Source organism: Chenopodium quinoa, unplaced genomic scaffold, assembly GCF_001683475.1.
Source record: "Chenopodium quinoa cultivar QQ74 unplaced genomic scaffold, ASM168347v1, whole genome shotgun sequence".
Classification (NCBI taxonomy): domain Eukaryota; kingdom Viridiplantae; phylum Streptophyta; class Magnoliopsida; order Caryophyllales; family Amaranthaceae; genus Chenopodium; species Chenopodium quinoa.
The window spans coordinates 2,669,750-2,741,838 of record NW_018742263.1 but is presented as its reverse complement, the minus strand read 5'-3'; the positions used below and the strand labels follow the sequence as shown (position 1 = coordinate 2,741,838).

General features: G+C 40.1%; 1 protein-coding gene across 1 annotated transcript; it reads left to right on the top strand.

Moving 5' to 3' along the window:
• The first annotated feature begins 35,483 nt into the window (after positions 1-35,483).
• On the top strand, positions 35,484-59,743 carry LOC110683398 (early nodulin-like protein 1). Its single transcript, XM_021859761.1, has 3 exons — positions 35,484-35,558; positions 55,708-55,900; positions 59,391-59,743. The coding sequence occupies exons 1-3, from the start codon at positions 35,484-35,486 to the stop codon at positions 59,741-59,743; spliced, it is 621 nt and encodes a 206-aa protein (XP_021715453.1).
• The last annotated feature ends 12,346 nt before the right edge of the window (positions 59,744-72,089 follow it).

Below are 72,089 nucleotides of genomic sequence, written 5' to 3'. Positions count from 1 at the left end.
TCATAAATCATTAAAATAATCATAATCATAATAAATATCATAATAATCATAATCAAAATAATCATGTTAAAGCATAATATTAATAGAAAGATCGTAGGCATGATACTAAGAAGATTAATAACAAACCGTAGCATGTCACTAAACAATAAAAATCAAAGCTTTAACCCTAACATGATACTAACATGAATATTAGGAAGAACATAGGAAGCATCGCAGGAAACACAATTGTCATATTTGATATTAGAAATTATAGTTGTTACCCTAAACATGATACTAGGAAGATCAAAACTCCATAACATGACACTAGGAATCATAATAATAACCTAAATATGATTTCTATATCATAATAACAATAAATCAATTAAAAGCACTCACTTGGATGCCTCGTACCTCTTTCTAATAACAAAATACACGCGTTAGTAAATTCAAGAAGAATAATAATCAAGACAATTAAATTAAATAATTGAAAGAGAGATTTGGGACCAAACCCTCAGAAATTAAAACCTTTCATGTCTAGGGAGAAGGCAACTTCGAACTTGGCTAGGTGTTTCTTGGTCTTGTGAATGTAGAATTTTGTATGCAAAAGGCTAACAAGAGAGAAGAAATCTTGAAAACTAGAGAGTTGATGAGAATTGATGATATTTTTATGATGAAAAACGGAGATTTTAGGAGGCTATTTATAGATAAAATCAGCCGGACGGAAAGAAAAACTAATCAGAGTTTCGACGAGAAAAAAATATGTTAGCTCCAGACGCTGGACATTAGCGCCAGGCGCTAAGGCTAGCGTAAGGCGCCAAGCATTAGCGCCAGGCACTAATCCCTGTCGTCAGGTGCTAATCATTAATTTCACGCGTTTTCTTAGTTTTGATAAAATTTAGCCGTACAGAAGGGCAAAATTGTATTTTCCTTAAAAACACTCTTTTATTCCGATTAAAACTCCAAAAAGTCAACAGTTGTCAATTTATTAATGCTAATTGAATTAGGAACGAAAAAAACCTTTTAGAAGAATCTAGAAGACTAAAATCGATTCTAATTGCATTAGGAATGATAAATCAAAATTAGGCCCTCCTCTAGATCATTGGGCCGCATATAAAGATCAAACCGGGCCCAGTTTAGTAATATGGCCATAACTTCCTCATTATTCATCGGAATTGGGCTTATATTATATCGTTGGAAAGCTCTTTTCAAGCCCCATCCAACTATATCATTATTGGAACCTTTCCATGGACAAAACAAAACTGGATTGGCTGTTTTCTTAAAATAGGTTTTCAAAAACAGAGAGAAAGAAAAGAATTAAAAACTATCCGCAACACTAGACTTTCCACACTTTCACTTCATTCGATTATGATTCGACGTGAAAGGTACTCATCATCGGGTTTTGTTTTGGGGAGACACAAATGGGTGTCTACACAAACAATCTCAAAATTACATATTTAGAAGTTATTGTGACTTAAAATGACATAAAAGAATCTAATTTCTATGTTTTTGGGTCCAATTCATCAAAACAACATTTTGAGCCAAATTGGCTTCTAACATGCCTCTTTTCTTCAATTCTCAACTTATAAACGTATTATTTCATAAACCATCTCATAATTACATATTTATAAGTGATTGTGACTTGAAAATGCATAAAAGATGCTAAGCTCTAAGTTTTTGGTCCATTTCATCAAAATAAAGCCATTTGGAGCCGAAATGGCTTCTCACATGCCTATTTTCTTCATTTCTCAACTTATGAACTTATTATTTCTCAAACCATCTCATAATTACATATTAATATGTTAATGTGAGTTGAAATGACATAGAATAAGCTAATTTCTATGTTTTTGGCTCCATTTCATCAAAATAATGCCATATTGGGCAAAATGGCTTCTCACTTGCCTATTTTCTTCACATCTACACTTATAAAATTATTCTTTCTCAAAACATCTCAAAATTACATATTTATAAGTGATTGTGACTAGAAATGATATAAAAGAAGCTAAGTTCTAAGTTTTTGGGTCCATTTCATCAAAATAAAGCCATTTTGACCCAAAATGGCTTCTCACTTGCCTATTTTCTTCATTTCTAAACTTATGAACTTATTCTTTCTCAAACCATCTCATAACTACATATTTATAAGTGATTGTGAGTTAAAATTACATAAAAGAAGCTAATTTCTAAGTTTATGGGTCCATTTTATAAAAATAAAACCATTTTAAGCCATAATAACATATAATATGCCTATTTTCTTCATTTCTCAACTTATAAACTTATTCTTTCTCAAACTATATCAGGTTTTGCATGGAAGCAAAAATTCAAAGAGAAAGAGGGTGGAGAAGCCTAAAAGCCTTGATCAACCTAACAAGAAGCTAAGTGAACAACGGTCCAAGAGTTAACAAGCGTTGACGTTGCACTCTTTAAAGGTTCACCCATGCAACCTACTCCACTTGTTGAAGGCATTGTTCTTCAATCGCTCTCTGCTGACATGACCTTTCTTCACAACCGTGCTTGTCATTTGGTCGATCCCATAGAAGTTAAACTTCCTAAGGCAATGTTCCACTATGATGAGGATGATGTTGCATGTATCAGCAAAGAAGATGTGAAGGAATTTCTACGTGGTGCAAAGCTTACCATTTCCCTCATTCAAATATTCATGAGGTATTTCAATGCCCACATAATCTACACTTTTTCAAGTTATTTAAATTTATGGTGATTATCCTACATGTGATTAATTATTCAATGTTCATGCACGCAGAGCACTACAGGAGCACTTAACTGAAACTGATTCTCCTTGTAAAGTTGGGTAGTTATGCCCCGACCATTTATCCACTACTAGAATCATAGGAAACCCCCATGACGTGTTGTACTATGTTAAATAGAGTATCAGGGAATTAGCGCGTGCGGGAGACAAGTTCATATTCGCCCTATGTTATAGAGAGTAAGTCTAACCATGTCAAATTCAATCGATTTGGCCTCATTATATGTTGACTCCTAAACATTAATTTTCTTGTCTATTGTGAACTTATGTAGGGAGCATTGAAGCCTCATAGTTATTTGCAATTCCAATAACACAATTTATCACCTTGATTAAGCTCGATCATGGGAGAAGTGGCTAGTGAAGTCTGTTTTGGGTGTTTTTTCCCTCAGGGAGTTACGTCACAAAGATTGGTCTGGCTGAGCTGTACCTGCACAAACAACGGAGACTCCGGGTAGTGGAGCTCCGCCTCCTGAGATCAAGTTAAAAACTTGAAAGAGAATAAAGAGTACGGAAATTTAGGTGGGGATTTGCTTGGATTCCAAGCTCAGGTGTTTCTCAGATTGAATGTAATAAATGATTGAATATGTCCCCAAAATGGGGAAATATCTCCCTATTTATAGGTTCATTGGTAGGAGTGTCCCTATCTAGGTCACTTAACCTAGATTTTAGTGGGTTGTGCCGAATTACGGTGCTTCTTGGGATTTGGGCCTTTGAAGGCCGCCATTTCATAAGCTTATTTGAAGGGGACACGTGTGAAGAGGCTATTGGGCCATCCTGACCTTGACACGTGGCCTTCTCTCATTGGTCCACATGTGTAAGGTATTTTTACCCTAAACATTTTCCCCTCACAAGGGTCACGTTAATGTAACGTGATTCCTGTGACATGTGTCTACCTATTAAAAGTGAACAATAATAACAGATAGTAAAATTTAAAATTCAAACAGGGATGCCCCCATTTTCACCTTCTATAAATAGAAGTTTATCCCCCCTCTCCTCACTTCATTTTCTTTGACTTTCTAGAGAAAGAAAGAGAGATTTTTAGAGAGAGATTCTCTGCTTCCATCTGCATTAAATATTTCCGGATTTCCGTGTGCTAACCTTGCAACACCCGGTCACCGTTTGTAGTAGTTTTCAAATTTTCCAAAGTTAAACAAAAGGTAACTGCCTGTACAATTTTTAGTTTTTCTTTTCTAACTTGTATACATTCTTTTTTCCATCTGTATACATAGTCTTAGAAATAAAATGAGTTCTCAATCCACACACTCGGCACTGCCTAGGACACTCAGCCGGTCTCCTAGAACGGCTAAGTCTAGAACAGGGGGTGCCTTTTCTGGACTGTCGGAACTGCTGTGCTCATCTCTGAATTCCTCCCTCTCTGTGTCTGTGTAGGACACAATGGCCAAAGTCAAACAGACGCCCAGAAAGTCTAAGAGTCGGCGTACTGTGGAAGTGTCTTCCGACGAAGTTATTCCGGATGGGAAATATGAGGATTTGGAGGGGAGCAGCAATTCTGATGAGGAGGCTCCCTCTTCGTTCGGGAGCTTGAGCGTACGCGAGGTAGACGATGAAGAGGTCGCCTCCTCTAATGGATCCGGGGAAGGATCCGGCGGTGCTGAGGCTGCTGAAAGATCGGGAGCCGAAGCTTCTTGCTCCGATCAAGATAATATCGTGGCTGACAATAAGCAGCCGGCGAAAGATGCTGACAACCTAGACCCTAATAAAATTAGGATGCTTCCGGTGACATAGTCCTGCTGAAGAGTGGCTTCAAGGCTTTTAAGTAAAAGCACCCCTTTGGAAAGGGGTGGGATATTATCGTTCCGCTTGGGGACGCAGTGATGGCCTGGGACGATAAAATAGAGAATGCAGACAACTATTTTGTCTGCTACGAGGCGGTGATAGAAGCCGACCTCCGGTTCCCCCTCCACACTAAGATTAGGAAAATCCTAAAGGGGTATGATCTGGGAGTCTGGCAGCTCACCCCAAACTCGTGGGTGAACATATTAAGTTATATTGCCGCCTGCGAGCTCTAAAATCTTGCTCCCTGCTTCTCTGCCTTCGCTCATATGCATTACTTGAGTAAGGCCCCAGGCGGTCATGGGGCATGGTACACTCTTTCCACCTTGCCCTAGTACTTGATGAGTTTGGACAAGGTGTCTAAGTGGTCCAGGTGGAAGGACAAGTTTTACTCAATCTCCTCACAACCCTGAGACACAACCGGACACTGCGTCGGTACAATCAAGAATCGGTTTTACTAGGGCCCGGGAGCAAATAATGGAGCCGGGTTTCTTTGAAATCACTACTAAGCCCTTGGGGGACGGGACTCACATCATTGTTCCGAAAAACAGGATCCCCACCCAGAATACTTCAAAGATGAATGCTTTCTGTCCGCCTGTGGTTAAGCCCCATGTTTCCCAAGGGTAGATCCACTTGCATCCTGCATTTCTGTAGTTTTTAGTTTGTGCTTCAAACTTTTTGATTTCTTCTAACTTTTATTTTCTCCTTGCAGCTGACGCCTTGAAAATGGTTGACCCAGCCAAAACTCCGGCTAAGTCAGCAGCGCTACTACGCAAGGAAAGCGCGCTCTCAAAGACAGCAGCCGTTGAGGCCAAGAAAGGCGGGGTAAGACCGCCTGACTTTAGTTTTTTCTTTTACATTTCTTGCAAAGGTTTTTTGCCGGCTAGTAACATTTAACTCTGAATTTGCAGGATACTGCTAAACGCATTCCACTCTCCATCTCCAAGCTTTTCAAAAGGCAAGGGGAGGATCTAGAAAAAGACTCCGGCTGCCAAGACCGGTAGGATGAACCCCTCCTGGTCAACCTCTACTGCCAACCCGGATCGTCCCACGAACGGAGGCAAATCTCCTTCTTCCATGAATTTTTTGAGTGAAATCTCAGAACGGTCGTAAACGATTGCGCCGGATGTCTCTACATCATCAAAGGGTGGCCAACCACCTAATGTTGGGGACTTTGTGCCTACAACAAGAATGACTCGTGCCTACAACAAGAAAGTGCACAAGCGTCCTTTGAAAATTGGGGACTTTGTGTTACACAAAATGGAGGTAACCGGTAGGGCGAATGAGCTGGGAAAGCTGACTCCTAATTGGGAAGGCCCCTACCAGATCTATGGAGAAGTAAGAAATGGCACCTACCGCCAAGAGACCCCAGACGGTAGGCGAATACCTAGAACTTAGAATGTAGACAATCTTAAAAAGTACTAGTTCTAAGTGTTGTAATTATTTGTAAATGGAAAGCCTATCAATGAAAAGCTGCTTTTTGTTTCCAAATTATTTTATCTATTCCTATGCGCACATACGACTTATTGTATATGACGCCTGTTTTTATTACAGACGAACCCCTTTATTTATCTAAAAAAAATATTATTTGGAGTTATCAAATGTGAGGCTAATGGCCGGATAATAAGCTAAACGTTTAAAGGTTTAGTGGCTATACAACCGTCTTTTAAAAAATTAGACACGAGGCCAATGGCCGGATGGTTACCTATTTTATAAATTTGCCTGCTCCAATGTGAAATATGGCGTCTGGCGACGCCCCTCCGTGTGTTATCGCCGTAGAGGGAACTCTATCGTTTTCTCTACAGTATACAGGCGACGACAATTGAACGCCCTACTTGGTCAACTCATAGCTACCTGACCATGGCAATCTAAAGAATGAACAAGTATGCGGTGGCCGGATGTTAGATACATCAATCGGTTGCCGATTGAAATTCTAGCTTAGATTACCTCGCAAAATTATACAAGTCCTCCCAGCAGGGACGTGCGGACATCGAGTATAATTAGATTATGGCCACCTACATAGTTGGCTAGTTTGAAAACTAGCCAAGTAGGGTGAAACTCACTCGAGATGGGGTGAGCGCATAAGGCTTATAGAACCGCCTGCTTATATGATAGAAAGTTAGCAGGCGGGCAATCGCAAACTTACTACCTCATGCAACTTACAATATTGGTAGCATGATTACCTATCTGGATCCGTTGAGAATAGGTAAGAAGAAAGGGCCGCCTGGAAAATACGAGACACATGTAAAGAAAGACTCCCAGGCGGACCGCTGCTAACTTAACATTTAAGTTCACTCAACTTGTAATACTTGTTGTATGAACAGCCATTCGACCATGGCAAAAAGGTCTAGTTACCACCTGTAATGAAATCCAGATGCTCGAGTCCACGCTTGGCTTAGGGCAATCACCTTAGTGATTGATTGACTTGAAAATCAGTCATACCCCCATTCGGCAACACACATTTTCAATCCAATCAACTAAACTTATAAACCCAAGCACACAGCCGGCCAGGGGCAAAACCATCCGGTATACCATTCGAATTCAATTCAAATTCACACTTAAAAAATAATAACACAAGTGTTAGAAACCAAACACAAACGTTAAAAACAGACCTATTGGCCGGATGATTCATCATAAAAAGCTGACCCCTTGGCCAGCAAAATTAAAATTTTTTTAATTGTGAACCAGCTATACAGCCGGTGAAAGGAAAGAGAAATTGTTGGTTAACCCGACTCCTCAGTTGGTAAAGAAACAAGAGATACTCGTCACGCAGGCCGGAAATGTATTTGAAATGGCTATCCGGCTGCAGAAACAACACTTAAATTAAATAGCTTCAGGAGAGGACTCGGCTTCATTTTCATCCGCCACTTCTTAATTGGCTGGATGATCTCCATCAACCTCCTTAACCTCGTCCTCATGCTGGCCCCCCTCGCCGCCATCAGCTCCCTAATCCGCCTCAACATCTAGCTCCTCTGTGGCTTGCACATAACGATACTCCCAGATGGAGTAGTCATCTTTGGGAAACAGAGCCTTCCACGCCATCTTCGTTCGAGTGACGCAGTCGGCCTTATTATCCTCAATGAGCTGCCTTTTCTCTTCTTCCACCCTGGCGGGCCATTTGGAGGCGAGCTGCTTTTTCTTGGTTGGCAAGCTTGTTTTGAAGTTTTTCATTCTGGCGTTTGAGACTATATGTCTCTTTGCCAGCATCTTGAAGCTCTTCAACCTTGTCTTTAGCCTCTTTCAGCTCGGCCTTAAGCTCAGTCACCTCCTTCTGAGCCGCATCCAAATCTTTCTTCACTTGCAAATTGGCAGTCGCCTGTGAGTATAGGATATCTTGATTCAACAACTCAGTCTTATTTATATCAAACATGGCTTTGTCCAGATTGGAAGCGACCCTTAAGTTTGTGGCTCTTACCTCTTTCTGCTTGTCGACAAATGTTTTTTTAAGACCATTAACTCGCAGCATGGCCTGGATCCGGCAGAAAGAAAAATGGTTAGCATATTGTCGGCAAAGGCAAGAGTAAGAAATTATTTAAAAACTACCTCTACCAAATTTGCAAGGATAACATCAAAGTTAAGGGAGCCGACTCCTTTAATAGAGTCACGCTATTCAATAGAGGGCGGCGAGCATGTCCTTGGCAATCTGCTGTTGGGGTTTGGTGAGTCCAACTCACCGCGGAAACAAACCCAAAACCAAGACCGCACTCGCAATAAATAAAACCATAAACATAAATAAATTAATCGCAAGATTAAGACAAGATAATTACCTTTGGAGCGTGCTTCACCCAAACGGAAGGGGCTCTTACTTCGAAAGCTAGCCTCGAAAATACGACAGCCTCCAACGAAAGTCCACCCACAACTCGACAACCGAAAACGGTCCAATGCCTTGGAGTTAGCAAGGCCCAAATAAAATCAAGTAATTAGTGAGTTTAAAGGTTTTCACATTCGTGATGCCTTTTTCAACTCTCACTCAAGTGATTTTCCCAATACCCCAAGAATACCCCAACTTGGGTATTTATAGGAAAAATAACAGAGTGAAAAGCTCTCCCATCAATGTGGGAGAATTTGATTTTTCCATTTTATTTTAAAGCTAAAATAAAATTAATAATCAAAATAATAATAAATCAACAAGTGGCAAGCTCATGGGAGAGGTTAGGAGAGGACCATTTGGAGGAGGGGGGACCAAACTTGCTCTTAACTCTCTCCCTCACCTTGCGCCACTTGACAACTCCCACTTGGGCACCAAGGCACCCAAGTGGGCTTCCAATTTTGCCGCTGCTCTTCTCTCGGCCCAGCCATCCCCGCAACACAAATGCGGGCTGCTGCTCGCATTCTCTCAGCCAGCACCCATGCACTTGTGTGTGGGCTGCTGCTGCCGAGAGCTGCTGCTAGCATGTCGCGCACCTAGTGCAGGCTGCTAGCTGTAGCATGCTAGCACGCCACGCACTAGGTGCGGGCTGCTAGCTCAGCTATACCCCCTAGCACTCGGTGTTTCAATGCTAGGGGTATTTTAGTCTTTTTTTATTTATCATTATTTCATGTCTCGTCTTTTACCTTTTTAGACTCGACTTCCGACGTTTGTTTTCGACACTCTAAGCTCGAATTCCCGACGTCTAAATATTAATTACTCGATTGACTTATTAATTAATTCATAATTAATTCGTCGCTTCGGTTAATTAGTTGCTTGGGTGTGACCCAAAGGGTTCAGTCAAGATTAAGTTGTAATATTAATTATGCATTAATATTAATGATCGGAAGCGGCCTCCACGTAGGCATTCCGATCACTTGACCTTACTGAATATATTAGCTTTCTAATAATTCTGAACCCACTAACGGAATAGTACACTTGTTCGAAGGACACCATTCCTTTCAATCTCCCACTTGTCCTTCCGGACAATTGCGCATTTAGTGTAAAGCCTTTTTCCTATGTCGCTTAATGTCTCTCATTAACTATAAGGTAAGATTGTTTTGTCATCCTTATTACGTCCAGAAGTGTTTCTCGATTTCGAGTCCGATTGTCAATAAACAGATGATTTCTAAAATCCATCCGAGCACGGCCATGCATTTTCGCAGTCTCGCTCTACAAAAGGCCTTGTATACAACAAAGACATCTTCCCTATTTAGTAGGGGGACAATTCCAGTCTTTTAATGTAGCTCTTCTTACTGAGAGGACTTAGCCGCCCGAGTGTTGCTGTTATAATCCCCTATTACGGTAGACGTTTGACAACATCAAAGCAGACTAGTACTCAAAAAAGAGAACTCACAATACTCATGGTCGAGGAAATAGGTTCCGATAGCCATAATGAGATACTTAAGACAATTTTTAATCTCTTAAAGTATTCTCATAGGTCGATCTGTTATGGTTCTAAACCAATAACTGTGCAAATGATTTATGAAAATGATGTCCTCGTAGCACAAGAAACGATGCTATAAATCAGACTACACGCTAATCTCAATTGGTTATTAATCGTTCATCGTTTAAATGACCTCGATTAGGGATAATTTTCGATTATAATATTTAACGTTCACTTAATAGGTGTTTCCTTACCAAGACTTGTCTTGATACCCTATTTTGAATATTCCAAGAATTGAATGGACTCATTATTTAATTTTAAACAACAGTTAAATAGCAAACACAGGGATAAAAATTGCATGAAATTTTGAATTACTCAAAAACATGAATGGTTCAGCTTATGATAAATGGTTTTTCAGAATGTTTTAAGGGTATCACTCTTTATAAAACATCTATAGAAATCACACCCATATCTAATATGCTTGATTTCTTTCATGCAATTGTGAATGTTGTCGTTCACTTATTGCATAGGTTTAGTAATAACTACTATGCTAATCTTAGCATCTTCATTACTGATCACTTTCATAATAAGATGATAAAATTTGAGAGTGTCATGGATTATATGTGATTTAGGATTTATTGTCCAAGTGATGGCTCCCACTCATTTTCATGATTGAGACCTTCAACTTGACAACCTACAATCATTAACGTTTAGCAACGAACTTTCCACATAACATCTTTTTTATTATCGCCATTAAGGCAATAACATTCTCAACATATATTTTAGTAGAATTCCTGATGATGCTTTGCTTGGGTTTCATTCCAAACGGCTCGCAATGATTTGGGATACCCTAATCACTTGTGATCATGGAAATTTTCCTTAAATTCCTGCACATTACACATGGATCCACGTCCATGTTGCCATTCTCAAGTGACAAGGGAATAAACGCGTCGTCAATTGTCTATCCCTAGATTAAATACAATTTATACAACCTAAACAAACCTAATACGGGTATAAGGCAAGCATAGGGGTCGAACCACAGAGAACGGTAAACACCACCAAATTTTATCGACAATTAAGCTAGTCCGGAATAGGAGATAAATAAACTAAAGTCTAAAAATGCTAAAACAAGAAATAAAACATTAAGGCACCAAGGAAAATGGGTAGGTGAAGTTGACGCTTGACCATACAATAACAAAGTAGCATATCAATGGTAAACTAAACATGCATGAATACCGAAGTAAAGGGTCCAATCTAGCCGCCTTCCGGGGTCAATTGGCTTCTCCTAACATAGCCTCTATGTTTCCACATTAGAACCATATACTAGGAGGTACTATTAAATAACAATCGATAGTAATGAATCTCAACTAAGTCAACTTCCGTTACTTGTTAGTAAAGACTCATCTTTGATCAATTAACAATGTGCACTTGCAAGAAACACCAAATAATATCAATCATGCAAAGACTTTAATCACCATTAACATAACCCCAACATTAAAAGCATGAACAATTAGCAACTACACCATCCCCACACCCTTGGCTAGATGACTACTCACAAATCATGTTGAAAACAATATCAATCATCAAATCAATAAGCATCAACATGATTAATAAGCAAAGAAGAAAAATAAAAGCAAATAAACAAAATCAAGAACAATGGTAAAGAGAAAGAGTAAGAAATTGCTCATTAATTGAAGATGAAGGTCTACAAAGGATTGAACAAGCTCCTTCTTCAAAATCCAAGTTCATTAATGAAGAAAACCTCACTTTCTCTCTCTACCAATGAAGACTAACCCTAACCTAACCTAAAACTCATTAGAGAGAAGAATAAATGATATTGAATGGTCTTCTAATTACCCAAAAATTAAGTATTTATACTAAGCAAATAAAACTAGGGAAAATAGAAAAATAAAAGAAGGAAATAAAATAAAGAAAGAAAAGGAAATAAAAATAAAATAAAAGAGAAAAGAAAACAAAAGAGAAAATAAATAAGAAATAAGAAAAGGAAAAGGAAAAGAAATAAAAATAAAACCAAAATCCCCCAAAACATCAGCTACCCCGATTCCCCTTTTCTTCCAAATTCATGGCTGCTCTATCATCATCAACCATCAGCAATCAATCATCTTAATCACCACCGCTCATCATCATTGAAAATCGGCATCAAGCAAACACCACCGTTCGATCTTCATTAAAAGCCATGTGCATAGCTCGTGAAGCGGTTTGGTCGAACCATGGGTTGGTGCGGCCGAACTACGGGGTTGGTTCGGTCGAACCATGGGTATGTTCGACCACTCCTCTTCGAATAACAAAACTCCCAAAGTCTCTGACTCGAAGTTCGGCCGAACATCTCAATGGGTTTGCTCGAACTTGATTAATTTTCAATTTGTTCAGATTTTTTTTCTGTAATTGATGCTGGTGGGCGATTTGTTGCTTAATTGGTGGTTGTTTTGTTGTTGTTGTGGCTGGTGGTTTGCGGGGTGAAGTAGGGGATGTTGCGTGGTGATTGCGGTTAATTGCGGGTTGGTGGTGGTTGATTGGTGGCAGCAGGGGAGTTCTGATTGGTGGTGTTGGTGTTGTGAGGGTGAGTGGAATTGATTGTTGATGGTGGTTGTTGTTGCTGATTGGTGGTGGGTACAGAGGTAATTGAGGGAGGCAGCAGCTATGAGGGGTGTTGTGGTGCTTGCGGGGTTGCAGGCTGGTTGTGTGTGGTGTTTGGTTGTGGTCGTGTGAGGTGGTGTATTGGTTGCGGTAGCTGTGAGGGGTGTGGCTGGTCGAGGGAGCTGCTGTGATGTGTGGTGGCGCTGCTGTGGTGTGGTCAGGTTGTGTTGTTGTTGGTGTTGGTTGAGGGAGGCATCAGGGGAAAGGTTGGTGTGGTGGAGGTTAAGATAGAGATGGGGTGAAAAATAGGAGGCAGCATCTAAAGGCAACACAGCACAATTTGCTTGGCTCAAAATTTGTGCCTCGAACCTCGGACTTCGAACTTGATTTGAACATGGAAATCGAGCGTCAACCCGAACACACCTACAACCAAAAAACAAACATGAGGGAGAAATGGGACAAAGAATAAAATAAAATAAAATGAAAATAAACAAAGGACGAAATAAAACAAAACCACGACAAATAAAATAAAATAAATAAAATAGAAATAAATAAAATAAAATAGAAAATAAGAGACATAAAACTAAACTAATAAAAATAAAACAAAAATTATACAAGCAAATAAAGTAAAATAAAATACGAAAATAAACTAAAGCTAATAAAATAAAGAAAATAAACTAAAACGCTCCAAAACTACCAAATAAACAAGAAACTTTATTAAAGAGAAAACAAGAGAAAGAAAGGGAAAATAAGATAAAATAAACACGAAAATGACTCTAAAAATACTCCCTAAGAGTGACATAAATGTCACTCATCATCAAGCCACGACTCATTTTAAGCTCGTGCTTAAAAACGGCTTCCTTGTTAAGTATCTAATCATTTTTAAGGATTGTGCTTGCAACATCAATTCTCAAATTGTATTTGTTTCCACAAGTCAAGAACTCATCCGGTTACTTTGGATGTTCTTGGCCATAATCTAACGATCTATTACATAGATTTAGGTTGATTGGTACTACATACATACTTCACATGCTCTAAGCAAGTAAGTCGTGCAACGATTCATTATCACAACGTACATGATGAATTAAATTGCAGAGTAATTCACAATCTTATTCCATCAGTTTGCCATTTTAGCTCATTCAATTTCACTGAGTCTTTGCTAAATTGTTTGCTATGTGATATGGTTGAAAGTCTCTATTAGATTCTTTCATGTTTGACTTAGTATTTAGCCTAGCTTATACTTAGTTCAAACATTTACTTAGTTTTATACATATGGGTCGAAAGTCTTTCAAAGTCCATCAATTCATGTTGAACATGGTAAACTCCTTTACACGTTCAAACATTTTATCAAGTCTATACAATAGAATTTCATACCTAATACGTACTAAGTATCGTCTTTTGTTTTGTCCATTGTCAAAAATACTTTCAAATCTAAGCATTTAGCATTTGATAGTTATTTCACAACAGAGTTCGTAGACTTCTTATTGGACCTTTATATAATTTACTTTTGCTCCCATTAAACTTCTTATTCAGAAGAATTTCTATGTTTCTCCATGAGTCAATCCTCTTATTAACTTCATGAGAAAACATGTTCCAATTCTTATATACAATGCTTCCTTTAATCCCACGACGGATTCCTTAAGCTTGCTTTTAAATCTAGCATTTATTTAGATTTTCAAAACCCTTGGACTATTTTCATAGTCACTTCAAAAACCCTATTTTAGGAAGGCGGTTTTTGGTATCTATTTTGTCATATTTCATATAAGCAATTTTGCTAAAACAATCACGAAAAGACTTTAGCATTCCGATTGGTGAATAAGTTTTTATTAAAATCAACTCCGTGAATTTAATTGTATCCTTTTCAACCAATCTAGTTATGTATGCATATACATTTCCACATTTGTTAGTTTTCTACTTGAAAACTTATTTGCAATCGATGGGTCTTTCACTCTTTATGCAAATTAATAAAAATTCAAACATGATTTTCAAACATGGAGTCTATCTCAAATTTTTATGGCCTCTAACCATTATTCGGAATTTGGAGTTGTCGTAGCTATCTTACAAGACATTATTCCTTTACTATCTAATAGTAAATAGTATGCTTGTAAGTCTTAGGTTTATTTCTAACTTAATAGAAATTTATAGGATTCAATCCAAGCCTTTGGTGAATTATATACGTATACGAGGCAATTGCATCAACCACTGAGTTTCAAGGCGCGTCCAAAGCCCTTTTATTATGTTGATCTTCCTCTAATATTTCTGATGTTTTGTGAGTAATGAATTCTCTTTTAAGGCACTTGTAAAGTCCTTTTGAGTATTCTTGATCAGATCAAGCATTCTCACGAATTTCTTTTAAGGTCTTATGAGATTCTCAGTTCTTGTTTGTTGCTAAGCTCGATTGTCATCAAGTTCATTTTCCTCCCACTTGTCATTTTGGAAATGTGTTACTTTCCAGAAAGACACCACTAAGAGCAACAAACACTATGTTCTCAATTAGGTTGTGGAGGTAATGCCCGTGGTCTCACTTGATTGCTTACAAAGACATGTATATTTTCTTTGGGTAAAATTTTGTTGTAAGACAAACTGTTAACTCCCACTTGAGCTATCTAGGCCTTTAATGAACCATTAAGCTCCCACTTAACCACCTAGCTCTTGCTAAGCCAGTGAGCTCCCACTAAGTCACTTAGCTCCCACTAAGCCAATGAAGTCCCACTGTGGCTAAGAGTTTTAGACATATACTTGAAACGAAATTTTGAAGTTAATTCTGTCGATAACTAAATATGGCGTCCTTTTTTAGCTTCGACATTTTGTTTAGCGTAACATTAGTCCTTCGTGCAAATCTTAAGAACTTTATAGGAAAGGATGTGATCCATCATTGTATGAGTCATTTTTAAATGGCTTCGAGGTCTCCGTGAAGACACACTATGTTCTTTGTGGAGTTATTTATGAAATTTCAATTTCATAACTTTGTGATGGTCACGCTTGGCTCAAGCAAACATCGCTCGATCTAATCTAGACGTTTTGATATCTTGCCAAGTTGATTATGTACTTCACTGAACACTTGAACTATTCAAGGTCAAGTTTGTTCACATTTGATGAATATAGCCATATTCTTTCAAATTCTTTGTGAAACGTTGAAGTAAATGAATCCTCTTTAGCTTTAGGAGTCAATTGTCTATACCAAGAACAATAGCTCTTTACTTTTTCAGTTTCAACAAGTAAGACTTGCTTGTCAAATTGATTCCGAATTGATCAACTATTAAGAGCCTATATAATAGAGCCTTTAGTATGTTCTTGTCGATGTGACATTGCTAAAGATGTTTGGAACGCAAATCAAGCCCTTGACTTTAACTTAATGAGTTTATCATGTTAGGGAAATGTTTGTTTATAATCAAGCATTCTTGACTCAACTCTTGGATAACCATGCAATTCATATAAATTCGCAACTATTGATTTTTCTTTGAATGTGAGTCTTTCTATGTGTAAATGGATCAATGGCTAATTATGGAACATAATAATAACCATTACGTGTTCCAGCCTTTTGCTTAAAAGGTCTTTAAACAAAGCATACGACCTTACAACTTATGTAGCTCTCCTTGCTTCATTCTAAACTTATAATTCGATAACTTATCTTAACTTCAATATTTTGAGGTCACTTTACTTTAAGAACCATTTCTTTAAGTGCCTTGACTCAAGTAGTATCCAATAATTGTGAAGATAACGAATTGTTAAGTTAACTACAATAACATGAACTCATGGGTTGAAATGGAATCTTATTCCTTTTCTTCGTTCCATGTTTCCTATATTTCTTATTGTACAATATCTCATAACCTTAATTTAATAACCATTTCTTTAAGTGCCTTGACTTTTACACTTTGTTGGGCATAATCACCTAGTGCGTTGTAAAATAAAGTTCCATCTTTTCCTTTAATTCACGCATGAATTACTACATCAATGAGTCCTACTCATCTATGTATTAAGCTGTAGACACCCATTTGTTTCTCCCCAAAACCAAACCTGGTGATGAGTACCTTTCACGTCGAACCATAATCGAATGAAGCGAAAGTGTGGAAAGTCTAGTGTTGCCGAAAGTTTTAATTTCTTTTCTCTTCTCTCTGTTTTTCAAAAACTTATTTTAAGAAAAGAGCCACTCCAGTTTGGTTGGTCCATGATATGGGTCCAATAGTAGTGTAGTTGGATGGGGCTTAATAAGAGCTTTCCAAAGATATATTATAAGCCCAATTCCGAAGAATATTGAGGAAGTTATGGCCAATTTACTAAACTAGGCCCGGTTTGAGCTTTATTTGCGGCCCAATGATCTAGGGGAGGGCCTAATATGATTTATCATTCCTAATGCAATTAGGAATGGTTTTAGTCTTCTAGATTCTTCTAGAAGGTTTTTTTTATTCCTAATTCAATTAGCATTGATAAATTGACTTTTGTTGACTTTTCAGAGTTTTAATTAAAATCAAGGAGCATTTTTTAGGAAAAGATACGATTTTATCCTCCAGTACGGCAAATTTATCTGATTTTCGAAAATGCGTCAAAAATAGGATTGGCGCCTGGAGCCAGGCTTGGCGCCTGGCGCCAGCCATTGGCGCCTGGCGCTAGTGTTGGCGCCTGGCTTTAGTTAGCCAGCGTTGGCGCCAGCTCTGTTTCAGTTGCGCCAAGTATCTGTTCTGTTAATTTATCATTTTGGCTGATTTTCTCTATAAATAACGTATTAAAAACTCCGTTTTCATTCGCTAATTCTCATTAAGATTTCCTTAATCAATTCATCTTTCTTTCTTTCTCTCTTTATCTCTTTTTAAACTTGCTTTCAAATACCAAATTCCGCATTCGCAAGATCTAGAAACACCTAGCCATATTTGAAGTTGCCTTCGCCCTAGACGTGAAAGGTTTAATTTCTTAGGGTTTGGTCCCAAATCTCTCCTTCAATTATTTAATTTAATTGTTTGTTTATTATTTTCCTTGAAGTTACTAACGCGTGTATTTTGTTATTAGAAAGAGGTACGAGGCATCAAAGTAAGTACTTTTAATGGTTTTCATTGATTTATTGATGTAGAAATCATGTTTATATTGTTATTATGATATTCCTAGTATCATGTCTAGGGTAATTTTAATATTAAATATGATTGTTACGATGTCTCCTATGTTCTTCCTAATATTTATGATTGTTAGTATCATATTAGGGCTAAAGATTTGATTTTTATTGCTTAGTGACATGCTAGGGTTTGTTATTAATGTTGTTAGTATCATGCCTAAGATCTTGCTTTTATAATTCTTTAACATGATTTATGATTATTTTTATAATTGTTTTGATTATGATTATAATTTTATTGTCATGATTATTATTATAATTATTATTAATATGATGATTATTTTAATTATAATTTGTTATAATAATTGTTCATTATTATTTATTATGTTCCTTGATATTTATTATTTATTGTTTGATCACACCTTTTTTGCATGTTTAAAGGGAATTTGATACTTGTAATCACGCTTAATAAGATAATTAATAATCTTGTTTACGATTAATGTGATTATGATTTCAAGTGATCGCCAATAATTGTTTTATTTGTGCAATAATATTCAACCAACATAGATTAAAAAGGTTTAGGGTTAATCCTATTTATTGCATGTTAGTAAGAAAGCGCACATGAATACGATCAGAATAAAGTAGTGACCTATTATTAGGGCAGGTTCAATCTCTTTTAGTTTGGATTTGTACCTTCATCCCCGAACCCTTATTTGGTTCTAGACCTTATGGAGTTGATGATCTCTTGGATCGTTAAGGGGTGTAACCTTCACCTTGTGAACGGTTTACAACTTCCTAAAACTTGTTGGCGACTCTTTTGCTCTATCTTCTTCCCTTTAGATGCCACCGTACTTTACTGTATGATCACAGTGGGGTTCAAGCTAGGGGTAATGCTTGAAAATATTCCCTACAATTTTTGGCGACTCCACTGAGGAGGATTTCTATTTTAATTCCTGAATTTGTTTCGGCAATGATTTAGAATGAGTGGATGAGACTTGAAACGTTCTAAGTATTTCATGTGCGCAATTTAGATTAACATTATTGTCATATGCATAAAAAAGATCTCATTGGAAAGACCATATGTAATGAGTTAAAAACATAGGATTATACACGTAAGAAATTTGAGAAATATCTTTCACAACTAGGACCGAAATAATACCGCGCGAAACTGGAAAATTTTATCGAGCACAGACAGCTGCTGAGGCATGTGGGAAGTAGCACCAGAGGCCAGAGCTTGGCGCCAGACTTTTAGCCGTAGCACCAGACGCCAGCATTGGCGCATGGCGCTACAGTTAAAAACTGGCGCCAGTCTCTGTTTGCTGGCGCCAACTTCCCCCAATGCCGAGCCAGAAATATGCGTTCTAATTTTGACCGGTTTTTCGTATTGTTTGCTCGATCCTACTTCCTGATTGAATTTTTTCTCACTTTTCAGAAACCCATATGTGTTCTACATATGGACATAACCCTCTGGGAATTCATGCTCCATCTACCCGATTGAACGCTCTGTGCAACAAAGGGTACATCCGAGAATGTTGAATTCACCAAACCATGGAAGCGAGTTTTTTCTAAAACTCGCGGTGTCCCATTCACGGTTAGGCTTCCGCGCGGTGCATCCGGACAATTAACCATGGACCCTCTATTGACTAAACCATATCCCGAACTTTAGAGAACTAGAGCCATGGTTAGGTTGCGAACTCATTGCATCATATTTTGCCTACTTGACTAATTGTGCATTAATTGTTGTGCATATATTTTATGTTTCTCTTAACCGTTTGTTTACCTTGTGTTGAAATTAAATAAAATAATGACTTAAAGAACTTTGCCTAATTAATTAATTAATTAATTAATTTGAGTCAATAAAGTTTAATATTTTAATCGGAATTGACCTAGTACGACTTTAGGCATACCCAATTGATTAATAACACCGAAAACAGTCCCAGACTGAAGCTCCAATATTGGCGCCAAAGTCTGAGCTGTAGCGCCAAACTGTGGAGTGTGGCGCATGGCGACAGCTCTGTCGTCTGGCGCCAAGCTACACAGTGTGACGCCAGTTCTGTCGTTTGGCCGACAGTTCGGATTATTGGTCGAGTCATCACCTAAAGTCTAATTAACCAGTTTGCTAATTAATTCGGTTAATTTTCGCTAACAATAGCACCTTGTCGAGTCATCAATTGAGTCTAGTCACATAGTCTAGCCACATGGTAATGACACGAGTCTTAACATATCACCTACACTCACTAGTCTTGGCACTCACTTTGAGTATACGTCACTATGACCATGTCTTAGGTTCATGCATGAGTCGGTATTTCCGTCATTTGAGTTAGGGGGTACATTCTATTCATAATTCTTCATATCCCTCCACCTAAATCTTCTTCACATTCTATTCCTTTTTTCTTCACTTCCTCCATCCATTGCATGATGAATAGAGTTTGAGTCAAATAATTAACAACGAATATCCCCAAATTCCTTTTCCATAGCACTTGGTCGAGGAGAGAAGGGCGATTAATCAAGGACAATCTCTTTATTCAAGTTTCACTTTTTGATAAACCAATTCGTCAAAAGAGGAAGGCTAAAAAGATAATGGCAACTCAAGAAGAAGTCAATGAGCTTAGGAACCAACTGGTTACCGTGACTGAGACACTGAGGCTACTCACACTCAAGGTCGATGATCCCGTGAAGCAACAACAAATGAACCTCATGCAAGGAAGTTTAAGCAAACTATCTAGTGACTATAGATTTCAGGGCATGAGTTCACAAGGGGTCTCGCTGGACGAGGAACTTCTTCCACATAATTTCAACGCCACTGACATCCCTAAATTCAAGGCAACAGATAACCCTTACTTCCATCTAAGAGCTTTTGAAACTATAATGAACATTAAGGGTATCGATAAGAAGGTTTTCCCCTCTCTGTTCCCACTATATCTTGAAACCGTTTGCCAACAATGGTTCTTCTCCCTTGACAAGGAGAAAACCTCTACCTGGGAATCGATAGTAAATGCTTTCGTTGATAGGTACAAGTGCAATATTCTAGTTGAAACCGATCATAAACAACTTGAGATTTTAAAACAAAAAGAAAACAAAGGGTTCACGTCTTTCTTCAACAAATGGAGGGAAACTTCCGCTAATATGGTCAAGGCTCCCACTGAAAAAGAATCTGTGAGGATGTTTATCAAGAATCTCCAAGGGAAGTATTCAAGGCACTTAAAGTACCAACACAATTTAAATACATTCAAAGCTCTCTATAATATGGGCATTGAAATTAAAGATGACCTTCTGAAATATAATAGTGCGAGAGGAAAGAAGAACGACCATCCTTCTTCTTCCTCTCCTATTAATGAAGTACATTGCACAAACGCCTCTAAACCACAAATCCAAAGATAAAAAAGAGTGTTCACTCCACTTGGTATGAGTTATGAAACAGCTTTCCAAAAGTTACACCACAAAGGACTAGTCATGCCCACAGGGCCCATCAAAGATCCAGTTCCAGAAGCCAGGCCACCTAAGTGGGACCCTAATAAACACTGCAAATATCACCAAGGAAAGGGTCACGACACTGAGGAGTGTCGGAAACTCAAAGAAGCTATTCAAGATCTGATCGATAACAATGAAACTTCTGAGATTCTAGCCATTGAAGATAACCAAGCATCCTTCAATCCATCACTTCTTATCACACCTGTAGGAGAGCCCATGATCGAGAAAGCTTATATGACCTCTCTCGATGAAGTGGCCATGATTGAGGAGGATGAAAATCTTTTCTTAGATAATACCAAGGAAGATTCGTCAAGTCTAAAAGAGGACGTTCGAAAATTACAAGATGTTATTGCCATGCTCTTGAATGTGGTAAAAGGATTAGCAAATCGGGTAATGGCCATCGAACAAAATTCTCGCCAAGAGTTTAATGAAGAACTCAACCCTCCTAAACCACTAGCAAAACGAACCATTGAAGAATACACACCAATACGAATGACTTACAATGAAGCTTTTGACTGTCTTCACGATCAAGGTCAAGACCCTCCACCTAAAAAACGTTTTCCTAATTGGGACCCAAATTCCTGTTGTCAATACCATAGAGGTCGGGGTAAAACTACTGAAAAGTGCCTCGCCCTCAAGGATCGTGTTCAAGACTTCATTGATTTAAATCTCCTTCATGTTCCTTCGCGCGAAAAGAAGGTCAAGATTAGTAACAATAGTAACAGTGGCTGTAAAGGGAAAAAGAACGACTATCCTTCTTCTTCCGAAAACACCTACTCTAGTAATAGTGTTGGTACTTTCGACCTTAGTGAGATCCTAGCCATGGGTAATCGAAAGCAACCAAAAAGGGAATTTACCCCTATTGGAATTAGCTACGATGATGCTTTTGATCGACTCCATGCCAAGGGAATCATTACTCCCATTGGACCTATTCAAGATCCCCTACTTAAGAAGAGATTGCCTAGTTGGAATCCAAACAAACACTACAAGTACCACCAAGGTAGGGGTCATGCTACTGAGAGCTGTTGGAAGCTAAAGGAGGCTATCCAACATTTGATTGATAATAACAAGCTTCCCATGCCTCCAGTTAACAAGAAGAGCGAGTGATGATAAAGCAAACAACACAAGAGGCGAGCTTCAACGACAAGATTTCGTGACCTCTTTTTTCTATTTCTTTTTTTATTTTTCCTTTCTCCAATAAGTCTAGCATAGACACCTTTTTCTTTTCCCTTAGATGAATTTTGTAGATTTTTTTTCCTTTAATAAAATGAGCATTTATTCTCTTACATATGATCATCACATTCCATTGCATAAAAAAATTAAAAAATAAAATAAATAATAAAATAAAATAAAATAAAAATCCGTGTCAAACTGAGCACAAGGTATACCGATGATTTGAGGCACCCCTTGTAGCCACATCATATCTCCTTTCACCTTTCAAATTTACAATCCTTTCTTCATAAAACACTTTAAGCCTCGTCTAACGATAGACCCCTCATTTTTTCAACCTACATCTACCTAACCTTGGGATGAGATGGTGTATAACTTATGCAATTCTAAAAAGCTTGAGAGATTTCAAAACATCAAAATAAATAGCAAAAAATAAGCAAAAAAATATATAAAGTGTACAAAAGGGCAAGTGTTCCAATGTCTTTGATATGAAAATATCTTCGATAAGAACATGTCTCAGATTGCGTCTCTTATCGAGTGCTCGGTACCGTGCCTGAAAAACATGAATGCCATGTGAGTGATAGAACGCATGATTGGGATTTCCCACACTTGCAAAAATAAAATAATTGCTAAAGAAAAAGAAAGAGCTAAAAAAAGAGTAGAAACTCAAGCATAAAAATACAAAGATTCAAAAGCGAGGATGCACACCTTAGGGGCTTATCGAGGGTCTTGAGCCTTTATCCCCTTCTTCTTCAGCCTTTAGCCTAACCACATTACAACCCTTCAAAACACCTTTTTGAGGTATATACACACTCGTGTGAGGTTCGGCTAGAGCTACATTCAGCCTGATTCCTAACGGATACGTAGACAACCTCACATCGAGGTGCGGCCGTAATAAACATGCATTCATATTCACATTCATACACTTACTCCATGATCATATCAAGGGATCTTCTATGCTCATCCCTTTTCACTTAGAGCTAGACTTGGGGGCTAGATCCCTATATCATTAGCTTACCTAGCCTAAGAGTCACCACCATTTGACTATTTTCAATTTATCTTTCCACACACTTAGCTCTTGTGGCCTAGCTATAGTGTCACTATGACACACCGCACAGATACATGACCAAATATATTTCCCTTAGGAACCCTTTGTCATGAAATCTTAACGCTGAAGCATGATTCGTCAAAATCACTCGTAATTGTCATTGCAACACGAAGTATGAAGTGCTTAGCCATGCCTAAGTTTCCCAAATACTTTCATCATTGAGTCAACAATTGAGATAGCCTAGGAGGACTAATCCTTGTGCCTTGAGATATAGTATCAAATGACATTTGACTAAGCTCGTTCAACATGCATTCGAAAGCTTCTTTCTTTTTCACGTCTTTCTTTTTCGGGAGAAAGTCGGTACCCTCCACAAAAATGACGGAAAATTTTTGCTTTTTGCATTTTCGAGTCGCACGATCACATTACAATGCACACACGAGTCATGTTCACATTGAGTCATGTTGATTCAACACTATGCACACATGTGTCATTACACTTTGAGCGAGTCAACCTCGAATTAGTCAATCATATCGAGTCAAGTTTATACGATACCTTGAGTCGTGTCAAGTCGATGAGTCAAGCAACATTAAACCTTAGGTCAACTCTAAGATAATTTAAAGCCTTAGGTCAACCCTAAGATGATTGAAGAGATTGGAAAAGTTCTATAGTCAAAAATAAATACAGGTGCAGCAGAATAGGGAGGACCCTACTCCAATTCTTGGCACCAGAGATATTTCAGCAGCGACAGAGATCGAAGCCTCTCAGAAAGGTGATTTCGACCTCATACAGCAATTTTGGGTTCCTTGGTACGCCAGTTAGCCCCTATAAGCAATTTGACATGATTAAGTAGTCAGTTTGATTACAATCACAATAAGTGGTCGACCTGATGAAAGATCGTCTCACTTATCTTAAAGCGCCTAAGAATTGGCTCATCACGGAACACCGACATACTGGTTTTAGCGGAAGCAAAGTTCAGGCGAGCTTTAGAGATCGACAAACGTTGGTCTTCGGAAATTTTTCTTCAGAATATTATCGCAACAAACATTCAATCATCGAAGCTCTTTTCTTCAGAGACGCGTGAACATCTCCATCAAAGCACTTTGCTCCAGAGACGAGTGGGCATATTATTCAAAGCTCTTTTGTTCAGAGACACGTGGACATTTCTTTCAAGCTCTTTGCTCCAGAGACGCTTGGGCATATTATTCAAGCTCTTTTGTTCAGTGACGCGTGAACATCTCCATCAAAGCTCTTTGCTCCAGAGACGCGTGGGCATATTATTCAAGCTCTTTTGTTTAGAGACGCGTGAACATTTCCATCAAGCTCTTTTGCTGCAGAGACGCATGGGCATATCATTCAAAAGCTCTTTTGTTCAGAGACGCGTAGACATATCATCAAAGATCTCCTGTTTTCAAGCTCTATCACTTAGAGACGCGTGGGTATCCTATTATCAAGCTCTTCGTTCAGAGACGCGTGGACACATCATTCAGAAGATCATATAAAAAAGAAGATCTTTGTTCAGAGGCCCGTGAACATATCAAAAAAAGAAAAGAAGCTCTTTGTTCAGAGGCGCGTGAACATATCAAAAAGAAGCTCTTTGTTCAGAGACGAGTGAACATCAAAACAGCAAGGTGGCGTTCCCTAGATTGTGGAGAGTTGTCACAAACAACTGAGGATTGTTTCAAGAGAAATAATCTTTGATAGTATTCCCTCGGACGTGGAATATTATCAAAGCGGAGGAGGATCGTTTCAGGCGAAGCAATCTTCTAATTTGGAAGCAGTTACAGGCGTAGCAGTTTTCAAGCGGGATGACATTCTCTAGCTTGCAGGAGGTCATCAAAACAATCGGTTACTTTCAGAGACGTGTGCTCGACGGTGCAAGATATGCGTTTCTTAACTCTTTTATCTGTTTAACTAACACTAGTTTGAAGGTATTGTCATTATGATAGGACCATAAAAGTATATTATTTTTATATATTAAAATCTTGATTTTATATTGGCATTTGATAATTTAAGAGTATAATAAGTAATTTTCTATCCTATACATGAGTTACTACTATTTTATTTATTCGTTTGCAGTAAAGAAAATATCGGCATCAAATTGCATTCTACGCCACTTTGATTAAGAGAAGCAAAATTTACAAGCCAGTTGACTCTCAAATATTTCAAGCCCAATATTGTTTTATTGTGTAGGCTTTTACATTTGGGCCTTGAATGAAAATATCTTCCTACTTAGATGAGTGAAGAAAAGAGGCAGCTCAAGAACATTTCTCCTTACTCTAAAGCATAGAGTTTTTCACCGACTTTCACGGAGAACAAACCGTCAAACAAGATGATAAAGATGAAATTGGATAATTATTGGAGCGAAATACTCGGAGCAACGGAGATGAATCAAAGGCTAGTTCCTTATCTTTCGGTTAGGGAAGTTTTTGAGTGTTATCAGATCCGTAATTTTGGGGAGCAAAATTGAGGGAATATAATCTGAATTTCGGCGGAGAGTTGCGAGATCCAACAGTGAACAGAGGTGGTAGACGAGTGAACAGAGGTGGCTTGGTTCTGTGCATGGTTACTCTGATCATCTACTGGAAGCTTTTGGTATTTTATGTATTTTGTTTACATTCAATTGTCAGCTACTTGTTTTTACTTTGGATTAGCAGTAGAAGTTTTGTTTAGAAAATAGAAATAATAAAGTTAGTGCTTCCTTAATTTGTTCTTGAATGCGTCAGTTACTCCTGGGAATTATACTTTGATTGCTTAATATAATTTCTAGTAGTCTATTTCTATTTTGCCTTGTTAACTAGTTTGACTATGAATTCTATATGTTCTAGTATGATAACCTCAATATTTGTTATGTTAGGCTAATTCTTCTTAGGGTAGGGATATATATTATGCATTGGATTATTTTGTTGTGAGAATAGAGATGTTATAATTCTTGGGTATTATGTTTATTTCTTGATTAGGTTGATAATCTTTTTTATTAGTATGAATTACCAGATTATATTTTAGACCGGCCATCTTTAGTATAATTTGCTAGTTTAAATGCTAGAATATTAATCTATGATACGTAATTGTCCGGTTAGTACTCCTTAGTAGCACTTAGGTGTTTAATAGGTGACTGAAACTTGTCCGATGCCTATGATTATCAGCTCTTTAAGTTGCACGAATCCAAGCTTGTGAGATTTGTGGCTTAAGTTAGCTACTTCCTAGTTATTAATGCTGCTAATTAATCGAGTCTAGAGAGCTTGTTCTAGATTGTTAGTTAGTTAGACAATACTCCAAGAGCATGTTTGGTTTATTTGCAATTAAGGGAAGTGTTGAATGTTTGTTTGTGTTCATCGGCGAACATTGAGATAAGAACATAATTTTTATAATTCGATGATCAACAAATACTCCAATGCTATAATATGTCTCCCGATCCCTATTTTATATTATTGATTTTTATCATATTTCAATTTTAGTAGTCTTTCTTTCGTACTTTATTTGTCCCATAGTTCATAGTAGTTTATTTATTAGATCGTAGTACTATTTCTTCAGAACAGGGGTTTCTAACTTACATAAGTTATAATTTAATAAACCAATTCTCTGTGGGATCGACCCTAGCTTACCCTACTACATTTTAGGAGGTTGGAGTTAGGTTTATTTTTGGTAGACACGCGACAGTCGTATCACATTACAAGAGTGATTTAGGATTGCAGAGCGTTCTGAATCATTCTCCGTCCCTATCGCTACTTTGACTTTTGTTTTCGAAACTTGCGTTTCTCCAAACTCTGTCAAAGTGGGGGCTTCTGTAGACATCCATTTGTGTCTCCCCAAAACCAAACCCGATGATGAGTACCTTTCACGTCGAATCATAATCTAATGAAGCGAAAGTGTGGAATGTCTAGTGTTGCGGAAAGTTTTAATTTCTTTTCTCTTCTCTCTGTTTTTTGAAAAATTATTTTAAGAAAACAGCCAATCCTGTTTGATTGGTCCATGATACGGGTCTAATAGTAGTGTAGTTGGATGGGGCTTGACATGAGCTTTCCAACGATATATTATAAGCCCAATTCCGATGAATATTGAGGAAGTTATGGTCAATTTACTAAACTGGGCCCGATTTGAGCTTTATTTGCGGCCCAATGATCTAGGGGAGGGCCTAATATATTGAGGAATGGTTTTAGTCTTCTAGATTCTTCTAGAAGGTTCTTTTCAATCCTAATTCTAATACCATTGATAAATTGACTTTTGTTGACTTTTCAATGTTTTAATTAAAATCAAAGAGCATTTTTGAGGAAAATATACGATTTTATCCTCCAGTAAGGAAAATTTATCTGATTTTCGAAAATGCGTCAAAAACAGGCTTGGCGCCTATTTAGGGTAAAAATACCCTAGACACGTGGACCAATGAGAGGAAGCCACGTGTCAAGCTCAGGATGGCCCACGTGGCTTAAACATCCTCTTGACACTTGGCGCCCTCAGATACACTTCTGAAATGGCGGCCTTCAAGGGCCCAAATCCTTAGAAGCGTCGTTTTACGGCGCAGTCCACTAAAATTTAGGTCAAGTGACCTAGATAGGGGCACGCTCTCCAAGGACCATATAAATAGGGAGATATTTCCCCATTTCGGGGACAGATTGAATCATTTATTACACCTGCATTCTCTCACATCAGAGAAAGACCTGAGCCTGGAATTCGAGCAGATACCCACCTAAATTTCCGCACCTTTTTTTTCTCTCCCTTCAAGTTTCTAACTTGTGCGTCGGAGGCGGAGCACCACCTAACCGGTGTATCCGTTTGTTTTGCAGTTACAGCTCACACCGGATCAGTCTTCGTGTTGTAACTCTCCCAAGGGACAAAAACACCCAAAACATTTGGCGCCTTCTATGGGGAGAGTATCTCAAAGATGGTTCAAGAGTCTGTACCACCCCCTAACCGTCTGGGTGATGACCCAGAAGTCTTTACAGACCATGAGGATGAAGATCCCCAGGTCAAAACCTTTACAGCAGATGACGACTCTCTCATAATCAAGCGCATCCGGCCCAGAGAGACTCTGGAGCGGGGTGCCTCCTAGGCGGGTGCAAGTCGACCCCCTGGGCAGCTGGAAGGGGAAACCCATACGGCCACAGGATCAACACTTGTCACCCGAGACGAACTCATGAGGTTCTTGACAATTTTCAAGGGTGAAGTTAAAGAGCTGATCACCCAGAGCCGGGCTAGCCTGAGTAGAGGTCAGTCGGCCAAGAAGGTTCCTCTAGACAAGGGGAATTCAGTCAAAGATCGGCAGCCAACTCCTCATCCAAAGGAGAAGGCAGCCACCATTGATTAGTCCAAGATTCTTCTTCCTAAGAGGAATACCAATAACACCCGCCGGACTCAACAACCAGTGGGAAGTAAAAAATCATCTCTTGATGCCCGGGAGATTATCAACCGGAAAAGAAATCAACAGTTGTCTGAATCGGCTTCTACATCGAATTTTCCAGACAGCTTTAACAATACCTCTGCGAGGAATGCACCTTCCTTGCATGAGAGTCAGACAGGCGGTAATACCGTCCACTCTGGCCCTCAAATGATTGGGGCTGCTCCATATGTACCTTCTCATGTATGTGGTCAGTACCCTCCTTACTATATGCAGCCGGCTCTCTTCGGTGGTCAGGAGGCATATCACAATGTCCAGCCACTGGACTGGCAACTTCGTCTACTCCGCCTGGGTGAACAACCTTCCGCATTCACCTGGGAGATAACCGAGGCGGCCCAGCCGGCCAAGGTTAAAAATTTATTGGTTGGTACTTATGATGGTACCACCAATTCGGAAGACCACCTTTTGGCTTACACCAACCTCATGTATCAGCAGGGGTTGGATGATGCCACTTGGTGTCGTTGCTTCCCGGCTACATTAAGGGCATTGCCCAACAATGGTTTGGTAATCTGCCAGCCGGGTGCATCAATAGTTTTAAGAAGCTTGCCTTCCTATTTGCTTCCAACTTCTCAATGAACATCCATGCTAAGAAAACAAGCTTGGACTTGAGCACCATTAAGCAGGGGGAGAGAGAAGGGTTGCGCTTCTATGTCAGGCGGTTCAATCTAATTAGAATTCAGATCCAAGGACTGTCTGATGAGGTAGCTTTTACAGACTTTTTCAAAGGTCTGAGAGACGGGTCGACTTTTAAGTTCGACCTAGTCAGAAAATGGGCTTTCACCTTACAGGCGGCTCTAAGGGAGGCGGAAAGCTACATTCAAGCTACTGACCTCTGCTCGCCTGGTAACCAGTCGGACTCCAAGAAGTCCGCCAAGCAGAAAGACAACCGACCTGCCCAGCCGGCCAAAAAGAAAGAGGAAAGCAAGAAGAGAAAAGAAATCTGGGCGGTTAGTGATTCCGACCAGCCGACCCAAATGAAGAAGAAAGAGTTTAAACCGTACATCCCCAAGTACGAGTTTAACAAGGACATCAATTCCATCCTCATGGAAATTAAGGACCGGCTGTCCCTAGAGAAGCCGAATCCAATAAAAAGTTCCTTTCAATCAAGGAACAAAAATAAATTCTGTCAATACCATGAGGAAGTTGGCCATGACACCAACGACTGCTTCAGCCTTCAACGGGCGTTGGACCGTCTGGCTGACAAGGGAATGCTGAAGTCCTACATTTCTAAGTCCCCAGCCGGGGCAAAGAAGACGAATCAGGGTCAGTCCTCCAAGACTACCCCCCAGCCTACTAGTAGCTCGGATACCGACAAGGAGCCGGTCTACACAATAGCAGGCGGGTTCTCATGTGGTGGCCCTACCATCCGAGGCACCAAGAGCCATCTTCAAAAGATGGACAAAGATGATGGACAAAGATGATGATGGGCAAGCGTCTGCAAGGTCCTCCTTCCCGGATGTTCTGATCACCGAGAAGGATAGGGGCAGTGTTCGCCGCCCACATGATGACCCATTCGTCATTGAATGTAAGGTTGCCAATCAACTGGTTGGACGGATCCTTATTGACACCGGCAGCTCATCAGACACCATCAGTCTCTGGTGCTTGCAGAAGCTGAAATACAATGCCAGCAGCTTGCGTCCGGTTACCCACCCCTTAGTTGGCTTTGGGGTGGAATGGTTTACCCAATCGGAAGGGTTGATTTACCCATCCGGCTGGGTGAGAAAGGAAAAGGGCGACACTTGGTCGTCAAGTTTTTGGTCGTTGAGGAGTTGACCGCCTACAGCATTATCTTGGGCCGGCCAACCCTCAACGAATCCAAGGCTGTAATCATCCTTTCCCTCATGCTCATTAAGTATGACAGGGATGACGGCTCTATTGGTTCCTTGAATGGGGATCAGAAGACGGCCCGGGAGTGTTATCTCTCAGCCGTCAAAGATACCGTGGCCCAAGACGGCCAGGAACCAATAGACCTTGACAATGTCAAGGTTGCTGATCAAGTACCAGCCCCATTAGCAGCCGGGAAGAAAATAAAGGCACCTATGCTGGTGGAGGTGAAGAAAGAGAAAAAATAGCAATCACTGACCGGTGAACGGTCCGATGAGCTCCGTCCCCAACCGGCTGGTGAACATATTGATATACCTCTGGACGACAGTCGTCCAGAGCGTACTGTGAAGGTTGGGATGGTTGCTTTTGCAAAGTTGGGTGCAAACTTGCTCCTTCTGCTGAAAGAATTCAAAGACATTTTTGCCTTTGAAGTGGAGGAGATGCCAAGCGTCAGCCCGGAACTTGTTGTCCACAAACTCGCCGTAGACCCTAAAAAGAATCCCATCCGGCAAAAGAAAAGAAATCACGGCGAGGAGAGAAGTCAGGCGGCTGCTGCTGAAGTTAAAAAGATGTTGGATGCTGGGTTCATTCGTCCATGTAATTTCCCCGACTGGGTGGCGAATGTTGTGCTTGTAAGGAAGCCAAATGGTACCTGGCGTATGTGTGTTGATTACACAGATCTCAACAATGCATGTCCTAAGGACAGTTATCCGCTTCCTAAGATCAATAGCCTGGTCGATTCGACAGCCGGGCATGCCTTGATCAGCTTTATGGATGCATATTCCGGCTTCCATCAGATACCCCAGTGGAAGAAAGATTAAGAAAAGATGGCCTTCATCACTGATCAGGGGCTATTCTGTTACAGTGTCATGCCGTTTGGCTTGAAAAATGCGTCGGCTACGTTCCAACGGATGATTAATACGGTCTTTATTAATCAAATTGGGAGGAATGTAGAGGCGTACATTGATGACATGATAGTCAAATCCAAGCAGCAAGCAGATCACCTTGCTGATCTCCGAGAAACCTTCACCACACTCAGGCGGCATAAGGTTATGTTAAATCCTAAGAAATGCGTCTTTGGTGTTGAGTCTGGGAAGTTTCTCGGATTCCTGATTGATCAAAGGGGGATAGAGGCTAACCCTGAGAAGATACAGGCGGTGATTGACATGAAGTCACCCCGCACTGTCAAGGAAGCACAGAGACTAACCGGTTGCCTGGCCGCCTTGGGGAGATTCCTCAGCCGATCAGGTGACAAATGCCTTTACTTCTTCCAAGCAATTAGGAAGAAGACCAGATTTGAATGGGGGGATGATGCTGAGGCGGCTTTTCAACGGTTGAAAGAACACATGCACTTTTTGCCAAGGCTTGTTAGCCCACTGGCTAGAGAGGTGTTATACATGTACCTAGCCATCTCGGATCATGCCCTTAGCGCCGTTCTCCTTGCTGAGAGAGATGGTGGTCAGCTTCCTGTCTATTTTATTAGCCATGTTCTAAAAAAATGCTGAGCTCAGGTACCCCATGGTAGAAAAATTTGGCCTTGCCCTGTATATGGCTTTCAAGAAATTGAAACCTTATTTTCTGGCTCATACGGTGGTAATCTACACCGACCATCCACTCAAGCGGCCAATGTCTACTTTGGAGTCATCCGGCAGAATGTTGAAATGGGCTATAGAAATGCAAAGTCTTGAAATCACTTTTGAACCTAGAAAGGCAGTGAAAGATCAGGCGTTTGCCGACTTCATTGTTGAAATGACTCGACCGGTGCAACCGGATAATATTGAACAGGTTTGGAAAGTGTATGTAAACGGAAGCTCAACGAAGAACGACTGCGATACAGGAATTATATATGAGTCCCCTGAGGGGGAAAAATTTGAATATGCACTGCGGTTTAAGTTTCAAGCCTTAAACAACGAGGCGGAGTATGAAGCCCCGCTAGCCGGAATTCGCATGGTTAAGGCAGCAGGGGCAACTAAAATTGACGCCTATTCTGACTCTCAATTGGTCGTCAGCCAATATGAGGGAACATATGAGGCAACTCATCCGGCTATGAAAAAATATCTTCAGGTAGTCAAAGAAGAGGCTGGGGCACTTGAAGAATTCCGTCAGAATCAAGTGCCTAGGTCAGATAACAACCAGGCGGATGCGTTGTCCAAATTGGCTTCATCCGCCTGCTGTGATACTCCTCGGTCGGTCTTTTAGAAAGTTCTTGAAAAGAGAAGCATACATGAAGAGCCCATTGGAATCTTAGACAGAAGCTCTACCTGGATAGATGGCATCCAGAAATATTTAGCAGACGGCAAGCTTCCTAATTCACCACAGGAGGCAGCCGTCATGAAAAAGCGAGCAGCATCACCTGGTTTTGAGTATATGTCTATGGTGTTTGTTAATGGTCCTCAGTTTGAGACCCCCCAGCATCACCTGGTTTTGGGTACCTATGTCTATGGGTAGAAGCTGAGCCGGTTAAGAACATCAAGACAAAGGATGGCATCTCTTTCATCTGGAAGAATATCATCACCTGGTTTTGGGTACCTATGTCTATGGTGTTTGTTAATGGTCCTCAGTTTGAGACCCCCCAGCTCAAGAATTGGTTGGGAGATCAGGGTATCTTACACCGTTTTGCATCAGTCGGCCGACCCCAAGCAAACGGTCAGGTTGAAGCCTTCAACAAACTCATCTTAGACGACATAAAAAAGAAAATTGAAAGAGTTGGTGGTTTATGGGCAGAAGAGTTAATTCATGTCCCATGGGCCATCCAGACTACTGCTAAAGGGGCAACCGGTGAAACCCCATTTCTCATGGTTTACGGTGCTGAAGCCGTCTTGCCTATCGAACATTACGAGCCGACTCTCAGAGTCATGCTATATGATTAAGAGGCAAATTGGGAGGCCATGCGGCTAGCATTGGACTCCCTCCCGGAACGCAGGGGCAACGCTGCCCTGCGCCATGAGATATACCGCCTGAGAATGACCAGAGCTTATAACAAAAAAGTGCACAAGCGTCCTCTGAAAGTGGATGACTTTATGTTACGAAAAATGGAGGCAACCGGTAGGGCTAATGAGGCTGGGAAGCTAACCCCTAACTGGGAAGGCCTCTATCGGATTAATGAAGAAGTCACGAATGGCACCTATCGTCTGGAAACCCCAGACGGTCGCCGCCTGCCTAGAGCTTGGAATGTTGATAATATGAAAAAGTACTACTTCTGAGAATGTATATTTTTTTGTAAACAGTAAGTCAATTAATGAAAATTCAGGCTTTGTTTGTAGATTTATTTTGCCATTATTATTGTTCGTCCGCCTGGGAAATGCTCAGACGGACCCTGAGTTTAATTAACTAAGTTTGACACTTAGTTTAGTTGAAAATTTTAATTGCTAGTCCGCCTGGGCAAAACTCAGACGGACTCTCTGTTTGAATCACTAAGTTTGAAACTTGGTGTAAATTATCAATCGCTTATCCGTCTGGGTAATACTTAGACGGATTAATTCGTTCAACCAACTAAGATCACGTTAAAAAAAAACTTGGCACAAAAACGCCTAGTGGCTATACAACCGGTCTCAAAGAAGACCAAAGGCCAATATGGCCTGATGGTTGCTTATTTTACAAAACCGCCTGTCTCAACAAGACCAAAGGCGTCTCGCGACACCCCTCCGGGTGCAATCGTCGCAGAGAATAGACTATTCGTCGGTTCTATGTACCAACGCGGATGGTGAAAATTAAAAGACCAAAGTGGTCAGCTCATAGCCATCTGACCAGAATAACCTAAAGAACAATTAAGTTACCGAAAACCGGATGCCCTGAGGCATCAGTCGGTCATCGACTGAAGTTCTTACTTAGGTTATTTATTCCAAAGTTGCACTCACTCCCCCTATTGGGGTAAAAGATTGTGTAATGGCTACGCGTTAACCCCAGACGGAATACAACCGCCTGGGTATGAAGCTCAAAGCACCCGTTTTAATGGCCGGCTGTGCACTTGGTTTGGGGCAATAACCATTGTGATTGATTGGCCTAAAAACACTCCATACTTCTCCTAGTATCAAGTGTTTTCAAGCCAATCAATCAATTTTAAATAAAACCAACCACACAGCCGTCTAGGGGCAAGAGCACCCGAATTGCAAACTGTCGTATACTTTTTTAAGTTGGGAAAAAATATTAAAGAATTGCAAACATACGCAAAATTCAAATCAAAAATTCGAAACACAAACAGGTATAAACAACCGACTGCTTCGGAATACTTCATTAATATTTAAAATGGCTCAAAGGACATAAGTTGTGTTAACCGGAGTTACATCCGGTGAGGAGAAAAAATAAATTGTTAACCCAACCCCACGGTTGGTAAAAGTACAACATAACACGGCATACAAGCCGGTAAAGAAACAGTGATGGCATACTTTTGCAGAAATAAGGAAGGCCCGCCTAAGGCTGAGGTGCTTGATGCTGCTCTGGCTGAGTTTTGATGATTTGGCCCTCGTTATGCTCATCCGCCGGCTCCTCAGTATCAGAGACATCATATCCCTGCTCAGCAGCCCAATCCTTGAAGTGAGGCGGGGAAGCATCAGCCAGTAGCTGGGCATCATACACCTCAGTGGCGTAATCATACCTCAGCTTATAGACCTCAAAGTCTATTTCTGGGTAAAGGAGGTACCAGGTGATCTTCAGCTTGGCCAAGTTGTCCCGCTCATTCTCCTCAGACATCGGTTTTTACTCTTGGGCAAGCTCGTCCGACTGCTTCTTTCGCAGATTGACAAGCTCAATCCCCAGGCGGGTAACGTCTGCCCGGAGCTGGGCGTTCTCCTTGTCAGCATCTTCTAATGCCTTGAGATCTGATTTGGCATCCTTCAGCTTCTTATCAAGGTCATTAGCCCGACTGTTAGCTTCGTCATTTGCAGCTGTCAAATTCCGGATCAGCTCCTCCTATTTTCACTCTACTGCTTTAATCTTTAAGTTACAAATATAATCAGAATATTCAGCAGAGTTGAGGTTTTCAAGGACCCTCCGTTTGGCGTCATTTACATCTTCCTGTTTCCGCCTGAAGGGGCCCTGGAGGCTATCCACTCTCAGCATTGTCTGGTACAAGAACAACCGGCTTATGAGTTACTTAGAAAAATTAAAAATAAAAGATGTCAAGGTTGTGGGATTCACTACCTCAGCCAGTTGGCTCATTATCCGGTCGAACTCCACGACCTGCAGATCAGGTATTGAGTTCTTCTCAGACCGGATGAGGGTCCTCACCATCCGTTTTGCAAAACCCGCAAGATCCGGCTGGTGAGAAGTCAGATCTGTATCAAAAGTAATACTCTGTGAGATAGAGGCAACGTAGTCGGCATTCATCCGTTGCCGGTTGCAGACGGACCCTTTAGAAGGATCAACCTTGGTCTTGACTCTCATAAAATCAAGTGGCCAAGGTATTTCAATTTTTCCCTTACCTTGGGCTTCCGGATGGTTCTCCGGATTCTGCTCCTCCCCAGGCGTTGCCACACCGCCTGCAACATTAGGTGGCTCGCCACCCTTTGATGTCGTAGAGCATCCGGCATTTTCTACTGCGAGCGTTCTGAGCTTTCGCTCAATTTTTTCAGCACAGCAGGAGGTTTGCCCCCGGTCGTTGGACGATCGGATTGGGCAGATAATTGTGTCTGGGGAGGAGGAGGGCCCTTCCTGGAGGCTTTAGCAGCCGGAGTCTTCTCCAGATCGTCTCCTTGCCTTTTGAGCAGCTTGGAGAAAGATCGTGGGATCTTCTTGACGGACTCCTAAGAAATAAACAAAGGGTAAGTATACCCAACCGGCAAAATTGTAAAAGAAAAGGAAATACGCAAACACATTAAGTCAGGCGATCTTATACCGCCTTTCTTGGAATCTTTAGCCTCGACGGCTGCCTTCCTGGCAAGTGCCGCCTCTTTGCGCAGCAGCGCCGCGGACTTAGCCGGTGTCTTCGGCTTGTCTACCATTCTCAAGGCTTCGTCTGCAAGAACAAGAATTTATGGTTAGAATAAATTATGGCAAGTTTGCAATTAAAGTAAAATAACAATCTTTCAGGATGAGAAATATTCTACCCCGGGGAAACATGGTACTTAGCCCGCAGGCGGACAAGAAGCACTCGTCCTTGAAGAAGTCCGGATGGTAAATCCAGTTTTTAGGTACATTGAGGTGAGTCCCATCCCCCATGGGCTCAGTTGTTGTTTCAAAGAATCCCGACTCCAATATTTGCTACCGGGCCTTAGTAGATAGCGCCGGGAGAGGGCATTTACGTCCCAGAAGAGCCTGTTCAGTATTGTACCGGTACAGTGTCCGGTTGTGTCTTAGGGTGGGGGAAGAAACCAAATAAAACTTGTCCTTCCACCCGGACCATTTGGACACTTTGTCCAAAGTCATCAAGTATTGGGGCAAGGTAGTCAGAGTATACCATGTCCCACGGCCGCCTGGGGCCTTGCTCAAGTAGTGCATATGAGCGAAGGCGGAAAAACTAGGGTTTATATTTTGAAACTCGCAGGCAGCGATGTAACTGAGAATATTCACCCACAAGTTAGGGGTAAGCTGTCAAACCCCTACATTGTACCCCTTAAGAATTTTCCTGATTTCGGGGTGTAGGGGGAACTGGAGGCCGGCTTCGATAACCGCCTCATAGCAGATGAAGTAGTCGTCTGCATGGTCAATGTCATCACCCCAGGCCATTACGGCGTCAGCCGGAGGAACGATAATCTCCCAACCCCTTCCAAAGGGGTGCTTTTCCTTGAAGGCCCTGAATCCGCTATTGAGGAGGGCGATGTTACCCGGCAGCATCCGGGTCCTTTTAGGGTTGGGGTTGTCGGCGACCTTGGGCGGCAACTGATAGTCAGCCGCAAAATTGTCCTGGTCAGAGCCGGAAGATTCGGCCCTTGACCCTTGGCCGGCCTCAGCAACACCGGCTTCATTAGAGGAGGCGGCTCCCTCGCCGTCTACCTCTCGTACCCTAGAGCTCCCGGAAGTAGAGGGAGCCTCTTCGTCAGATCCGCTTTCCTCCCAATCCCTCTGTTCCCCGTCCGGGAAAACCTCATCGGCTGGCACTCTCATAGTGCGCCGGCTCTTAGACCGTCTGGCCGTCTGTTTCGTTCTTGCCATTGTGTCTTGCACAGACACAGAGAGGGAGGAATTCGGGGATGAGCATATTGGTTCCGACAGTCCAGAAGAGGCACCCTCTATTCTAGACTCAGTCGTTCCGGGGGATCGGCTAAGTGTCCTAGGGAGTGCCAAGTGAGTGGATTGGGAACTCATTTATATTCTCTAAAAAGCTAGGTATACAGGCGGAGAAAAAATGGTATACACATTGAAAGGGAGGAAAGCTAAAATGGTACAGGCGGTTACCTCGCTTTTTCTCTGGAAAACTCTGAAAACCGCTACAGCCGGTAAACCGGGTGTTGAACTGCTAGCACTCGGAAGTTTGAACTTGATGTGACGTAGAAGGAAGCAGAGAACTTCTCTCTAGAATCTCTCTTTTTCTCTCTCTAAAAATTCAAATGTGAACGTAAGTTGAGAAAAGGGGGGGGGTAACTTTCTATTTATATAAAGTGAAAGCGGAGGGAAATCTTTGATTTGAAATTCAAAAATATACCCGTTACTGTTCACCTAAGAAAGGTGGACACGTGTCACAGGCCCCGTGTGATATGCACGTGCAACTTGTGAAGGGCAAATGTTTAGGGTAAAAATACCCTAGACACGTGGACTAATCAGAGGAAGCCACATGTCAAGCTCAGGATGGCCTACGTGGCTTAAACATCCTCTTGACACTTTGCGCCCTCAGATACACTTCTGAAATGGCGGCCTTCAAGGGCCCAAATCCTTAGAAGCGTCGTTTTACGGCGCAGTCCACTAAAATTTAGGTCAAGTGACCTAGATAGGGGCACGCTCTCCAAGGACCATATAAATAGGGAGATATTTCCCCATTTCGGGGACAGATTGAATCATTTATTACACCTGCATTCTCTCACATCAGAGAAAGACCTGAGCCTGGAATTCGAGCAGATACCCACCTAAATTTCCGCAACTTTTTTTTCTCTCCCTTCAAGTTTCTAACTTGTGCGTCGGAGGCAGAGCACCACCCAATCGGTGTCTCCGTTTGTTTTACAGGTACAGCTCACGCCGGATCAGTCTTCGTGTTGTAACTCTCCCAAGGGACAAAAACACCCAAAACACCGCCTGACTCCAGGAATTGGCGCCTAGAGCCAAGCGTAGCGCCTGGCGCCTGGCGCTAGTGTTGGCACTTGGCGCCAGTTAGCCAGCGTTGGCGCCAGCTCTATTTCAGTTGCGCCAGGACTCTGTTATGTTAATTTATCTTTTTGGGTGATTTTCTTTATAAATAACGTATTAAAAACTCCGTTTTCATTCACAATTCTCATCAACAATCAGTTTTAATTAATATTCACCTACAATCAGTTTTCATTCGCTAATTCTCATTAAGATTTCCTTAATCAATTCATCTTTATTTCTTTCTCTCTTTCTCTCTTTCTAAACTTGCTTTCAAATACAACATTCCGCATTCGCAAGATCTAGACACACCTAGCCATATTCAAAGTTGCCTTCGCCCTAGACGTGAAAGGTTTAATTTCTGAGGGTTTGGTCCCAAATCTCTCTTTCAATTATTTAATTTAATTGTTTGTTTATTACTTTCCTTAAAGTTACTAACGCGTGTATTTTGTTATTAGAAAGAGGTACGAGGCATCAAAGTAAGTACTTTTAATGGTTTTCATTGATTTATTAATGTAGAAATCATGTTTATATTATTATTATGATATTCCTAGTATCATGTCTAGGGTAATTTTAATATTAAATATGATTGTTACGATGCCTCCGATGTTCTTCCTAATATTTATGATTGTTAGTATCATGTTAGGGCTAAAGATTTGATTTTTATTGCTTAGTGACATGCTAGGTGTTTCGGGGTTTTCTGATGTCCTGCGGGAGAGTTACAATTCCGAGACTGGAACCGGACGCCTGTACCTGCAAAATAACGGAGACTCCTGAGAGCTCCGCCTCCAACGGTCAAGTTAGTACCTGATTAAGGAGTAATTAATACGGAAATTAAAGTAATAAGGTCTCTCTAGGTGAGAGTGTTTAATGTAGGTAATCTGCTTTGTTAGCGAGATCAGCCGGTTATTAGTGTGTTCCGTAACGTTTCTGTTCTTCTTTTTTTCTCTTAATGAGGATTAATTAAGTATTTATAGTCTTGAGAAGCGTGCCACTCTCTAGGTTTAGGGTAAACCTAGGGCTGACCGGGCCTCTAAACAGGATTGGGCCTTGTTGGCCGGTTTTCCCATTTGGCATGGGTGGACACGTGGCGTGTCTCAATTGGTCCGTAGAGGACGTATTTGTGATTGACACGTGGCAGGCTCCTATTGGCCTACGTGAAGGACACGTGGCGGAACCTGGTTGGTCCACTTGTCAGACGGTGATTGGTGGATAAAAATCCCCTAATCATTTGCCCCTCACAGGTGGCACGTGACTGGTCACGTGTCACCTGTGACAGGTGCCGCACGGTGACAGGCGACGGCCTGCTACAGGTGTCACCTTGCAAATGGCCGAGAGATTTTCCCGCCCAAATTTTGAATTTGGAAGCGACCCTTCGCCTTCTCACTTTGCCTATATAAGGAAGTGCTGACTTCGGTCATTTTCACATTTGAGAACTTTGCGAGAACATTCGGACCCCTGAACTTGCTCTGACATTTCGGACCTTTTCTGCCTACCGCCTGTTCTGACAAGCCGACTGCACAGGATTTTCAGAACTTCATCAACCGTCACTCGTTCAGGTAACTCAGTTCTCTTACTCTTAATTTTCTTTTTATTTTTTGAAATGGCACCACGGAAGCACACGACACGACCTAAGTTAGTGATCAGCCGGTCACCGGGGACGGCTGAATCTAGGACTAGGAGTGCCACCTGCCCTTTTCTGGACCCATCTTTGCCCTTTATACAAAGTCCGACTGTATCTGTGTCTATGCAGAACGTGATGGTCAGAACAAAAAAGACTGCTATGATCTCAAACTCGGACGGCTCCTCCCAAAGGGTGCTCATTAGTGAAACATCTGACCAGGCGCCAGATGTAGAAGTGAAACGAGGCGGCTGCCAAGCCGACAGTTCTGAGGGAGGGGTCAAGGTGGTCCCTTCCCATTTCTCCGTTGATATGTCTAATTTTCCTCCTGCTCCTTCTAAGGGAGAGGAGGCGGGCCCCTCTGGGAGAGGGGAGGAGTCGTCCTCTTCGGACTCGTCAGAGGACGAGTCCGAGTCCAGCTCTTCTGGCCACGCTTCTCCAGGCTCAGAAGAAAGAAACAGCCGCCTACAAGAGGCGAGGCTTTCTCATGCAGTTGAGAAGGGGGACAATTGGGCGGAGCCGTCCGCCTCTTACAGAGAGGAAAACACCCCCTACTACTGCACGGTACCCCGGGGCCGGATCGCAGCCATGCAAGAAAAAGTGGAGAGCTTTATAGCTAACCACAGAATGGGCCCCGAATTTTTACTGTTCGTGCCGGATCCAGAAGACACTGTCGTCTGGCCGGCTGGTACCAGCTATGATGACGGCTGCTTTGGCTGCTATGTGGCGGCCATCAAAGCTGGACTGCGCTTCCCATTACATCTGGTTGTTCAGCGGATTTTAGATGGGTATGATTTGGGGTTATGGCAGTTAGCCCCCAACTCTTGGGTAAACGTACTCGGCTATGTGGCCGGGTGCGAAATGTACGGGGTGGAGCCAAGCTTTGAGGCTTTCGCCCACATGAACTATCTCAGCCGGACCCCTAAGTCGGGAGGTACCGGCTGGTATCAATTAACAAGCCATAGGGGCTACCTCATGACGAGAGGTAAGGCGAACAAATGGAAGGATTGGCGGAACACCTTCCTTATCATCGAGGGTTCAGACACGGAGCTGAACAAACGCTTTAACAAGTGGAATAGGGATCCGCCTCTTCTCGCAGGCGGCCGCAGCATGCCGCCTGTTCCCCCAAAGGCTAAAAAAGAGATCCTAGATAAAGGACTCTTCAAAGTAGAGACTAGGGTGAACTCTACTTCAGGGGTACGAGAGCAAGTACCCCTAAACTGCGTCCCGAGCTTCAAGTGGCTCTATGACGAGTACTTTTTGGCCGCCTGTGGCCTCAGCAGTCGGTGCTCTAGAGGTAGCCGGCCTGACAAATACTCTGTTTTTTCACGCCTTGTTTACTTGGGATCTTTACTAACTTTGCTGTTTATTTTTTGCAGCTGACGCCATGAGTAAAATAACAGCATCCAAGACTGCGGCGGCCATGTTGCGGGCCTCTCTCATGCAACAGTCTTGTACCGATTCCCCCAACAAGGGGGCACCCTTGGTAGGCTTCGAAACTCTTCCTCTTTTTCTTTTTTTTTTTTTTTTTTTTTTTTTTTTTCAGTCGGGCACTCCAAGAGCTTCTTCCTCGCAACAGCCGGACCCCAAGGCCCGGAGGACGACTGTTGCAAGCTCTCCTGGGTCTTCCAGGAAAACAGTGGCGGCTGAGAAGCAGCCGACCACTTCTTCTAAAACTCCGGCGGGGCCGCCTAGAAGTATGCACAATTACTTGTAAAAACTTTTACACTTGCTTCCTTCTTGACTAGGTCTAACTTGCTTTTTAACGCTTGATGCAGCCGGCCCTCAGGGGCTTGACTTGGTAGAGGTAGCCAAGTCCATGATCAAAGTAGTTCCTCCATCTGAAAGGGAGGCGGTCAGGGGGGTCGGCACCCTTGACCTTGATGGGATTGCAGGGGTCCTTGCTGAGGTATACTCTTTTGAGTATTTGAATTCCATGACGCCTGTTATCTTTTTTGTTTGGAAACTGACGCCTGTTGTTTTTTTTTTTTGTACTTAGGCCCTGCTCCGAGTTAACGGCCTTCGCAAGCCGCTTGATCGGAAGAACAAAGAGGTAAAGGCTGCAAAAGCTATGGCCGCCTCTAACTGTGATAAGGCAATGTTTCAAATTGCCCAAAATGAAGTACTGACCATTGATATTCTTTATTATCAAGCGCAGGCTACCGCCGCTGTTCGGGCTCAGTTAGAGGCGGCCCAGAAGAAGAATGACGAGCTGGAGGCGACCATCACAAATCTTAAGGCCGAGCTGAAACCTCTTCGCCAAAACATGTACTCTTACGAAGCCATGGACAAATCCTTGGCCAGCGTAAAAGAACGCCTGGTGAGCCAAGAGAAGAATCTTACCCAAGAGCTCTCGGAAAAGGCCGAGCAAGAGAAGAAAGAGCTCGTCCGGGAGATGATGGAAGACTCCGCTCAAATCCAGCGCATAACCTGGGGCCCCCTGTTCCCCAATGCCGACTTTGCCTCTTGGGAAAGAACGTACCGCCAGTGTTCGGAAACATATAATCAAGAGATCCTGGCGGCAGCTGAAGAAGAGGCGTTGGGAGAAGCGTTGGAGGAGGAGGAGGAGCCGGTTGTGGCGCTTGTGCCACTTGGGGGTAAGGCATCAAAAGATGATGCAGCTGAAGCCGAGTCCAGCAAGAAGAGTGCTGACCAGGCGGCAGCTGCTAATACTGAACTGCCCCCTTCTTAAGCTTGATGTATTTTTTCCACGGCCTGCGTGCCGTTTGCTTTGTATTTACCCGGCCAGGGGGGCGGGGCTTTGAATATTTTGCTGGTCTTTAATGACCGGCTTATTTTTAATGAATTTTTATTTTGCTTCAAATTTGTCCAAGTATTCCATATCTAATATCCCATTGTTTACTAGACCGACTGTTGTACATGGCCGAACGTTGCAGACAGGTACGGATAGTTAGTACGCCGCCTATGCCCCTGGACGACTGGTTGTCTGTTTCCAGGATAGACGATCAGTCGGCCATTTATTCAATCGGTATTCGAACTATTTTGTCTGGATTCTTTAGGCAGGCGTGCCTGTCTTTTTGTAATTTTAACCAAGTAGGAAAGTGGTCTGACCAAGTAAATAGAGTATTACCTAGTCGCAAAGGAATTGAGTAGTAGAGATAACTAGCGGCGGGTACCGGTTGTTTCCCTTTAATGCCAATGTTGTTGGCTTTTAACTCATAATTTGTTAACCTAGCAAGAGTAGTGGTTGAGAGCCCCTGTTTGTTAAAAACAGGCGGACGACTCATACCTTTTAGGCTCCATACTAAGTTTGAGTGACTATTAAGTTAACATAGGAGTTACTTAGTCTTCGTCACAATCTAGATTGAGTAGTAGAGGTACCAGGCGGATGAGGCCGGCTGATCCCCTTGATTTGCCAATGTTTGTTGGCTATTAACTCTATAGGTTACCTAGTAGGAATAGGGGTTTGGGTGCCCTTGTTTGTTAAAAACAGGCGGACGACTCAAACCTTTAAGGTTCCATACCAAATTTGAGGGAGTGACTATGAGTTAACGTTGGAGTTACTCAGTCGCCGTCACTTTTGTTTGAGAAGTAGAGGTACCAGGCGGCGTAGGCCGGCTAGACCCTTGATTCGCCAATGTTTGTTGGCTATTAACTCAATAGGTACCCCCTGCATTTATCCCAAGTAATACAGGCGGTCATCTGACTCAGATGTCAACTGCTACCAGTGGTTTGGTTAGTGATAGAGTTATCCTTGTCTCAAAAACAGCTACGTGGTTGCCCTTGGGGACAGTCGTATAGGTGCCGTGTAATTAGTTTATAGAACAATGTTCCACCCAAAAGGGAGCTGCTCTCTGCGACGAATTTCATCCGGAGGGATGCCGTCGGACGCCTGCTATGATGTTGGGACAGGTCGTATTAGTTTTGTAGATTTGATCAGTTGGCTTGGCGCCTGGTCTGATCATTCGGCCTGTGGCCTTGGTAAGTTCTTGGTGAACGTAGGTGCTAAGTAAAAGAAGGGTAGCCGCCCAGGCCCTAATCTTTTTAGCTAAGTATTGTGAGTAAAATACTCAATGGAGAGTAGACGACTGTAAGGGTACAGACGGCATGCCCCTCTGAAGATAAGAGTGAAATACTCAATGGAGAGTAGCCGACTGTAAGGGTACAGACAGCATGCCCCTCTGAAGATAGTGTAAAACTCAATGGAGAGTAGCCGACTGTAAAAGTACAGACGGCATGCCCCTCGTAGTACAAAATTGAATAGCAAGTGCAAACTTTTATTAAGTAGCTCTTTACTTTACATCATTCAAAAGAAATATTTCTTAAGATTATCTACATTCCAAGTTCGAGGCAACGGTTGTCCGTCTGGTGTTTCCAGACGGTAGGTACCGTCCCTGACTTCCTCATAGATTCGGTAGGGTCCTTCCCAGTTAGGAGTTAGTTTGCCAGACTCATTAGCCCTACCAACTGCTTCCATTTTTCTAAGTACAAAGTCCCCCATTTTTAGTGGACGCCTGTGTACTTTTTTGTTGTATGATCTAGTCATTCTCAGGCGATAGATCTCATGGCGCAAAACAGCATTGCCCCTCTTTTCAGGAAGTGAGTCTAATGCCAGGCGCATGGCTTCCCAGTTTGCCTCTTCGTCATATAGCATTACACGAAGAGTCGGCTCGTAGTGTTCTATTGGAAGAACAGCTTCCGCACCATAAGTTAGGAGGAATGGAGTTTCTCCAGTCGCCCCTTTTTCAGTCGTCCTAATGGCCCAGAGAACATGTGGTAGTTCATCCGCCCATAGGCCGCCTGCTCGTTCAATCTTTTTCTTGAGACCGTCTGAGATGATTTTATTAAAGGCTTCTACCTGGCCGTTTGCTTGTGGACGGCCGACAGATGCAAAGTAGTTTGCAATTCCTTGGTCTCCCAACCAGCTTTTGAGAACAGGCGTCTCAAATTGGGGACCATTATCAAAAACCATAGACATGGGAACCCCGAACCGAGTGATGACATTTTTCCAAATGAATGAAATTACATCTTTCGTCTTGATTCCCTTTACAGCCTCCGCCTCTACCCATTTAGTGAAGTAGTCAACGGCAACAAGTATGTACCTTCTGCCGCCTGTAGCAGGCGTATATGGACCCAGAATGTCCATGCCCCACTTAGCAAACGGTAGTGGGCTGTGAATGGTAGTGAGGTCAGTAGCCGGACGGTGAATTAGTTTGCCAAACCTTTGGCACTTGTCACATTTTTTCACCATCTCCATTGCATCTGCTTCCAAAGTAGGCCAAAAGTAGCCCTGCCGCCTTGCCCTTTGAGCAAGCATCCTACCACCTATATGAGAAGCACAGTAACCAGAGTGAAGATCATCTAGTATCTCTCGTCCCTTTTCTGGAGTAACACACTTTAAGAAGGGTTGAAGGTACCCCCTCTTGTGAAGTTCTCCCTTAATCATTTCAAAACAGGTGGCTCGTTTTTTCAGTGCTGCCGCCTGTTGAGGATCATCCGGCAGTGTACCGTTTGTCAGATATGCCCTGATTGAATCCATCCAGGTTGAGCTTCTGTCTAGGATTCCAATAGGGTTTTCCTCGATGCTTCTCTTCTCCATTACTTCCCAAAAAACAGTTCGAGGAGTATCAGAGGAGGCGGATGATGCTAATTTTGACAGTGCATCCGCCTGGTTGTTTTCTGATCTCGGCACTTGGATCAGATGGAAATCCTCAAGGGAGCCGACTGCTTGTCGGACCGCCTGTAAATACTTGATCATGGCCGGATGGGTTGCTTCATATTCGCCATTGTACTGACTCACTATCAATTGTGAATCGGAACAGGCATCTATTTTTCTTGCCCCTGCCGCCTTGCACATGCGGATCCCGGCTAGTAAAGCTTCATATTCTGCCTCATTGTTTGAAGCCTGAAAACTGAAGCGTAGAGCATACTCGAACCTGTCGCCCTCTGGCGACTGACATATGACGCCTGCTCCACAACCATTTGAAGTAGAGCTTCCGTCCACATTTACCTTCCATACTTGGTCTGGAACTTGAGAGTCAGGAGGACGAGTCATCTCTACAATAAAGTCAGCAAAGGCTTGCCCCTTCACTGCTTTTCTAGGCTCGAAAGTAACTTCGAGGCTCTGTATTTCTATGGCCCATTTGATCATTCGGCCTGACGACTCCATGATGGTCAGCGGCCGCTTGATAGGCTGGTCTGTATACACGACGACTGTATGTGCCAAAAAGTAGGGCTTCAATTTTTTAACAGCCATGAAGAGTGCAAGACCAAATTTCTCCACTAGGGGATACCTCAACTCGGCATTTTTCAGTACGTGACTGACAAAGTAGACAGGGAGCTGACAGTCGTCCCTTTCAGCAAGGAGAACAGCGTTTAACGCATGATCAGAGACGGCCAGGTACATGTAGAGAACCTCTTTGGGCAAAGGGCTGACCAGCCTCGGCAAGGAATGCAAGTGAACTTTTAATTTCTGGAAGGCGGCCTCCGCATCCGGCCCCCATTCAAACCTTGCCTTTTTCTTAATTGCCTGGAAAAAGTATAGGCATTTGTCGCGTGATCGGCTTAGAAATCTTCCCAAGGCCGCCAGACAACCTGTTAACTTCTGAACCTCTCGGATGGTACGAGGCGACTGCATGTCAATGACCGCCTGCACCTTCTCAGGGTTCGCTTCTATTCCTCTCTGATTGATAAGGAATCCAAGAAATTTCCCAGACTCAACTCCAAATACACATTTCTTGGGATTGAGCATGACATGGTGCCGCCTGAGTGTGGCGAAAGTTTCTCGGAGGTCCGACAGATGATCTTTCTGAAGTTTAGTCTTGACAATCATATCATCAATATATGCCTCGACGTTTCTCCCAATCTGATCAAAAAACACTGTGTTTATCATTCGTTGAAAGGTAGCCGGGGCATTCTTAAGACCAAACGGCATGACCGTGTAACAGTATAACCCCTGATCAGTGACGAAGGCCGTCTTCTCCTGATCTTTCTTCCATAAGGGAATTTGATGGAAACCAGAATAGGCGTCCATGAAACTCATCAAGGCATGGCCGGCTGTTGAGTAGACCAGGTTATCAATTTTAGGCAGAGGGTAACTGTCTCTGGGGCACGCCTTGTTTAAGTCTGTGTAGTCTACACACATTCGCCAGGTGCCATTTGGCTTTTTAACAAGCACCACATTTGCAACCCAGTCTGGGAAGTAACATTACCGAATGAACCCTGCATCAAGTAATTTTTTAACTTCGGCGGCTGCCGCCTGACTTCTTTCTTCGCCATGGTTCCGCTTCTTTTGCCGTACCGGCTTCTTTTTCGGATCCACAGCGAGTTTATGTACCGCCAGATCAGGACTAATGCCTGGCATTTCATGGACTTCAAATGCAAAGATGTCCTTGTATTCTTTCAATAGGTTGTGAAAGTCGTCACCAAGGTTTCTCAGAGCAGTCGTCCCAACTTTGACTGTTCGGTCAGGACATGAGTCGTCTAAGATCAGGTCCGCATGCTCACCAGCCGGCTGAGGGCGGAACTCATCCGGCCGCTCCTCTGCCAATGATTGCTATTTTCTTGCTTTTCTTGCGGACTCTGTCTGGGACGCCTTTCTCTTTTTGCCGCCTGCTTCTTGAACAGGCGCACTCTCCTTGACATTGTCAAGGTCTATTTTTTCTCCACTTGACCCAGTGGCCATAACAGTGGGCTTGACATCCGAGAGATAGCACTCTCGGGCCATCCTCTGATCTCCCCTTAGGGAGCCGACTGTTCCATTATCCCTCTCAAACTTGAGCAACATAAGAGACGGGATTATAACAGCCTTGGAATTATTCAGGGTTGGTCGACCCAGAATCATGTTGTAGGCCGAGAGTTCCTCTACTACTAGGAACCGGACTACCATGTGTCGTCCTTCCCCTTTTTCGCCCAGGCGAATGGGTAAATCTACTCGTCCCAGTGGGTGGACGACTCCTCCTCCAAACCCTATTAAAGGGTGGGAGGCCGGATGTATGCAGTCAGTCTGATATTTCAGTTTCGACAGACATTTGCTGCTGATGAGATCTGAGGAGCTCCCGGTATCTATGAGGATTCGGCCAACTCTCTGGTTGGCCACTTTACATTCAATAACGAGAGGGTCGTCATGCGGCCCCCTTACCCCTCCTAGATCCTCTTCAGTGATGACAATCTCAGGAAATGTATATTTGGACGGCCGTTCTTGGTGAACGGAATTTACATCTAACCGCCTTATATTATCTTTGTTGCCCCTAATAGTGGGGCCGCCTCCTGAGAAGCCGCCTGCAATGGTGTAGATGACAGCATCATCTTTATCGGAGCTGTCGGCCTGTTGATTCTTTTTGGCCGACAGCTTTCTTGAGGAAGTGTTCCCCGTAGATTTCTTGACATAAGTGTCAAGATCACCTTGCTCAGCCAGGCGGTCTAGGTACCGCATAAGACTGATGCAGTCATTGGTGTGATGACCAACGTCATCATGATAAGCACAGATTTTATCTTGGTTCCGGTTGTTTGCCGAACCCTTCATGGGGACCGGCTTCTCAATTGAGATCTGTCCCTTTATTTCTTTTAGGATAAACTGGTTATCCTTGTTAAACACATACTTTGGGGAGTATGGTTTGAATTCTTTTTTCTTTTTCTGGGCCGGCTGTTTAGAGGAATCAGCCGCCCAGACCTCTTTTCTTTTCTCATCTTTGTTTGACGACTGTTTCTGTCGTCCTTCTCTTTTGTCGAACCTTTTCCCGTCCGACTGTTTTATCATACAAAGATCAGTCGCCTGTATATAGGCTTTTGCTTCAATCAAGGCCTCTTGAAGAGTCGCCACCCTTTTTCGAACCAAATCAAATTTGAAGGTAGACCCGTCTTTGAGACCTCTGAAAAAGTCTGTATAAGCTACCTCATCCGGTAACCCTTGAATCTGTATTCTCATCAGGTTAAACCGCCTGATGTAAGAACGAAGCCCCTCCTTCTCGCCCTGCTGAATTGTTCCCAAATCAAGGGTCGTTTTCTTCGCAGGGATGTTCATGGCGAAGTTGGAGGCAAATAAGTAAGCAAGCGTCCTGAAGCTATTTACACAACCAGTCGGCAGGTTGCCGAACCATTGCTGTGCGATTCCTTTGAGAGTCGCTGGGAAACACTTGCACCAAGTGGGATCATCCAACCCTTGAAGGTACATCAGGTTGGTGAATGCCATCAGATGGTCTTCTGGGTTAGTAGTGCCGTCATAGGCGCCTACTAGTACATTTTTCACTTTGGCCGGCTGTGCGGCTTCAGTAATTTCCTTGGAGAAAGCCGACGGCTGTTCACCAAGTCTTAGCAACCGTAGCTGCCAGTCCATAGGTTGGACGTTTTTTGCTGTAGGTCCACCAAAGGGAGGTGGCTGCATAAAATACTGTTGTTGCGGCACAAATGGTAAGTTTGGTACCGCCTGGGCACTATGAAAGCCGGACTGACGGGAGGTGCCGCCTGACTGACTCTCATGGTACGACTGAGTATGCCTCATCGAGGCATTTCGCAAACTGTCTTGAAAGTTTGAAGTAGAAGCCGACTCTGACAATCGGTCACTCTTCTTCTGCTCTAGCAGTAGCCGAGCATCTGTGAATGTTTGCTTTGACCCGTCCGCCTGAATATGACGAACCGGTTTCCTATTTCCTGTAGGATAACGGAATTTTGTGAAATCAAGGGCAGGTGGTTCCCGCTTCCTAGATTTAGGATGAGGAGTCGCCTCTCGCCCTTGAACTGGCTTCCTCTTCAGTGAAGTGGAGGGTTTCTTGGCCGACTGCTCCTTGACTGAAGCAGGCGGCTTCTTGTTGATCAACTCTTGAATCTCTCCCTTGAAGTCCCTCATGAAGGTCATGAGTTCGTTCCTTGTGATGGGAGTAGACCCATCAGTCGGCTGTTGCCGAGCAGGCGGTGCGCCTGCTGGCTCGCTTCCTGTTTGAAGATGCTCCCGTTCCCTCCTTTCGGTATGACGGGTACGTCGGGCCCTTAGGGTCCCGTCTGGAGCTGTATGAGTTTCAACTTCAAATTCACTTTCGGTGTCATGGTCCGACTGAACTTGAGGGTCGTTTAGGGGACGCCTCTCTTCAGGAGTCGGTACAGACTTGGATGCCATCTCTAAAGTACTCTCCCCACAGACGGCGCCAAATGTTTCGGGGTTTTCTAATGTCCTGCGGGAGAGTTACAATTCCGAGACTGGAACCGGACGCCTGTACCTGCAAAATAACGGAGACTCCTGAGAGCTCCGCCTCCAACGGTCAAGTTAGTACCTGATTAAGGAGTAATTAATACGGAAATTAAAGTAATAAGGTCTCTCTAGGTGAGAGTGTTTAATGTAGGTAATCTGCTTTGTTAGCGAGATCAGCCGGTTATTAGTGTGTTCCGTAACGTTTCTGTTCTTCTTTTTTTCTCTTAATGAGGATTAATTAAGTATTTATAGTCTTGAGAAGCGTGCCACTCTCTAGGTTTAGGGTAAACCTAGGGCTGACCGGGCCTCTAAACAGGATTGGGCCTTGTTGGCCGGTTTTCCCATTTGGCATGGGTGGACACGTGGCGTGTCTCAATTGGTCCGTAGAGGACGTATCTGTGATTGACACGTGGCAGGCTCCTATTGGCCTACGTGAAGGACACGTGGCAGAACCTGGTTGGTCCACTTGTCAGACGGTGATTGGTGGATAAAAATCCCCTAATCACTAGGGTTTGTTATTAATATTGTTAGTATCATGCCTAGGATCTTGCTTTTATTATGCTTTAACATGATTTATGATTATTTTTATAATTGTTTTGATTATGATTATAATTTTATTGTCATGATTATTATTATAATTATTATTAATATGATGATTATTTTAATTATAATTTATTATAATAATTTTTCATTATTATTTATTATGTTGCTTGATATTTATTATTTATTGCTTGATCACACCTTTTTTGCATGTTTAAAGGGAATTTGATACTTTTAATCACGCTTAATAAGATAATTAATAATCTTGTTTAAGGTTAATGTGATTATGATTTCAAGTGATCGCCAATAATAGTTTTATTTGTGCATTAAAAAAGAGAAGGCAGTTACTTGAAGAGGTAGCGTTGAAGTTGAAAAAGCCGACTGGGTCAGGCGGTAAACAGCAAGCGACAGACGGAAAGGTTGTTCTCAAAGAAAAGTCGAAATTCTCTCATATTCTCTCAAGAACTTTTTCGTAAATGAGCGAAAATGAGAGAGGCAAAGTTTCTATTTAAAGAGGGGTAACTTCAAGGGCATCCTGGTAAATTCCCTAAAAGGTATCAGTAATTACTGTTCTACCGCTGCATGAGTGACACGTGTCACGGATGCCACTTGGCTTGCCATGTCACATATGTGAGGGGCAAATGTTTTAGGTAAAATTACCCCGCCACGTGGCCCAATAGGAATGGGACACGTGTCCATCCTATATTGGCCTAAATCGGGCCACTTACGAAGTGACACGTGGAATCCACTATCATCAAGAGGACTAATGGTTTTTAAAGGCCCAATTCCCAAAAAGCCGTCAAAAGGACGGGCAGCCCACCTAATCTAGGTTAAATAACCTAGACAAGGGCACCTTTATCCAGAATGACCCTATAAATAGGGAGATTTCCCCCATTTGTGGGACAAATTGAATTTATTACACAATTAATGACATTCTCTTACATCAGAGAAATCTCCATTCTGAGAATCCGAGAAAGATCTCACCTTTATTTCCGCACTTTTTACTCTCTCCTACACGTTCTAACTTGATCGTCGGAGGCGGAGCTCCAACCACCCGGATTCTCCTACACCTAGATTAGCTCTCCCGAGGGACAAAAACACCCAATACAGATGGCGTTATCATACATCGTAAAATTTTAAAGCGTTACGAGACTGCGTAAAAATGTATTGCATAGGTGTTGCGTAAAATTTCACCTCTTTCCATCTTAACAAGATCTACCTCTTGTAACTAAAGGGTGGAATTACTTTAATTTACTTTAGGTGTTAGCTCACGAGTCGACAGGCGCGCCGAACCATTCGAGAACATACACTTCTTGATTTGAAGCAAATACGGTAGTTAGTGAGCTTACTGGCTTACCGGACAGTTAGGGTGTCGTCTACCCCTGTATAAAGAGCGGCGTACGATGTCGCATCTATGTAAGCACGTGCCCCTAGTCCTGAGACACGTGTACTCATCTTGTGGACAAAACTGCTGAGAGAGTTGCCGATTTTCTTCTCTCTCACTTGATTTGGATATATGACTCTAGTCCCGAGACATGTATTTTTATCTTGTGGACACCGAGTATTGAGTTTTGACAAGAGAATTGTCGAGAACTTTATTAAGTCTGCCAAAGCCGAAACATTTAGGCTACGAAATCCAAAACACTCTTTTATCATCTTTTCAAATTTGTTAAAATTAGACTAAAGTTTTAATGATATATCGAAGGACTTTAGACCAACGGTGATATGATTGGGAGGACATCACCCCCTTTTAATCCTTTTTAAACCTATTTCTTCTCATGACATGACATCACCCAAAACACTTTTACTTGTAAAGCGTTCTACGATTGCAAAAGATTAATCTAGATTCTTTAGCGCTTTAAGACTAGAAAGTACTCTTTTCTGGCCTTAACAACTATTTGTCCCAAGCATTTAGTGAACCAAGGACTGTTTCGACATCCTTAAACATTTCTGAAATATTCTGTATTCTTTGAGAACTAACCAGAAAAAGTCTCGGATTTATTTCCTTAGCTACTTTGATCAATGTTTATCTTACACTTGATCAAAGTGGGGGCTAACTGTAGATATCTACTTTTGGCCTCCTGTCCCGACAAGAACTGCAACGACGATAAATAAAACCATCTTCGTGTTCGATTAAAGCGAAGAAAACTTGTGGATTACTGATTGAATTACAAGTACATAAAAATAAGCTAGCCTAACCAAAAAGCAAAAGCATTAAGGTCCAATCAACTAAGCCCAATCATAATTAGGCTTAAACCCGAGTTTAAACCCTAATAATGACAGATTTAGAGGTGCCTTGGTTAAAATTGATGCTGCCGCAGATAAATCCGTTCGCATCTCAAAGAGTTGCGTTGGTCTGGCGCGTGCAACTCATAAGGTTGCGTGAAACCTCTAGTGATGCGCTTGCGGAAGATTCAGAATTTTATAAAAATATGAAATCGAATCTTACCATAATACTACGCGCAAGACAATCTATAGCAGCGCAACTAAATCACTTGCGCTGGTCAGTCACGCGCAACCCTTTCAGATGCGCGCGACACCTGGTGCGGCAAAATACTCAAAACCCAAATCATATCCCTTCCCTATAAATAGGGGCTTGATAAAAGGCTCAAACACACTGAAATTAACCTAAAACGCTAGCAGAAATCTTGTGAACTTGTGTTCAACCAAACTCTCTTGTCCTAAACACTCACCCCTTTTAATCTTTGTTACTACAGTGGAGATTCCCGATTAAGAAGGAGTGCATAAGTGTTCTAAGTGAAGATATAGCAAAGAGAAGTGGTAAAGTCCCGAGCACTTAGATCAATCACCTTTAGTTTTATTGTTTAAAATAACTTTAATCAATTAATTAGTGTTGTTTGATAACCTTAAACAGATTTCTAATTAATCAATTTCACATAGTATCTTTCGTTAAATAAGAATAAAATTGAATAATTTATTGTTGAGTGATCACTTAAGCCAAGACGAATCTTGTTTTTTTTGTTTTTCTCACGAACTTGAATTAAATAAAGAATAACGACTTTGCAATATAATTCCAACGTGAACAATGTGTATAAATAAAATCAACCAACTTAGTTTATGTATCACGTTGCATATATTGTTTGGTAATGAAATGGTGAAAAAGGAAGAGCTAGTAGAGGCCGTAACTAGGGATAGAATAGTGATTCCTCCCTTGAAGGAACGTTATTATAGTACCCTCCCTCCCGAAATCATGTCTTGTTTATTATGTAGACCAATTTGGACATGGGTAAATTTACGATTCGTGTTAATTATCCCTTGAACTCTACTTGGGAGAAAGGCATGAACGAGGTTTATGAGTTTTTCTAAAACTCATTGGCGACTCCTACTTTTTTCTTACAAAAAAGCGTGATGAGAGTATCATTTCTAATTCAAGGTTTCCCAAACAGTCAGGAATTCAATTCCTAATACACCCTAAAAAGTGTAAAGTCCTACGCTTTTAAAGGACCATGGGCATGTAAGGAGAAGGATCCCCTACGATTGAAACACCCTCTTTACACATATAATAGTTAAAAAGATGGTCAAAAGATGTGTGAATAGTGTAAAAAGTCAAACCCTTGCGAATAATTTGGAACAGATGGAGTATAACACCTAAAAATAATAATTAAAAAAAAAAAAAACAGAGGGAGTTAACACGGCCAAACTAAATATTTTTGTAATACTCGGCAATGTCACCTATTACTTCAATTCATTTTTTTAAATTGTACAAATTTGTTTAGGTTTTATTTTTCCAAATAATTTAAATTCTTTTTAAAATGAGTAATTATGTTTCTCATACATCTCATTGCATCAATCTTGTACTCATTTAGCATATTTGCATGTAGCAACTAACAAGAAGAGAAAAAAGGACTGAAATAAATTCACGGCGACGTGTATGCATCTAAGTGTCTAACGTTGGCTATAAAAATAGATAGGAATCATAATTTTTTTCATGTAACGCATTCACTAAAAGCAAAAAGACTTGCGTGGACCTGGTCCACAATAATATTATTGTGGACCCGAGGATTATACACAGGCAACTGACATTATATTGAACATATTGACCCTTATTTTGAACATAGTAACCTTATTTTCAACATAGTAACCTTTATTAAAACTTGTATAGAGTTTAATGTTATTGTGAATTTAAAATACGACGTTATGAGTCTTATGACCCTAATATTAACATAGGGGCCTTTATTATTCACATTGACAAGTATAGAAAATATTTTATCAAAAAGATTAACCTCTTATAGCCTATATATTACCAAAATGAATTTTATTTCAACATAGTGACATTTTTTATTATTATGGAAACTTTTTTTATATTAATAAAACAACCATAGTTTCTCTAATGTTAGTGGTCCACAATAAATTAGTGTAAACCAGGTCCATTTAAGAATTTGTACACTAAAAGTTGCTAATATGTTCAGGTCTAAAAAAAAATTTGCTAATATGTTGACTTAATAATTATGATAATTCAAAATTTCCAAATATAATTACAACAGTTACAACTAAGAGGTATGTTTCACAACGGCAACCTCGTGATTAATTCTTTCCTTTTATATCCAAATGCTTTTATTTCACATCACATTACTCACCCACTATAATACTTCTCTCTTAAGATTTTTTTATCACATTTTATTGTCTTTCTTCTTCTTTTTCCTTTGAGTGCTTAATTAGTAATCACTATTATTCTTCTTCTTCTTCTTGCTCTTTTTTTTAAAAAAAAATAATAAAAATAAATTAAAATTAGTAATGGGATTCCATAAATTTATGTTCTTGATTTTTGTGTTGTTAATGATATGGATTAATTCATCCCAAGGGTACAAATTTTCTGTTTGGTGGAAAAGATGGATGGGTGCTAAATCCATGTAAAAGTTATAATCATTGGGCTGAAAGAAATAGGTTTCAAGTGAACGATACCTTATGTAAGCCTTATGTTAACATTTTTTGTTTTTGTTTATTTATTTTTATGTATGTAATTAAGGGTGACATGGGAGTATCTCATTATACACGTTAATACATAATGTTTCCAATAATTTGGAAATTGGAATGAAGGTTTATAATTCATACTGTATATCGAAAAATCATATGATTTATTTGGTATGAATTTGCATTTAAGAGTGTCCATGCATTTCCATATATAGTATAATTAAGTTGTGAAAATTTAGTGATACAATTTGAATTATTAGGAATTTAAATTGTATGCAATGTATTTAGCCAAACTAAGCTGTAAAATTTTAGTTAGGGTATAGATGAATAGAAACAATTTTGCATGATTATGTATAAGATGTTGGTTGGAAAATTTAACTGTTTTTGATGATTTTGATTCATTGCATATCTTGTTATCATGTACTACGTATGTCTTTTGTTTTATAAAAAAATTCAACATGTATGTATTGATTAACATAGGGTAAAAAAAATCTTAGAGCTTCAGGTGGTTAAGTTTAATTTGTTAACATATTATGAAAATGAAGCTTGTTAGGCAATAATATTATTTTTTTAAAAAGTAGTGGGCTAGTATAGATATTTTATTTTTATTTTTATTTATTTATTTATTTATTTTTTATTTTTTACTACGGGTTAGTATAGGTTATACAAAATTAGGGGACGTGAGGGAGGAACAATAATAAATAAAAAGTACGGGTGGTGGGAATCATGTAGGAGAGAGATATAAAATACTACCTCTGCTTCGCATTACTTGTAACAAAGGGGTATTATTTGTCAGATATAAAATATTCGTTTGTTGCGAGTATTATGAAGTAGAGGTAGTAGTATATTTCTATTTAATGTACTGTTGCATTTTGTTTTTGTTTTTTTAAAGGTGTTGCACTAACAATAAAAAACAAATAGAATACATGGAAATACAAACTTTTAAAAAAATCGGGTGTACAATAATTATTGTACATCCATTATAAAGATAACCTAAAGTGATTAAAAGTTACCCCTGAAATGAATAAAAGTTACCCCAATATGGGTTAAAGTAACCCAATTCAAATAAAAATTATCTACGTTTTATTAGTAAAGAATCACATTTTAAATGACTAAAAATCAATTATTAGTGATTGAATATAATTTAATTACCTTATAAAACTTTTCTTGTTATTGATTTATATAAAAATGGTACTTATGTTTAAAATTACCCAAAAAAAAGACAAAAAGTTACCTTAAAATTAGCTAAAAGTTACCGTTATACTGCTCGATGTACACTAATATTAGTGTAAACCGGATGTATGCAATAGTTTTTGGTATATATTTATGTGGAAACTATTATAATTTTCTTTCCAAAAACAAATATAAAAAAATTTACAATTTAAATTAAATTACATTTTAATTTTTACTATTACATTACTTTAAATTTATTACCTTAAAACAGAAGTTTTTCACATTAGATCTAGGAAAATAAATTCAATAATTTTTACTTTTCAAATGTATTACTTTCTAGCATATTCAAGAAAGTCATACAAGATTAAAGACAATATGATTGTTTTATTAATAATAAAAAAAGTCACTATATTAAAACAATGGTTATTATATTGAAATAAAAATTAGTGTGACATTATAAAAGCTATAAGAGGTAAATTTTTTTTAATGAAATTTTTAATATAAGGATTAATATGAATAATAAAGATCACTATGTTAAAACTAGGTCACTATTCAATATAGTGTCATACTTTACGTTCATAATAACATTAAAAATAAGGTTACCATATTAAAATTAGGGGTCACTATTTTGAATATAATGTCAGTTACGTGTGTATAAACCTTAGGTCTAAAATAATATTATTGTGGACCAGGTCCACGCAAGATTTTTTGATATTTAAAATGATATTTTTATATAAAATAGGAAATTTTGATAATTACCACCATCTATTGTTGTCAAAATTTAAAATACCACCTCAATTTTTTTTTTTTTATTTTTATTTTTCGAATTTTACCACCTAGTTTTTTCCAAAAGTTTTTAAAAGGTTTTTTTGTAAATTACCACCCTAAAATTTAATATGTGTTGAGATAACCACCCATTTTTGTTGAAATTAAAAAGAATCGCCCATATTTTACAAAACTGTAGGTTTTACCACCCTTACCTATACTCCGGTCAGTTTTCCGAGCATGTGCCCCACAATTTCATTATGAAGGACCCTAATTTTCAATTCAAGTTAAATTGAATGAATCAAACAACGATTACATTATTAAATTCCTAATAAAACACAAACCAAACAAAAAATAACGTATAACTTGAATTCTACTTCATTAAAGCATTGCAAAATAACTAAAAAAAATAAAAATTAAGTGCGATCTTCAATTACCTTGTTGTACAAATTGGTGTAAAAAAAATTTAAGTACGTTATTTAAAGGATTCGCTCGTCAATTTGCAAAACTTGGAGTAAAAATTGTTAGAATTTGTGAAAAAATGTAGAATTTTAAGTTTGGTAGTAGTTTGTGAAACAAGGGACGAAATAAATCGAGAACAACTTTTATAAAAATAAAAAAAGCCGATATGTGGGGCCAATGCTCGAAAAACAGGTCCGAGTATAGGTCGGGTGGTAAAACCTACATTTTTTGTATAATATGGGTGGTTATTTTTAATTTTTAAAAAAAATGGGTGGTTATTTCAATACATGGTACATTCTGGGGTGGTAATTTAAAAAAAATCCCCTGTTCTTCTTCTCCCCTCTTTCAATTTCATCTTTGAAATTTGATGCCATTTACAAAAATTTGCGCAAATTAGGTTATAATTAATACAATCTAACCTAAAACGAAGTGAATTGATTAGATTAATTAGGGTTGGGGTAATTACTTTGGGGGTTTTGCTAAATTGGACAAATTAGGGTTTATGAAGTTAAAATTGAATGAATAATTGGACAATTAAACAAGTAATTATCACGAAAACACAATTAAACATGCATTTGGGGCGAAAACACTAACATTGTAGTAGTGATTAATCATTTCGATGATCATGTTCATATGCAGCAAAAAAAAAAAATTAAAAAAAAAAAACAATTACAGCCCAATGAAAAGGAGAGAGAGTGAAAAATTATTATTGAATGTTAGGGTTTGACAATAAATTTGGGTGGGTGTTGAAAAGGATAGAGATGAAATTGAAAGAGTGAACTTGAGGAACAGGGGAAATCGAGGGAAGATAGAGGGAAAGAGAGGGAAAACGAATTACGTCATCTCACAAAGTGATGGGATTTTAAAAAATTTTGGAAAAAAATAGGTAGTAAAATTCAAAAAAAAAAAAAAAAACCTTCAGGTAGTATTTTCAGTTTTGGCAACAATAGATGGTGGTAATTATCAATATTTCCTACAAAATATATCCTAGGAGGTAATATTTTGTATGGTATATTCTGTATAAACATTTAATAGTTTATTATTACTAATTAATTTTGATTGCAGTTTTCAAGTTGAAGAGCGAAAATGACTCAGTTCTTGTAGTTACAAGAGATAACTACAACCAATGCAACGTGAAAAAGCCAATATAAACCTTAACTGAAGGGAAATAAGAGTATATTTTTGGAAGATCAGGGCCACAATACTTCATTAGTAGCAGTGAAGATCATTGTATGAAAGGGCAAAAACTTGTCATTGTGGTCCTTGCTGTTAGGCCTAAGAAGCCTAGTCCTGCACCAGCTTCAGCTCCAACAATCTCGCCCCCTTCCGTTTCCCCTGCGCCATCAGGTTCGACCCCAGCTCTGTCTTCAAAAGCCCCTTCGCCGAGCCCGTCGGATGCTGATGCTCCTTCTAACGGTCCCAACAAATCGTTTGATGTGGGTTTCACTGCTTTCAGAATCAATTGGCTACTTAGTTTTGCTGTTGGAGTTGGTGTGTTTATGTTTTGTTTTGGATGGGTGGTTTAGTTATTTGCTTTGGTTAAACTAAGAAGACCTCTTAATACTATTATTTGTGGAGTAATAAATTGAAATGGTTTTTTATCAAATACTTAATTGAGTTCTATGTAACTCGGATGCTTCATTTCACCTCACGTATCTGTGTCGGACCCAGTGATGTATTCAGGTATTCCAAACTGTGGGTTTGGAATCTTAAAAAAAACGATGATCATATATCAATTAAATATTCAATACATTAGTTCAAAATTTCCATTACAAATGCATGGATTACGCAATTTTTTTTTTTAAAAAAAAACTACAAAAGCATTCTTCGAGTTTTCATACTTTAAAAGCGTGCTGATACATTACTACTTCTACAAATCTATAATTCTATTGCAAAAAATTAATATTACACATAAAACAAATATCCCAAGTTCCCAATAAATACAAATTTGACAATGTAAACTTCTTCTAATTATCAATTAAAAGACCAAGTAAAAATTTAAAATTCTAAGTTTCTACAATTCAATTTGTCAAACAATTCAAGCATTCAACATTATATCAAGACCAATTAAACAATTTATTAATTAATCTAATTTTCACTAATTTAAAAAAAATTAAACAAACAAATAAAGATTTAAGAATTAAGAGGAGTAGAGGAATTAGAGGACTCAAAAACTTACGAAGAACGGAATAACTCGAAAAAAAAATGACAATGTAAACTTCTTCTAATTATCACTTAAAAGACCAAGTAAAAATTTAAAAAAATTCTAAGTTTCTACAATTCAATTTGTCAAACAATTCAAATATTCAACATTATATCAAAACCAATTAAACAATTCAGTAATTAATCTAATTATCAATAATTCTAAAAAAATAAACAAATAAAGATTTAAGAATTAAGAGCAGTAGAGGAATTAGAGGACTCACAAACTAACTAAGAACGGAAGAACTCGAAGAAAAAAACAAAAAGAACTCGAAAAAACAAAAAATGAGGGCAGCTGGAATCAAACCCAAGACCTAAGAGTAGCCTTGCTCCTCTAACAATCGCTCCCTTATCAACACGCCAAACTTACACAACTGATTATTTACCTCACAAAATTTTTTTTTAACCCTTAATTTTTCCTTTTTTTTGAAAAAAATTAAAACTTATATTTCTTTTTCAAAAAAATCCGTGGGCTCAATGAACCCTTTGAACCCCCCTAGATCCGCCCCTGGTTGGACCTTCGAGACTCGCACAGAGGTATGACACCCAAACACTTCACTTTTAGTTCAAAATCATAGAATATTTTCACAAAATATCCAAGTTAGACGCATGGACACGTACCCATGTCGGACATGAAGTAACACAGATTGAGTTATATATATATATATATATATATATATATATATATATATATATATATATATATATATATATATATATATATACCTTTTCCTCTATTTTTTAATTGCAACATTTTTCTTTAATAAAAAAAAATAAAAAATTGCACCATTTTTCTTATTTGAAATTTGCTTATTAATAACACAATTAATTTATTTGGTACATTCAGTATTCAGATATTCACACATAAAATATGCAAAGAAACCCATGTTCACGTGTGTTAGTAACCATTATTACCCTACATTTTCCCAATCCCTGTCATTTTTTTGTATCTCATTGGTAGGGGTGAGAATAATAGGATACCTTGTTAAATTTTATGGAACCAGATGCGACTTCTGTTGCAACAGGTCCCTCAAAATAAGAACTGAAATTGGAACATGTTGAACAAGTTCCTAAAAAAAGAAACCGAAACCAGATTTTGCAGTACCCGGTTTCGATTCAGGGTACTTACCTTTTGTAAAAAAAAAAAAAAAAAAAAAAAAAAAAAAAAAAAAAAAAAAAAAAAAAAAAAAAATTGGAGGGTCATAAATTTACAATTTGCAAATACAACAATCCAAAAATAGTTGTTTACCAAATTTAATACATATAGTTATCATATCTATTTTTATTTACATTTAGTTTAAAATTGGGCTTTAATTGATATAGCATTTGAGATTAAGTAATACTTTTATTACGATACAAGGTACCCTACAGGTTTCAGATCCAAAAAATCTAAATCCTGAATTAGAACCTGTTGCAACATGTTCTCTATTTTATTACCTAGAATCGAAACCGCTTTTACATATTGCGGTTCCTATTAGATTCAGGTTCTGATTCCAATTTAGGGCACCCTAAATTTTTTGATGCAAATCCCAACTCATTGATAAATTTGACAATCCTCACCTCTTTCTCTGTTTTTCTTAAATTTTTTGAACATAATTAGGTGACGATTGAAAAAAAAAGATGGAATTATAATTTAATAATATTCATAGTTTTTATTTTATAACATAACATTTAAGGTCTATACTTCAATTTTGCTATGTGGTGTTATTTTCATGTATCTTTATTAATATAGCTAGCTTTTAGGCTTGGGAGTTGCCCCTAAATATATTTTCATTTATTTACAGTTTACTTTAAAAAGAATTGTTTCGGGTTTTTTTTGAAATCCCTCATGATACTGGTCGCGCTCTCAGGAGGAACAGACTCAGACACCTGCAAATTAACGAATATCCCGTTTACCAGATTGTTCGCCTCTAACAATCAAGTTAGTTACTGGAAACGGGATAACTAGAGAGAGAAAGTAGAGAGAAGTTGGAGCTCTTTATGCTCTTTTTGATGTTATGTCCCAATCCACCCCTACCATCATACATGATTTGGGTATTTATAGGGGTGGAAAATTGTGCCCCTTTAGGGTTAGTGACCTAGGAAATACGATCTTGGGCCTCCTGATGTAAGGAGGCGTTCACTCTCTTCTTCAAGTGCTCTTTTGCTTGACAAGTGTCATCTTCACATAGGGACACGTGTTGTCTCTTATTTTAAGCCACTTGTCTCTATGGGAATGGACCACATAATAGGGGTTTTTTTACCTTAAAAATTTTCCCCTCGACGGGGTGACTTGTTCTTTACGGCTGCCTCCTCTGATATTACTCGTCCAGGTACGTTCGAGAAATTAGGCGTTTTGAGCATTTGAAGGTGTTGTAGAGGTCGGACAGGGTCGTCCGTCCACCTTATTGGGCTGGATGCCTTGTACGATTCACCTGACATCTTTATGGGGTGGGCCGAATGGCCTTTTGACGAGCAACCAACTGTTCTCCATTATTTTTAGAAAATGGTTCAAACTTTGAAGGCAAGTGTTAAATTTGACAAATAGTTATGATATCCGTTCGAATTCCGTCTTAAATGACGTGACACCCCTTCAATATTCCGTCTTGAATGACGGGGCGGTTTTTTAACTGTTTGACTTCTAGGTTAAACTTTTTAAAAGTTAACCGTTTGGTATTCTTTAGGCGGGAACAACAATTTTACCGTTCTGCTCTCATGAATTTTGCCTATAAATAGCAAGAATTTTACCTCATTTCCTTACTTTGGATTTTTAACTTTCTAGAGAGAAGTGAGCTTCTAGAGAGAGAAAGTTACTTTTCTTGTAGATCTTCAAGAGCTAAGCCACCGTACATAGTGGCGAATCTAAGATTTTACGGGTGTTGGGTCACCGTCTCCCATCGACCGCATACAAATCAATAATTATTACATTAATATTTTAAAAGCTAATTAAAAAAAGTCAGTACAAAAATATTAAATATTTTGTGGGAGAGGAGGAGGATTTGTGTTGGACAATGACAAATAACCAATGAAATTACCAAAAGATTTCAAACGATGAGCTGTAACAAGTTACCAAGTGAGAACTAAGAAGGTAGGATTTGAGGGATGAAGTTAATAAAAAATAATAAATTCAAGAAGTTGCTTAGTAAGAATTAAGAAGGAAAAAAGAGAAGGAAAAAAAAAAACCAAAAAAAGCTAATAAAGGTAGGATTTGAGCCTTTGTGGGGTGAAGCTAATTAATTAATAAAATAAATAAATAACATATTTTTTTAAAAAAAGAAAATGCTGCCCGTGGGTATTGAACCCATGTTCATTGCCTAGAATTTTTATGCCTTAACCACTAGACTAGTGAGCAACATATGACTAATTACTACAATGCTTATTATTTTAACCTTTTTTGTTGGGTCACGTGACCCACCATGCAAAGGGTGGGTCCGCCACTGGCCGTACGTTCGAGTTTTCCGGTTAACATATATCCAAGAACTTCAAAGTCTTGAAGCTTCCTACTCGGACGAAGGTAACCGAATACTTTCTTTTTCTTTGTTGATTTTTATATACTTGTTTAATTGTTTTGAACACCCTGGCTCAACACTCGGCCTCGTCTATTTCTCCTCATGAGGTCGTCTGTTCACTTGTGAATGAGGACTCTAGAGTGGGTGGGGACGAGTCCTCGTCTTTAAGATACGAGTTAAGTCCTCTTCGAACCTCAAGTTTGGTGGCCACCTCAGATGACCCGAAATTCATTCGTCGAGGCTTCAATGTTTATGAAGCTGCTATGGAGGTCGGCCTCCGCTTTTCTCTTCATCCATTCGTCTAGGAGATACTAGATGAATATGAGATTGCCTTGATCCAGTTGACACCGAACAGCTAGACCAATATTTTTGGGTACTAGGTGACTTGCCTTAGGATGAGCTTCACCCCTAAATTTCCAGTCTTCTGCACCATGCACAACATGGTGAAGGTGAATTTTGATGCGGACGGGTGGTTCATTTTGAACAATCGGCTGGAGTACATGGTGGTTCTTCACAAGCCGTCTAAATGGAGTGCTTGGAAGCACAGATTCTACCTTGTCCAGACTAGGGACCGAGAGTTTAACAGAAAAATGAACAACTTCAACTCTTTCCCGGTTCAGCTTGGACAAGGGGGATCGATCACCGTCCGACCTGTCCTCCCATCCATCCGGGTCAAGAGAGAGTTTTGGGGGGGACGCTGAGTGCCCATTATTCCCAAGTGGATTCCCCTAGTAATTGACAAGCTAAAGTCGTAATCACCCAATCAAAAATTATTCATAAATCTTCTAACAAATGCAGATAGGGAAGTAGGGTCAAATCCACAGGGAAGCTGGTCTTTCTATTCCTAATTAATTAAAGCAATCAAAATTATGAAGTAACAATCTAATAATATGGATATAAAACTAAACTACGGAGATTAAGAGTAAAGAGAAAACAATGAATAAAGGCCTGGGGCATAAGTTCACCAATAAATAACATTCCAGGGTAAAACATAATAATCAATCATCAATGCATAAATTAATCAGATCATAAAGGGTTTTCGCTACGTATTACAATCACTGAATTAATCTACCAATATTAAATCTCATCTCTCGAATCTCGACTTAACCATTTATAAATTAACCTGCCTATTGAAATTAGACCTAAACATCAATTCTCATCTCTCGAATCTCGAATCAATATTGTCAAACTCATGCATAAAAGACCGGGCCTAATGTAGTCATAGAGCATTAAATCAATCAATAGGAAATTAATCTAGCATTGATAATCAACAACAATAAATTACCCCTTCATATTATATATGGATCCCCACAAACCCTAGAAATAAAACTACTCACACATAATTAAATGTAAACTAATCAAAGCAATAAAATAAGACATGATGAAAGAATTAAAATAAATAACTAAGATTAAAGTAGAAGAAATCGTTACCAAAGTAATCTGGAATTAAGAGTAGAGTTAAGAACAAGTATTAGAGAGAAAAACTAATCTAAAAGCTAAGTAGAGAGAGAAAATCTAAGAAAAGAATAAAGAAAGAGTAAAAAAAAGATCCTCAACTTGCTTTACGAAAAAGTATTTATATTAAGCAAGAATCTTAAACTAAAACAAACTTAAACGACGATTACACTTCCTAATAATGACATGTGCCCGATCGGGCGAGGCACCACCCGATCGGGCGTGCCTTTTTACTCATCAGGTACGTCTCTCGCGCCCGACCGGGCGCGAGTTCAAGCGTTAGCTTTGCTTCCCCCGCCCGGCCGGGCGCGCCTTTGGGCGGGAACTCCTTTGGCCGGGCGGCACTCTTGGGCTACTCTTTGGACTTCGATTGGGCTCCAATTCTTCGGGCCAATCCGAATTTCCTCTTTGGGTCTTGAATACTCGGTCCAAATGCCCCGGTATCACATATACCGAGCCCTTAATCACCGGTTCAATGGCTCTAACCGGCCCTGGGCTATAAAGGATGGTCATGCATCTCCAATGCTCGTAGATACTCCATAATATCTCGGGAAAATGCTCTAAAACTGCAAATCCCAAAAAAAGTCAACCAAATCTACGAAAACACTAGAAAACACCAATTAGTAATAAAAATGGCTCTAAAGGGTCAAAAACACTACTAATTATGACCAAGGGATGGGGGTAAAATAATATATAAAATGAACATATCAAACTCCCCCAAGCTAAACCTTTGATTGTCCCTAAGCAAAGATCTCATCAATGAATAAATAAATATGCTTCACCCCAAAAAGTAAAAATCCAGCATAAACAATTCAAGGTAAATCTAATAAACATGCTTCAACATCAACCAATATCATCCATCCAATTACTCTTCCTCCCTAACAATTGTCAAATAAAGCAAGCCACAAGAGCATATAGATTTCAAGACTAGTGCTCACATACTGAACTCTGATTTATGTGGCAAGTAAAAGATGTACTCGATCTCTCTCCAACCAACCCCTTTATGTGAACAATGTCCTCCCAACTCACACTCTCGTGTGTATAAAAAGATGTACACTCAACCTACTAGTCGACTCGAAATATGTCAAATTATAACTTGCATCGATAAACAACAATTTCACATTCATACAACTCTATGCACAAAGGTCGGAAGGTCTTTAAAGCATGTAATGCAAGGCTAGGGTAAAGGTAGGAATCATTTGGGAATAAGTGAGAGAAAAGCTATGCTTAAGGGAGAAAATTCTAATAAAACCCATGATCAAAATAAATAATGATCAACATCTCCAACATAACCAACTCCAACAAGAATCCACCAATAATAACTCCAAATATAAACAACAATCCCAACACTTACAAATTTCACTCACAAAAATATAACAATAAACAAACTTTATTTTCCAAACTAAATTTTTCATTGAAACTCAAAGAATTTTTTCTTTCTTTTAATTAACCTCCAACTAGAACATTTGAACATTGAATTTTTTTTTTTTCTGTTTGCTCTGTTTTTTTTTTCTTTTGAAGTTCACTTTTTTTCACTTTTTTTTCTTTGAACTTCTTTTTTTCATATCATCATACTTTATTTTTTCTCAAGAAAATTCAACTTTCAAACTCATCAAAAATAACTATGATCAAGAACAAAATAACTTCTCAAAACCCACCCAAATTGTGCAAATAATAAGCACACTACAAACTCCCTTGCCTCACTCAGTAATAGCTCCCCCAAGCCAAACTTGGGACTAGTAACCAATGGGGAAAAATAGGCTTGCAATGTGGCTAATAAACAACAAAAAGTCTAGGCAACAACATGGGTAGCAAGAAGGGAACAAATGTATCTACAATCATCTGGAGGCTACCTAAAAGAACAAATGCCTTCGTCCTCCACAATGTGCATAATAATGAATCATATAAACATTACTAATAGTTGCAATCTAATACTCAAATTCATTGACATACGAGGAACTATCACACATTCCTAACCAAATCAACTAGTCAAGCACTATATTCACAAGCATTTGGACAAAATTGACGCATGTTAAGACATCTAAGCAATCAAACTTCAAATAATAATCAACAAATCCACAATGCTACTCATCATATACCAAGACTAAAAACAATATTTTCCAAGTATGGGGCACAGGGAAGCATGATTTATAATTCATTGGAACGTATTTTTGGATTTTTTTTATTTTTCAATTTTTTTTTTTTTTTTTTTTTTGTATTTTTCATATACGAAAGGAATAAAACTAACCTAGAAAGCAATAAATCTAAACTAAGAAAACACACCAAAAACCAAAGAAAAGAGAAAAAGAAAGATACCAAACCCAAGATCTCCCCCAAGCCATAATCAGACAATGTCCTCATTGGCTCGGGAACTAGCCCAGCATGGCTAGTCCTCTCATCCTCATCCATGGAGCCGAATCCTCCACCTCCGCTTCCACCTGCACCACCCACACCAGAAGAGCTACCACCAAAATAATCAGCGTGAAAACTCCCCCCCCCCCCCCCCCCCGCCGGTCCCCCGAAAGGAATGTCCTGGTCGTACCCATGGAAGGAAGAATAATTAGTATAAATACCATAGGCAGTAGGATCCCTATCGTATCCCTGGGGTGGAGGCTGAAACTAGTCAGGGTAAATGGCATCGTCGTGAATGTTGCCCAAACGAGCATAATCATCATACATAGGGTAGAGAGCTCTACCCTGGTTCCTCTCAAGGTACCCTAACCTATGGTCAATGGAGCCTACCATCCTCCTATGGTACGTGTGGGAATGGTCAATATGGCCTAAAGCTTGACATATACTATGAAATTCCCAAACTGGGTCCGAGTCAACATGGGGGACAAAGTGAGACATGCGAGGTGAAGAACGCACTACCTCGGACTCAAGCTGGGGTGGTGAACTGGTGGTGGTACTGGTGGTGCTTTCCCCCGAGCATGGGCAACTAATAGGTCGTACATGTAGGACGCTTGCCTGGGGAGAAAGGCGGTCAGGTCAGGACTAGGTAGGGAAAAATAGGAAATGGCTGTTTGTAGAGAACGTTTCAAGCATTATCCCAAACTTGAACCCCACTATGATCATACACTAAAGTACGGTGGCGTCCAAAGGGAAGGAAGATAGAGCGAAAGAGTAGCCAACAAGTTTTAGGAACTTGTAAACCATTCACGAGGTGAAGGCTACACCCCTTAACGATCCAGGAGATTGTCAACTCCAATAGGTCTGGAACCATGACTGGTAGTTCGGGGATGAAGGTACAAATCCAACCTAAAAGAGATTGAACCTGCCCTAATAATAGACCTCTACTTTAGTCTTCTCGTATTCCTGTGCGCTTTCTGACTAACATGCAATCGATAGGTTCATCCTAAACCTGTTTATCTATGTTGGTTGAATATTAATGCACAAATAAATCTATTATTGGCGATCACTTGAATTTATAATCAAACTAACCCTAACAAGATTATTATTATCTTATTCAACGTGATTACAAGTACAAATTCCCTTTAAACATGCATTAAAGGCGTGGTCAAGCAATAACAATATATATATTAAGCAATATAATAAAATAACAATCAAAATAATGATTATAATCATTAATCATAATCAAAATCATATTTATCATAATCATGTTAAAGCATAATATTAATAGCAAGATCCTAGGCATGATACTAACAAGATTAATAACCAACCCTAGCATGTCATTAAACAATAAAAATCAAATATTTATCCCTAACATGATACTAACATGATATTAGGAAAGAATATAGGAAGGGTACTTTTAATCATACTTGACATTAGGAATTTTTAGTTGTTACCCTAAACATGATACTAGAAAGATTAAAACGCCCTAACATGACTTTAGGAATCAAAATAACAACCTAAACATGATTTCTATACCATAATATTAATAAAAAAATTAAAGCACTTATTTGGATGCCTCATACCTCTTTCTAATACCAAAATACACGCGTTAGTAACTTCAAGGAAAACAATAAAATAAACAATTAAATTAAATAATTGAAAGAAAGAATAAGAAATTTTAGACTAGATTTGGGACCAAACCCTTAGAAATATCAAACTTTTCACGTCTGAGGCAAAGAGAACTTCGAATTTGGCTAGGTGTTTCTTGATCTTGTGAATGCGGAATTTTGTATAGAAAATTAGAGAGAAATGAATTCTTGGTATATGATTATCTTCATCCATTTCCAAAACTACAAAATCCACAGGTATCACAAATTTCCCAACTCGTAGGGGAACATCTTCTACCTTACCCTTAGGAAATTTGATCGAACGATCAGCTAACTGTAGGGTAATGTTGGTAGGAATAAGTTCTCCTACCCCTAATCTTTGATATACAGAATATGCATAAGACTAACACTAGCCCCAAGATCACATAATGCATTATCAAATTTCATTTTATTAATAGCACAAGGGATTGAGAAATTACCTGGGTCTCCCAATTTGGGAGGCATCTTGTTCATGATGATTGCACTACAATTCGCGGTGAGTTTAACAGGTTCCACCCCATCACAATTCCTCCTGCCACTCAAAATATCTTTCAAAACCTAGCATAGTTAGGCATTTGTTTTATGGCGTCGATGAATGGTATGGAAAGGTGAATTTGCTTCAAAGTATCTAAAAACTTACCGAATTGAACATCCAACTTATGTCTCACAAACTTATGGGGGTAAGGAAGTTTTTGCAATAGATTGGGTTCTTTGACTTGTGTTACTTCCTTTTCATTTAAGACCTCTACAATTTTATCATTCTCTCTGGTCCTCTCCTCCTCACTCTCTATAACAGTATCAGTGGTAGGTGTAGTCACAGATTGACTCCTAGGGGGTACTACTTCATCGCTCCCCCTCAATGTCTTTCCACTCCTAGTGGTGATAGCATTTACAGAGTTTTTAGGGTCAATACCTTGAGGTGGGAGTTTTGACACTCCAACCCCATCCTTTATAGCACTAACCAACTGAGAAATCTGGGTTTCAAGCATTTTATTATGTGTCATCACTTCATTAAACTTTTTGTCACTGGTGGCCATGAAAGTGTTGAACATTTTGGTCTGTGCTTCCATCATCTCCTCCAAACTAGTCCTTTGCGATGGTCCTTGAGCATTGTAGTTGTCATTAGAGGCTCGGGAGCCACGCGCATTAGACTGTTGGGGATTTTGATTTTGGAAGTTGTTCCTGTTACCATTGTTATTCCAATTTCCCCTGTTATTGGCATTCATGTTCTGATTGTATTGCCCTTGATTACCTGCATTTTGTTGGTAATTATTCTGATTACCAAAATTACCATGTTGATTATAAGACCCTTGGGGATTTTGGTCCCTTTGGTTCTTGTTTCCCAACTGGTTTTGCTGTTGGTAGTCAGAATTATTACCCTGTTGATTATAATTGTTCCCTCTTTGATTAGGTGGTAAATATATGTTATTGTCATTCCTAGGTCTATTATCATAAGACAAGGCATTGACTTGTTCATTATCACACTCATTACCATCATTATAGTTGGATTGAAATTGGGAATCTACGTTACAGGCAGAGGTATCATGGTCATAAGACCCACAGTTTTCACAGAATATACATCCAGCAGGCATATTATTAGAGTTAGAGTGCATACCTGCTCCCTTAGAATAGGATGGAAGATTTTGATGCGGTGGAGCGTTGAGCTTCTCTTTGATAATTGACATTTCCTTACCTAGATTTACAATTTGCGATGTCAAATTCCCGATTGCATTAAGATGGTCTACCGAATAGACCGCTCCTTCACTCTTGCTCATGGCCTCTCGCTCTCCATCTTGCCAATCCATGTGGTGTCGTACCACATCTTCTATGATATCAATGACGTCTTCTTCGGTTTTGTTCATAACGGGGCCACCTGCTCCCGCATCCAAATTGGTCTTCCCTTGAGGACTCAATCCTCCATAGAAAATCTATAAAACTTGATATGTTAGGATTCCGTGGTGTGGGCACTCTCTTTGATACTCCTTGTACCTTTCCCATGCTTCGTAGATTGACTCCCCACTCCTTGGCCGAAATCCCTGGATCAAAGCTCTAGCATCGGCCGTCTTCTTTTGGGAATAAAATCTTCCCAAGAATGCTGTCGTGACATCATTCCAAGTGTGTAGAGAGTTCGGCTTCACCTCCTTCTCTAACCATTCGAGAGCTCTCCCAATAAGTGAAAAGGAGAAAAGCTTCAATCTCACAAACTCTTGATTCACCCCATTAACCTTGATGGTATTGCAGTACTTCTCAAATTCGTTCAAATGAGCCAAAGGGCTCTCATGCTTGGCACCACTAAACTGCCTTCTCCCGATTAGGGTGATCATAGCCGGCCGGATCTCGAAATCATTGGCCTTAGTAGTGGGTGGAGCAATCCCACTTGAAGCTCTATACGCCCCAGGAGTTCCCAACTCCTTAAGGGGTCGTGGTGCTGGCCGATTGGGTTGGCGCGGTATGTCTTCCATTGGAACCTGTTGTGTGTTGTGTTCCTTTCCTTGAGAGTTTGATGACGTCAATCGAGATTTACGATTGCTCTTCAAAGTTCTTTCGATTTCTGGATCGAAGGGTATTAATTCTCTCTGTTTAGACCTGCGCATACACACTAACCAAACCAATTAAATAGCAGGGCTACAAGTGTAGCCAAAAGGGAAAAATCTTTTTGTGCTTTTTTATGATGAACTAGACTCTAGAAATCAAAAAGCAATTAACAAACACCGCTCCCCGGCAACGGC

What these genes read in the sequence shown, in the direction of transcription:
- LOC110683398 (XM_021859761.1), top strand. Translation starts at nt 35,484, where the DNA reads ATGTCAAGGTTGTGGGATTCACTACCTCAGCCAGTTGGCTCATTATCC. An exon ending in CTCCACGACCTGCAGATCAG is followed by an intron (nt 35,559 to 55,707) that starts GTATTGAGTTCT and finishes ATTCATCCCAAG; the next exon opens with GGTACAAATTTTCTGTTTGG. An exon ending in GGGAGTATCTCATTATACAC is followed by an intron (nt 55,901 to 59,390) that starts GTTAATACATAA and finishes AAGGGAAATAAG; the next exon opens with AGTATATTTTTGGAAGATCA.